A 72,089-nucleotide genomic window follows, 5' to 3' on the forward strand; every position below is an offset into this window, starting at 1 on the left:
TTGGTTTGAAAAAGGGTCAAAGCCTCTCTTGCTAAAGGCTGTTTGTCTATATTGTGCTGACAGTGATACACTGCCATCCTCTGCTGCCTGCTGGACATTGCTCCAGCCGCAGAGAGAGTGAAGTAGATCAGAAACTCACTGGGAGAGAATGCAGCTTCACACAGTATCCATCCAAAATGACAGGAGCATCAGCACACACACAAGCTCCGTGTGGAGACTGAGAGGGGCTCAGTGTGGAACACAAACCTTCACACTAAACCTGGAAGGACATTGATAAAGAGTTTAAAACAAAACTTCAGCAAATGTTTTGAAACATTTTGGTCCGTGGAAAAGAGCAGTGTGTAAAAAGCTGAAGATGTTTCCATTTCACATCTTCCTGCTTTGGGGAAATGGGAGTTATCTTTGCATTTACAAGGATATGGGGAGGGAGGTGTTTGAATGGACATTCAGCTTTTTGGGTGATTAAAGTGTTAACTTTGTTTCCAGAAGCTGTTTACAGTGATTGTCCCGAGAGATTGTATTGTTTCAGTGATGTCGACGTCTCCAATACTTCAGACAGAGGAAGGAAACAATTTACAAAAGGAAAGATTGGGGGAATCACTACATTGAAGGTGTGAGGCCTCATCACTCTCTGTCTGGTTTTGTTCTGAAATCTTTACATTTTTAAACATTGAAACCTCTTGCCCTTGTTGGGAATATCAGTGCGGTTTGAGAAAAGCAAACACTGATCCCACACTAAACACCTCCCCCCCAACACAGGACTGAGCAGAGAGTGTGAAATGTGACTGGTGTCAGAGTGGATTGTCAAACAGAAGGGATTTGAAAAATCTCTAAATGATTCATTGATTAAAAACTCTAACATTAATGTCCCGCATCATAAACATCTGCTTCATTATTGTATCTTTCTTTTACAGATCAAGTGATGGGTTGAATTTTGGATGGTGTAGATTTCCCTCAGCTGATTATTAAGCTTTCTGATTGACACAAATACAATATCTGCTGTCGGTGACTCCAACAGTGAAATTCTCTCAGTTTATCATTCTGAATCTGTCACTGAGACAATTGTGGGCGGTAGTTCAGTTTTCAGTGTGAAATGTAGAAGGCAACTTTTGTTGTAATGTAATTGTAGTTAATAGTTTTCCTGTAGTTTAAATCTCAGGTATAAATTAATAACTTTTCTCTTTCCTTATTCACAATTGTTCATTTCCCGTGATGTTGAGCTCTGGTTTTCTCTTTCTGGTGTCTGGTACAGCTGTACAGATATTGGGCAGCTCAGAGCGCGGGGGGGTCTGATCTCATTGTGAAGCTCAAAGGTCAGATTCACTTTTGTTAACTTTAAAATCAATTTTCCTGTCAAATATTCTCTGAATTTTTAAATAAATATTGAATGGAAAATTAAATCTGACTTTGCCAAACTCTCTTTCTGTATTTCTCTGTTAGTGTGTTTATGTGTGCGTCTCTCTGTGTCTCTATCTCTCTGTGTATCTGTGTGTCTCTCTGTCTCTGTACTTCTCTGGATCTGTGTCTCTCTCTCTGCCTCTGTGTGTATATCTCTCTATGTATCTGTGTGTGTCTCTCTGTCTCTGCATTTCTCTGTATCTGTCTCTATCTCTGTGTTTCTCTGTCTCTGTGTGTCTCGATGCTAAGGGCCTAGTATTTCAGGCTCTGACCTGAACCTACAATCTCTCTGACTCTGAGCGAAGATGACTACATTGAAGGTGTGAGGCCTCATCACTTTCTGTCTGGTTTAGTTTTGTAATGTTTACATGTTTAAACACTGAAACCTCTTGCCCTTGTTGGGAATATCACTGCGGTTTGAGAAAAGCAAACACTGATCCCGCACTAAACACCCCCCAACACAGGACTGAGCAGAGTGTGTGAAATGTGACTGGTGCGAATGTGGATTGTCTTTTAAAAGTGGGTAAGAAACACTTCATTTTCAAATCTTTACCCTGCTTCTGTAGCGTCTCGGATTCCACCGAATCTGCACATCTTTGGACTGTGGAAGGAAACCCATGCAGACACAGGGAGAATGTGCAAACTCAACTCCCAACCGAGAATTGAACCCGGGTTCCTGGTGCTGTGAGGCAGCAGTGCTAAACACGGTCCACCATGTAGCCCTATCCCATGTATTGGGACACGGTGAAAAGTATTGTTTCTTGCACGCTACACAGACAAAACATACCGTTCATAGAGTTCATTCGGGAGAAGGAGAGGAGAGGGTGCAGAATACAGTGTTGCAGTTACCGATAGGGTATAGAGAAAGATCAGCTTAATATATGGTAGGTCCACTCAAAAATTAACATTCTGACCAAACACTAAAGCTTTCCACAAAACAAGGCTCACAAATTCAACACCAGTTTCCTTTGTCCGCTCTCCCATCATGCTGTGCGCGGAGTCTCTGATCGATGCTAAGGGCCTAGTATTTGAGGCTCTGAGCTGAACCCACAATCTGTCTGATTCTGAGGGAAGATTACTGCCACTCAGATACAGCTGGCTGCAATATCCCCTTGAAATATATCTGTTGTGTACAGAGCCACATGTTTTTTTTCCCTGTGTCTGCTGTCCTTAAAGAACTATTGAATAATCTAAACATCCGCATTTATTATCACAGAACAAGGCCAACATGGGGGAATCGAGTATCAGGTTTAAAAGTTTGTTTATTAGTGTCACAAGTAGGGTTACATTAACACTGCAATGAAGTTACTGTGGAAAATCCGTAGTCGCCATGCTCTGGCGCCTGTTTGGGCAACTTGGGGAGAATTTAGCATGGCTGATACACCTAACCAGCGCGTCTTTCGAACTGTGAGAGGAAACCGCAGCACCCGGTGGAAACCCATGCAGACACGGGGAGAATGTACAAACTCCACACAGACAGTGACCCAAGCCAGGAATCAAACCCGGGTCCCTGGCGCTGTGAGGCAGCAGTGTTAACCACTGTGCCGCCCCTCATTGAAACATTGTGCAGTTGTGGAATGCACAGGATAGGAGGGATGTGATAGCACTGGAAAAGGTGCAGAGGAGATTCACCAGGATGTTGCCTGGCCTGGAGAGTTTTAGTGCATAGAATCATAGAATCCCTACAGTCCAGAATGAGGCCATTCGACCCATCAAATCTGCACGGACTCTTACCCAGGCTTACCCCGTAACCCCACGTGTTTTCCCGCTAATCCCCCTAACCTATACATCGTGGGACCCTAAGGGCAATTTTGCATGGACAATGCACCCGGAGGAAACCCACGCAGACACGGGGAGAATGTGCAAACTCCACACAGACAGTAAACCGAGGCCGGAATTCAACCTGGGTCCCTGGCGCTGTGAGGCAGCAGTGCTAACCACTGTGCTACCGTGCCGCCACTCGAACTGAAGAGAGATTTTATAGACTGAGGGTGTGATCTTACCACCTGTTGACGCCACACTCTCGCTCAGCGAGGTCGGAGAATTTGGTGACCAGCCAAATCTCCTTTCACTGCAGTGGGATGGGAAAATCCTGCCGGCCTGAACGGTGATAAGATTCCACCCTGGGGTTGTTTTCCGTGGAGCAGAGGAGGCTGAGGGGGAACATGATGGAGATGGATAAGATTATGAGGGACATCGATAGAGTAGACGGGAAGAAAGCTTCCCCTTGGTGGTGGGGTCAATGACCAGGGGGTATAGATTTAGGGTAAGTGGCAGGAGGTTTACAGGGGATGTGAGGAAAACCTTTTTCACCCAGAGAGTGGTGGGAGTCTGGAACTCTCTGCCTGAAAGGGTGGTGGAGGCAGAGACCCTCAGAACGTTTAAGAAGTGCTTAGCTATGCATTTGCAATGCCAAGGCTTACCAGGCCGTGAGCCAAGTTGGGTGATTTGTCTTTGACCGGCACAGATGCAATGGGCCGAAGGGCCTTTTCTGTTCTCTAGACCTCCATTGCTAAAACACAACCTCACTGACCCAGCTTCTGGTCATCCATCCAAATCTCTCCCTCCACAGCTCGGGGACAAATCCTGCCGCGCAATCTTCCTTTGAAGTGGCTTTGGACATTTCATTCTCCGTGAGGACTTGTCCAGACAGTGATTGCTGTTGTTGTGTTTGTCTCAGTGTCAGCTCAGAAACATGGACAACATGTTAGAAATGGCCGTCTCCCAGTGAGTGTGAGGACAGGGCAGGCTTTAAGCGAGGCCTGGGCCGCTCCCTGAAGGACACAGGGCCACCATTGTGCTTTTTGCTGACAAACAGAAAGCTTTCACCCCTCTCTCTCTCTCTCTCTCGTGTCTCATCTGACTCACATTCTGCCCCTTCCATGCACTCTGTGCTGCTTTCTGGAGGTGGCTGCCAGCTTTATCCGCCACAGAGCATCTGCCAACAAGAACATCAGATGAAACTTTCCACTCCCCAAGTCCCTCTTTCCTCTCTGCTCCTCGCTGTCTTTCCGGAGGAATTGGGATGGGAAGCTGATGGGAAAAGATTTGCAGGGCTCCAGGGACAAAGTGGAGCAGTGGGACTGGCTCGATTGCTCTAGCAGAGAGTCGACACCAGCTGAATGGGCTGAATGGCCTCCTTCATTCTGTGGCTATTCTATGGTTGACACACAATAGATAGTCAAAATCTTTTCCCAAAGGTAGGGGAGTCTAAAACTCGAGGGCATGGGTTTAAGGTGAGAGGGGAGAGATACAAAAGTGTGCAGAGGGGCCATCTTTTCACACAGAGAGTGATGAGCGTCTGGAACAAGCTGCCAGAGGTAGTAGTAGAGATGGACACAATTTTATCTTTTAAAAAGCATTTAGACTGTTACATGGGTAAGATAGATGTAGAGGGATATGGGCCAAATGTGGGGAATTGGGACCAGCTTAGGGGTTAAAAGAAAAAGGGCAGCATGACAAGTTGGGCCAAAGGGCCTGTTTCCATGCTGTAAACATCTATGACACTATGACAACTTGTCATTTGGGTCTCAACTTCAAGTTTCTAGGTGTCCAGATCACCAACAACTTGTCCTGGTCCCCCCATGCCGACACTATAATTGAGAAAGCCCACCAACACGTCTACTTTCTCAGGAGGCTACGGAAATTTGGCATGTCAGCTACGACTCTCACCAACTTCTACAGATGCACCATAGGAAGCATCCTTTCTGTATCACGGCTTGGTATGGTTTCTGCTCTGTCCAAGACTGCAAGAAATGACAAAAGGTCGTGAATGTAGCCCCGTCCATCACGCAGACTAGCCTCCCATTCATTGACTCTGTCTACACTTCCCGCGGCCTTAGAAAAGCAGCCAGCATAATTAAGGACCTCATGCACACATTCTCTCTTCCACCTTCTTCCGTCAGGAAAAAGATACAAAGTCTGAGATCACGTACCAACCGACTCAAGAACTTCCCTGCTGCCCTCAGACTTTTGAATGGACCTGCTACATATTAGATTTATCTCTCTCTACACCCTACCTATGACTGCAACACTACATTCTGCACCCTCTCTTTTACTTCTCCCCGATGTACTCTATGAACGGTATGTTTTGTCTGTACAGCATACAAGAAACAATACTTTTCACTGTATCCCAATACACGCGACAGTAATAAATCAAATCAAATCAAAATCCTCCCAATTCTTTCCTCCACGATAGGTCGCAGCATTTAAAGAACACGCCCAGGGCCCAGTGCTGAGTCTGAGGGTATGTGACTACAGTAAGGTGAGTGATACAGGAGGGTCTCACTGTCTGAGGGAGGTGAGTCTTAGCCGGGGGTGCGTGAGTGACCCAGGTTAATCTGACACTCCAGGGACAGTTGGAATGGAGCTTTCCCCCGTGCTGTCCCCTCCCCGTGTCTGCGTGGGTTTCCTCCGGGTGCTCCGGTTTCCTCCCACAGTCTGAAAGATGTGCTGGTTAGGGTGCATTGGCCGTGCTAAATTCTCCCTCAGTGTAACCCGAACAGGCGCCGGAGTGTGGGGACTAGGGGATTCTCACAGTTACTTCATTGTAGTGTTAATGTAAGCCTACTTCTGACACTAATAAATAAACTGAAACTGAAGGTCAAGGTGCTGCTGTGACAATGCACTCTTGTTTAAACACTCTGCAATGCTGAGACTGGGAGAAGTGACCAACAGGGGGCAGCATTGCAGCTTCTGTCCCCCTATTGAAACTGGGATTGTTGCTCCATCTGCTGCACAATCCCAACCCCATCCACTGGGGGCAACCTGGACAATGGCTGCAGACAGACCTCACTGCGCACGCGCAGCAATGACACGCACCGACGGCGGCCATTTTGCGTTGCCAAGGGAGACGGCCAGCGGCCATATTCCGTTGCCAAGGGAGACGGCGGCGACCATCTTGCGTTGCCAGGGGAGGCGGCATCAATGCGGCGGCGTCCCGCGCGCTGACCTCTGGGAGCATTCCCGTCCCGCACATGCGCACAGGTCGCCCCGCCCCCTGGACAGACCCCCCTGCTGTCCCGCCAACGAGCATGGGCCGGAGTGGGCAAGAGGTGACACTGGGAGGAGCAGCCCCCGGGAGCGTCACAGCGACGCCTGGTGGCCAGGAAGGGCAATAGCAGCAGCACAGTCTCTGCCCAAAGGCTTCCCCAGTTCAGCTGCTCAGAGACACTGGGAATGTCTTCAAGTGGAAACTTCAGCTTCTCACATTCACCCCCTGTGTTCAGTCATTGTTTCCTAGACAACCTCTGTAGTGACATCACTAACAACTTGTTCACATTGAAGGCCATGGCAATCTGGACCATTCGGCTTCAAAGCCATTGAGCTTTGAAATTTCAATTGAAATGTTGGAGATGAGAGTTTATCGATGCAAGTCATGTTGCATGTGGAACGCTCATGATGCCACAATTAGAGCGGTGCAGACATCTCACAGGGTTGTGTGACTGGAGGAGATGTCAGAGACGGGGTGGTTAAATATAGAGGGACAGGGTCTGAAGCTAAGTTTTGGGTAAAAGATGGCAGTAATGTTGTGACATTAATTTAGCTTCAGATAGTTGCTGGGGAGGGGGATAGAGAGGTTGGGGAGTGATGTTTGTATTGGGGCAATCTCTCTCTCTCTCTCATCATGTATATATATGAATCCATCTCTCACTCTCTATCTCTCTTTACCCATTGTGTCCAGAGTCTTGTGAAGGCGCAGACCGGCGGAGAGGGGGGCTGTGGACGCCGGGGTGACCAGAATCGGGGACGTGCTCGATGAGAGAGGGGCGGGCTGGATGAGTCCCCGCGTGCTGGCTGAGCGCGCGGGGATGTCCGTCTGGCGCGCGACCAACGCCATCCTAGACCTTAGGACGGTCGTGCTCGGCCCCGAAACTGCACGCAAACTTGAGAGCGCAGGCGTGCGGTGGGATCCCGCCCGAGCGTTCCCCTGTTCGGGCGGAATTCCACATTGGCCCAAAGCCTCAGCCCCCTCCCCTGGGTGAGGTGCCCCACAGCCTGAGCCGCCTCGCGGAAATGCCCTCCGTGCCTTTTTCTACCGCGCGGAGGCGTTTCCTGTGCGTGCTGCTGCTGCACACCTTCCACTACTGCCTCCTCGCCTGTCGCCCGGATACACCTTGGCGGGCCTTGTTGCCGCCGGGCGGCGGAGGTCCCCGCTGGAGGTCCCTCAACGGAGGGATCTCCCCCAATTACGTCGGGGACCTGGGGTGGAGGGTGATGCATGCAGCAGTTCCGCACAACCGTAGGATTCACTGGTTCATGGGCTCCGAAGACTGCCCTTTCTGTGGCCTTGTGGAGTCCGTGGACCATGTCTATGTTGAGTGTCTTAGGCTGCACTCCCTTTATGTTTTCCTGAAGAACCTTTTATTGATGTTTCGTTTGCACTTCAGTCCCACGCTCCTGATCTACGGACACCCGGTGCGGAGAGGGGAGGGTCGGGATGGCGACCTCCTCGTGAACCTGCTCCTGGGCCTGGCGAAACGCGCCATTTACCGGTCCAGGCAGCGGGCGATCGAGGGGGCCGTCCATCCTGACTGTCTTCCCCTCTACCGCGGCTACGTTCGCGGCCAGGTGTCCCTGGAGAGGGAGCATGCGGTGTCCACGGGCGAGGTTGACGCTTTCCGCGCCCGCTGGGCACCGCAGGGGCTGGGGTGCATTATTGACCCTAATAACCACATTTTAATTTGATGTTTTTAAGTTTCCTTTGCATTTTGATTTCTGTTCGGGCTGTTCCCCCTCCTTTTTGGGGAGCTGCCCCTTTTACTTTGTCCTGATTTAATTTGAGTTTGTTTACTTGGTTTGACCTAAAAAGAGGTCTCTCTGAGTGTAGATTGAGCTTCAGACGGCCTGAGACGTGCCTCCTCTCGGACAACACCCAGTTTTGTTTCCGGGGTGAGGTGGATTCGTGTTCGCCCGTGTAGCGGAGGGCCCCGGGTCGGAACCGGGCGGAAACTTTGGGAGGGAGGTGAGCTGCTGCCTGTTGCCTGGCCTGCCTGTCGCCTGACCTGCCTGCCTGTCGCCTGGCCTGCCTGCCTGTTGCCTGGCCTGCCGCCTGGCCTGCCTGCCTGCCGCCTGGCCTGCTTACCTGCCTGCCGTCTGGCCTGCTTACCTGCCTGCCTGCCGTCTGGCCTGCTTACCTGCCTGCCTGCCGTCTGGCCTGCTTACCTGCCTGCCTGCCGTCTGGCCTGCTTACCTGCCTGCCTGCCGTCTGACCTGCTTACCTGCCTGCCTGCCGTCTGGCCTGCTTACCTGCCTGCCGTCTGGCCTGCTTCCCTACCTGCCTGCCTGCCGTCTGGACTGCCTGCCTGCCTGCCGTCTGGGCTGTCTGCCGTCTGGACTGCCTGCTTGCCTGCCATCCGGCCTCTGGGGGGTGCGCTCTCCCCGGGGGGGGGGGGGGAGGAAGAGAGGACAGGGAGTGACTGGAGGAGAGGGGGGGGGCGAAGGCGTTTGGACTGTCTCTTTTCCATCTGCAGTGGGGGGGGGTGAAGACCTTTCCTATTTCCCCTACCCACTACTGCTGCCCCGGGACCGGCACCCCCTCCCCTTTTCCCTCCTGACTGGGGCACCGGCCTTGTGCCTCATCTCCCTCCCGCTCCTCCAACCTCCTCTCTCCCTCTCTCGCTCCGGGGAGAGAGCACCTACACCCTTCCCCGCCTACCCCACCCTGCCTTATCTTCCCCATCCCACATACGCCCTGCCGTGCATCTGGGCAGTCTCGGGGTGGGTGTAGCACTTCCCCTGATACCATGGCGACATCACCAGCGTCGCCGGTGGCAGGGCCTTCTCGGCCCACCTATGCGGGCGTGGCGGCTGCCAGAGCCCCCGCCGCTCCCAAGGCCCTGCCGCCATTCTCTTTAATCACGCGGCAGCTCGGGGTGAAGTGCTACGCCCACCCCGACATGTCTATCGAGGCCTGCGTTAAGGCAATGGCTGGGGTTGTCGGCCCCTCAGCCATTGTCGCGGCCTCAAAGATGTACGGCCGGGCCGTATTCTTCCTGAAGGCCGAGCGGGCGGTTCGCCTCGCCCTGGAAAAGGGGCTCACGGTGGGCGGGACGTTCCTGGCGGTGGACCCATTGGAGGCCACCGCCCACAAGATAGTAATATCGAACGTCCCGCCCTTCCTACCGAGTGAGCTCCTCCTCCCCCACCTCCATCTACTGGGGGAGGTCAGGTCCGGGGTGCAGCCGATCCCGCTCGGCCTTCGGGACCCCTCCCTCCGCCATATTTACTCCTTCCGGCGCCAGGTTTTTGTCCGCCTGGCCCGGGAGGAGGAACTGGAGGGAGGTTTCAATGTCCCCCACGAGGGGACCACGTACCGGGTCTTTTGGTCCGCGGACGGTGTGCGGTGCCATGCCTGTAAGGAGGCGGGGCACGTGCGGAAAAACTGCCCCGTCTCCAAGGCCGCCGACCACCAACCCAAGGTGGCCGCAGCTGGCACCGCAGCCCCCTCTCCCCCCAAGCGAGTACCATCTGCCCCCCCGCGAGGGGAGGCCACGCCGGCAGCAGCTGCCACCTCAGCTGCCGGCGGGGGGGGAGCGGAGCCCCCGCGCGGCCAAAAGGCCCAGAAGGGACCTACAAAAAAGAAGGGGGGTACCGGAACCCCGGCCCCCAGGGAAAACACCCCAACCACCCCGGCAGCCGGCTCGGGGACCGCCTCAGTCTCCACCTGCGCCCCCCCCCCCACCACCACCACCATCTGCCGGGCCCGTGGGCTCTCCGGGGCCTAGTGCTGGGTCCGGCACCCGGGATCATGGGCCCGAGCATGGGGGGGTAAGCGACCCCGAGCCGGCAAAACTGGCGACGCCGCCACCTCGGGGGGAAGTGACGGGAGAGCAGGGGGGGCGCGGCAAGGCGAAGAGGGGCGGAGGGCGAGGGGCCTCGCCTGCCCGAGGGCAGGTTAACAAAAAGAGGCGGGGCCCCTCGGGCACCGTAGAGTTCGAGGTCTGCGTGCCCCTCCCCCCTTGTGAGTCATCTCCTGCCGTGCCCCCACCTGTCTTTGTGCCTTGTCCCCAGAAAAAAGGGGGCAAGGCACCCTGCAAATCCAAGCATGTGTTGCCTCAGTCCCCCGGCGAGGAGTCTCCGGGGCCGGGTGGCAGCGGGGCCCCCACGGTTCCGTTCCACCCGGCCGGTTACAACCCGGAGTTCTTCTTCAGTCTGTCGGGGGACTGGGGCGACACTCCAATGTTCATGTCCTCGTGCGGCGGTGGCGAAGAGACGATCCACTCGTCCTCTCCGTCCCGACCTTGGACGCTGGACATCCCCAACCTCAGTCCGAAGGATACACCGGACCTGGGGGGTGTCCAAGCGTCTGGGGCGGGGGGGGGCGGCTGGGCCGCCGTCGCACGGGGGCCCGCAATCCGGGAAAGGTGAGCCCGGGGGGAACCCCTCCTCCACCGATCCTGGGGGTGGGATCGGGGAGGGGCTAGGGCTAGTTGGTGGCTCCGTGCCGCCCGCCGTACGTCCTGCGGCGGGGGACTCGGAGTCGAGGGGCGACCGCCCTGAGGAGGTCAGCGGCTCGGTGGGGGGCACGGGGACACTTTCAGAGTCTGCCCAGAGCGAGGCGGGGGACTCCCTCGTGCCCCCCACCGAGTCGTCCCTCATCCCCTCCAAGGACCTCAGGGTCTTTATCCGTAGCCATTCCGGTCGCTCCGACATAATCCGGCTAGCCCTCGGCCGCTGGCCGGACCTGGCGCAGCTCGTCCGGTCCGTGAAGGCATGCTCGCATGCCTCCGCGGGCCTGGAGAAAATAGAGCGGCGCTGGGTACTGCGGTTCCTCCACAGGCTCGAAAAGGTGGGGGGTGGACTGGTGAGAATTGCGCCAGCGCCCCCCCACACACCTAGTTAAGTGGTGACGGTGGCACAAAGCTGCTGACATGAAGGTGACCATAGCCAGCCTCAACATCAACGGCAGCAGTGGGCCACACCGCAGGTTCCAGAACTTCTCGGTCCTCCGTGACGGGAAGTATGCGGTGTGTTTCCTGCAGGAAACCCACACCGTTCCGGGAGACGAAGCCCAATGGCTCCTGGAGTGGCGAGGGGGGGTCTACATGAGCCACCTCACGCTCGCTTCTTGCGGGGTGGCTATCTTGTTGGCCCCGCATTATAAGCCGGAGATCTTGGGGGTCAAGGAGCCGGTGCCAGGCCGGTTGCTGCACTTGACGGTCCGTGAGGGGGGCGTGGTCATTCACTTGCTGAATGTCTACGCCCCGACCGCTGGACCGCAGCAAACGACTTTCTACGAGAAAGTGTCCGCTCACATCGACACCATCGCGGGGGGTGAATGCATTATCCTCGGGGGAGATTTCAACTGCCTCCTCGAGGCACGGGACCGCACCGGCCCCTGGCTGCGCACTCCGGCGGTGGTGAAGTTGCGGGACCTGATCGGGTCCCACGACTTGGTGGACGTCTGGAGACATCTCCATCCTGGCTCCAGCGCCTTCACTTTCGTGAGGCCTGGAGTCGGAGCGTCCAGGCTCGACCGCCTTTACATTTCGAAGGCGCACGTGTCCGGCGTGTCCTCGGTCTCCATGCGGCCGGTGTCGAGCACGGACCACAGCCTGGTGTGGGCGGACTTTGCGCCGTCTCGCATCCGGCGGGGGTCCGCGTACTGGCACTTTAACAACACGCTGCTGGAGGACGAGCGCTTCCTGGACTCGTTCCGTCGATTCTGGGCCGGCTGGAGAAGGAAGCGGGGAGGCTTCCCCTCCTTGAGGCTCTGGTGGGATGTGGGCAAGACTCACGTCCGTACCTTCTGTCAGGGGTACGCGAGGGGGTCGACAAAGAGGCGGAAATCCAGGCTCGAGGAGTTGGAGAAGGAGGTGCTCGACCTGGAGGCACGTCTCAGTCGGCCTGACGCGGACCCGGCCCTGCGTTCGGAGTACAGGGAGAAGAAGGACGCGCTGCGGGACCTGCAGCTTGCCAGGTCTCGCGGCGCGTACGTGAGGTCGCGGCTCCAGTTCCAGGTGGACCTGGACCGCGGCTCCCCCTTCTTCTACTCGCTGGAAAGAGGGCGGGCTAACCGTCAGCAGCTCCTTACGCTGCTGGCCGACGACGGTTCCCCCGTCTCGGATCCGGAGGGCATCCGGGCCATTGCCCGGGAGTATTACACCTCGCTCTTCTCTCCGGATCCGTCCAGCGAGGATGCCCGCAGACTTCTGTGGGAGGACCTGCCGCAGGTCAGCCCGGAGGGCGTCGGCAGGCTCGAGGCCCCTACCACCATGGCCGAGCTGACCGGCGCCCGAAATGGCCTCAGCCGGGGCAAGGCCCCTGGGAAGGACGGGCTGACAGTAGAGTTCTTCAGGGCGTTCTGGGACGTCCTGGGGAGCGACTACACGGGGGTCCTGGGGGAGAGCGTCGCTACCGGGGAGATGCCCCTTTCGTGGCGCAGGGCCGTCATTGCCCTGCTGCCCAAGAAGGGGGATCTCCACCTGCTCAAGAACTGGCGCCCGGTCTCCCTCCTCAGCACGGATTATAAAATCTTTGCCAGGGCTATGGCTTCACGCCTTGGATCCGTGCTGGACCACTTGATCCACCCTGACCAGTCCTACACGGTCCCGGGCCGTTGCATACATGACAATCTCCACCTGGTCCGGGACCTAATCCATCACACCCAGAGGGCTGGTCTGTCGGGCGCCTTCTTGTCATTAGATCAGGAGAAGGCGTTCGACAGGGTGGAGCACGAGTATTTACTCGGGACTCTGCGGGCATTCGGGTTCGGGACGCATTTTGTCGCCCGGATCCGATTACTGTACTCTGCCGCAGAGTGTCTGATTAAGGTTAACGGGTCCCTGACGGCGCCCCTTCGCTTCGGGAGAGGAGTACGGCAGGGCTGCCCCTTGTCCGGCCAACTGTATTCCGTATGCGTGGAGCCATTCCTGCGCCTCTTGCGGAGGAGGTTGTCAGGTTTGGTCCTGCGCGGACCGGACGTAGGGGTGGTCCTGTCAGCTTACGCCGACGACGTGCTCCTCATGTTCACGGACCCGGCTGACCTGCGGAGGATGCGAGAATGCCAGGCGGTGTACTCCGCCGCGTCCTCCGCCAGGATCAACTGGGCCAAGTGCTCCGGACTCCTTGTCGGTCCTTGGGAGACGGACCCCCTCCCGGAGGAGCTCAGGCCTTTCACCTGGAGCAGGACCGACCTCCTCTACTTGGGGGCCCATCTCTGCCCAGCCGAGGAATCCTGGCCGGCGAACTGGCGGGAGCTGGAGGCCAAAGTCTCCGCCCGCCTGGGTCGCTGGACAGGACTGCTCCGAGTGCTGTCCTACGGGGCGCGAGCTCGCGTCATAAACCAGCTGGTCGCCTCCATGCTGTGGTACCGGCTGGTCCCTTTGACCCCTCCCCCTGGCTTTGTCACCGATATCCAGAGAACCCTCGTGCGGTTCTTCTGGGGCAATCGACTGCACTGGGTCCCTGCTGCGGTCCTGTATCTCCCGCTTGAGGAGGGCGGACAAGGTCTGGTGTGCCTCCGCACTCAGATAGCGACCTTCCGCCTCCAGGCCCTGCAGAGGTACCTTTACGTTGAGCCCCCTCCACAGTGGTGTGCCATGGCGACGTATTTCTTCCGCCAGTGGCACGGCCTCAATTATGACGTGCAGCTCCTGCATATCGAACTGGGGCGTGTTTCGACCTCCCTGCAGGAGTTGCCCGTCTTTTACCAGGACCTCCTCACTGTCTGGAACAAGGTCGCCTCGCGACGCAGCTCTCCCCCGTCAGGAGTAGCGGCTCTCGTGCGAGAGCCGCTGCTCAGGAATCCGCTCCTCCAGCCGTATAACTTCAGGTGGCTGGCGGAGAGGGGGGCTGTGGACGCCGGGGTGACCAGAATCGGGGACGTGCTCGATGGCGGAGGAGCGGGCTGGATGAGTCCCCACGTGCTGGCTGAGCGCGCGGGGACGTCCGTCCGGCGCGCGGCCAAAGCCATCCTAGACCTTCGGACGGTCGTGCTCGGCCCGAAACTGCACGCAAACTTGAGACGGCGCAGGCGTGCGGTGGGATCCCGCCCGAGCGTTCCCCTGTTCGGACGGAATTCCACATTGGCCCAAAGCCTCAGCCCCCTCCCCTGGGTGAGGTGCCCCACAGCCTGAGCCGCCTCGCGGAAATGTCCTCCGTGCCTTTCTCCCGCGCGGAGGCGTTTCCTGTGCGGGCTGCTGCTGCACACCCTCCACTACCGCCTCCTCGCCTGTCGCCCGGATACACCTTGGCGGGCCTTGTTGCCGCCGGGCGGCGGAGGTCCCCACTGGAGGTCCCTCTACGGAGGGATCTCCCCCAATTACGTCGGGGACCTGGGGTGGAGGGTGATGCATGCAGCAGTTCCGCACAACCGTAGGATTCACTGGTTCACGGGCTCCGAAGACTGCCCTTTCTGTGGCCTTGTGGAGTCCGTGGACCATGTCTATGTTGTGTGTCTTAGGCTGCACTCCCTTTATGTTTTCCTGAAGAACCTTTTATTGATGTTTTGTTTGCACTTCAGTCCCACGCTCCTGATCTACGGACACCCGGTGCGGAGAGGGGAGGGTCGGGATGGCGACCTCCTCGTGAACCTGCTCCTGGGCCTGGCGAAACGCGCCATTTACCGGTCCAGGCAGCGGGCGATCGAGGGGGCCGTCCATCCTGACTGTCTTCCCCTCTACCGCGGCTACGTTCACGGCCAGGTGTCCCTGGAGAGGGAGCATGCGGTGTCCACGGGCGAGGTTGACGCTTTCCGCGCCCGCTGGGCACCGCAGGGGTTGGGGTGCATTATTGACCCTAATAATCACATTTTAATTTGATGTTTTTAAGTTTCCTTTGCATTTTGATTTCTGTTCGGGCTGTTCCCCCTCCTTTTTGGGGAGCTGCCCCTTTTACTTTGTCCTGATTTAATTTGAGTTTGTTTACTTGGTTTGACCTAAAAAGAGGTCTCTGAGTGAAGATTGAGCTTCAGACGGCCTGAAACGTGCCTCCTCTGGGGCAGCGCCTGCACTTTGTTTCCGGGGTGGGGTGAGTTCACGTTCGCCCGAGTAGCGGGGGGCCCCGGGTCGGAGCCGGGCGGAAACTGTGGGTTTGTTTTCTTTTCTTTTTTTGTGAGTACCTTTATTTTTTTTTTCTCGTTTTTGCTCACGGAGACGCCCGGTTTTTGTTTTTGTTTTGTTGGGTTTGTTTGTTTTTCGTTCCCTGCGGGGAGGAAGGAGGGAGGTGAGCTGCTGCCTGCCTTGCCCGGCCTGCCTGTTGCCTGCCTGCCTGCCGTCTGGCCTGCTTACCTGCCTGCCTGCCGTCTGGCCTGCTTACCTGCCTGCCTGCCGTCTGGCCTGCTTACCTGCCTGCCTGCCGTCTGGCCTGCTTACCTGCCTGCCTGCCGTCTGGCCTGCTTACCTGCCTGCCTGCCATCTGGCCTGCTTACCTGCCTGCCTGCCGTCTGGCCTGCTTACCTGCCTGCCTGCCGTCTGGCCTGCTTACCTGCCTGCCTGCCGTCTGGCCTGCTTACCTGCCTGCCTGCCGTCTGGCCTGCTTACCTGCCTGCCTGCCGTCTGGCCTGCTTACCTGCCTGCCTGCCGTCTGGCCTGCTTACCTACCTGCCTGCCTGCCGTCTGGACTGCCTGCCTGCCTGCTTGCCGTCTAGCCTGCCTGCCGTCTGGACTGCCTGACTGCCTGCTTGCCTGCCATCCGGCCTCTGGAGGGTGCGCTCTCCCCGGGGGGGGGGGGGAGGAAGAGAGGACAGGGAGTGACTGGAGGAGAGGGGGGGGGCGAAGGCGTTTGGACTGTCTCTTTTCCATCTGCAGTGGGGGGGGGTGAAGACCTTTCCTATTTCCCCTACCCACTACTGCTGCCCCCGGGACCGGCACCCCCTCCCCTTTTCCCTCCTGACTGGGGCACCGGCCTTGTGCCTCATCTCCCTCCTGCTCCTCCAACCTCCTCTCTCCCTCTCTCGCTCCGGGGAGAGAGCACCTACACCCTTCCCCGCCTACCCCACCCTGCCTTCCCCACCCTGCCTTATCTTCCCCATCCCACATACGCCCTGCCGTGCATCTGGGCAGTCTCGGGGTGGGTGTAGCACTTCCCCTGATACCATGGCGACATCACCAGCGTCGCCGGTGGCAGGGCCTTCTCGGCCCACCTATGCGGGCGTGGCGGCTGCCAGAGCCCCCGCCGCTCCCAAGGCCCTGCCGCCATTCTCTTTAATCACGCGGCAGCTCGGGGTGAAGTGCTACGCCCACCCCGACATGTCTATCGAGGCCTGCGTTAAGGCAATGGCTGGGGTTGTCGGCCCCTCAGCCATTGTCGCGGCCTCAAAGATGTACGGCCGGGCCGTATTCTTCCTGAAGGCCGAGCGGGCGGTTCGCCTCGCCCTGGAAAAGGGGCTCACGGTGGGCGGGACGTTCCTGGCGGTGGACCCATTGGAGGCCACCGCCCACAAGATAGTAATATCGAACGTCCCGCCCTTCCTACCGAGTGAGCTCCTCCTCCCCCACCTCCATCTACTGGGGGAGGTCAGGTCCGGGGTGCAGCCGATCCCGCTCGGCCTTCGGGACCCCTCCCTCCGCCACATATACTCCTTCCGGCGCCAGGTTTTTGTCCGCCTGGCCCGGGAGGAGGAACTGGAGGGAGGGTTCAATGTCCCCCACGAGGGGACCACGTACCGGGTCTTTTGGTCCGCGGACGGTGTGCGGTGCCATGCCTGTAAGGAGGCGGGGCACGTGAGAAAAAACTGCCCCGTCTCCAAGGCCGCCGACCACCAACCCAAGGCGGCCGCAGCTGGCACCGCAGCCCCCTCTCCCCCCAAGCGAGTACCATCTGCCCCCCCGCGAGGGGAGGCCACGCCGGTAGCAGCTGCCACCTCAGCTGCCGGCGGGGGGGGAGCGGAGCCCCCGCGCGGCCAAAAGGCCCAGAAGGGACCTACAAAAAAGAAGGGGGGTACCGGAACCCCGGCCCCCAGGGAAAACACCCCAACCACCCCGGCAGCCGGCTCGGGGACCGCCTCAGTCTCCACCTGCGCACCCCCCCCACCACCACCACCATCTGCCGGGCCCGTGGGCTCTCCGGGGCCTAGTGCTGGGTCCGGCGCCCGGGATCATGGGCCCGAGCATGGGGGGGTAAGCGACCCCGAGCCGGCAAAACTGGCGACGCCGCCACCTCGGGGGGAAGTGACGGGAGAGCAGGGGGGGCGCGGCAAGGCGAAGAGGGGCGGAGGGCGAGGGGCCTCGCCTGCCCGAGGGCAGGTTAACAAAAAGAGGCGGGGCCCCTCGGGCACCGTAGAGTTCGAGGTCTGCGTGCCCCTCCCTCCTTGTGAGTCATCTCCTGCCGTGCCCCCACCTGTCTTTGTGCCTTGTCCCGCGAAAAAAGGGGGCAAGGCACCCTGTAAATCCAAGCATGTGTTGCCTCAGTCCCCCGGCGAGGAGTCTCCGGGGCCGGGTGGCAGCGGGACCCCCACGGTTCCGTTCCACCCGGCCGGTTACAACCCGGAGTTCTTCTTCAGTCTGTCGGGGGACTGGGGCGACACTCCAATGTTCACGTCCTCGTGCGGCGGTGGCGAAGAGACGATCCACTCGTCCTCTCCGTCCCGACCTTGGACGCTGGACATCCCCAACCTCAGTCCGAAAGATACACCGGACCTGGGGGGTGTCCAAGCGTCTGGGGCGGGGGGGGCGGCTGGGCCGCCGTCGCACGGGGGCCCGCAATCCGGGAAAGGTGAGCCCGGGGGGAACCCCTCCTCCACCGATCCTGGGGGTGGGATCGGGGAGGGGCTAGGGCTAGTTGGTGGCTCCGTGCCGCCCGCCGTACGTCCTGCGGCGGGGGACTCGGAGTCGAGGGGCGACCGCCCTGAGGAGGTCAGCGGCTCGGTGGAGGGCACGGGGACACTTTCAGAGTCTGCCCAGAGCGAGGCGGGGGACTCCCTCGTGCCCCCCACCGAGTCGTCCCTCATCCCCTCCAAGGACCTCAGGGTCTTTATCCGTAACCATTCCGGTCGCTCCGACATAATCCGGCTAGCCCTCGGCCGCTGGCCGGACCTGGCGCAGCTCGTCCGGTCCGTGAAGGCATGCTCGCATGCCTCCGCGGGCCTGGAGAAAATAGAGCGGCGCTGGGTACTGCGGTTCCTCCACAGGCTCGAAAAGGTGGAGGGTGGACTGGTGAGAATTGCGCCAGCGCCCCCCCACACACCTAGTTAAGTGGTGACGGTGGCACAAAGCTGCTGACATGAAGGTGACCATAGCCAGCCTCAACATCAACGGCAGCAGTGGGCCACACCGCAGGTTCCAGAACTTCTCGGTCCTCCGTGACGGGAAGCATGCGGTGTGTTTCCTGCAGGAAACCCACAGCGTTCCGGGAGACGAAGCCCAATGGCTCCTGGAGTGGCGAGGGGGGGTCTACATGAGCCACCTCACGCTCGCTTCTTGCGGGGTGGCTATCTTGTTGGCCCCGCGTTATAAGCCGGAGATCTTGGGGGTCAAGGAGCCGGTGCCGGGCCGGTTGCTGCACTTGATGGTCCGTGAGGGGGGCGTGGTCATTCACTTGCTGAATGTCTACGTCCCGACCGCCGGACCACAGCAAACGACTTTCTACGAGAAAGTGTCCGCTCACATCGACACCATCGCGGGTGGCGAATGCATTATCCTCGGGGGAGATTTCAACTGCATCCTCGAGGCACGGGACCGCACCGGCCCCTGGCTGCGCACTCCGGCGGTGGTGAAATTGCGGGACCTGATCGGGTCCCACGACTTGGTGGACGTCTGGAGACATCTCCATCCTGGCTCCAGCGCCTTCACTTTCGTGAGGCCTGGAGTCGGAGCGTCCAGGCTCGACCGCCTTTACATTTCGAAGGCGCACGTGTCCGGCGTGTCCTCGGTCTCCATGCGGCCGGTGTCGAGCACGGACCACCACCTGGTGTGGGCGGACTTTGCGCCGTCTGGCATCCGGCGGGGGTCCGCGTACTGGCACTTTAACTTCACGCTGCTGGAGGACGAGCGCTTCCTGGACTCGTTCCGTCGATTCTGGGCCGGCTGGAGAAGGAAGCGGGGAGGCTTCCCCTCCTTGAGGCTCTGGTGGGATGTGGGCAAGACTCACGTCCGTACCTTCTGTCAGGGGAATGTGAGGGGAGATGCCCCTTTCGTGGCGCAGGGCCGTCATTGCCCTGCTGCCCAAGAAGGGGGATCTCCACCTGCTCAAGAACTGGCGCCCGGTCTCCCTCCTCAGCACGGATTATAAAATCTTTGCCAGGGCTATGGCTTCACGCCTTGGATCCGTGCTGGACCACTTGATCCACCCTGACCAGTCCTACACGGTCCCGGGCCGTTGTATACATGACAATCTCCACCTGGTCCGGGACCTAATCCATCACACCCAGAGGGCTGGTCTGTCGGGCGCCTTCTTGTCATTAGATCAGGAGAAGGCGTTCGACAGGGTGGAGCACGAGTATTTACTCGGGACTCTGCGGGCATTCGGGTTCGGGACGCATTTTGTCGCCCGGATCCGATTACTGTACTCTGCCGCAGAGTGTCTGATTAAGGTTAACGGGTCCCTGACGGCGCCCCTTCGCTTCGGGAGAGGAGTACGGCAGGGCTGCCCCTTGTCCGGCCAACTGTATTCCGTATGCGTGGAGCCATTCCTGCGCCTCTTGCGGAGGAGGTTGTCAGGTTTGGTCCTGCGCGGACCGGACGTAGGGGTGGTCCTGTCAGCTTACGCCGACGACGTGCTCCTCATGTTCACGGACCCGGCTGACCTGCGGAGGATGCGAGAATGCCAGGCGGTGTACTCCGCCGCGTCCTCCGCCAGGATCAACTGGGCCAAGTGCTCCGGACTCCTTGTCGGTCCTTGGGAGATGGACCCCATTCCGGAGGAGCTCAGGCCTTTCACCTGGAGCAGGACCAACCTCCTCTACTTGGGGGCCCATCTCTGCCCAGCCGAGGAATCCTGGCCGGCGAACTGGCGGGAGCTGGAGGCCAAAGTCTCTGCCCGCCTGAGTCGCTGGACAGGACTGCTCCGTGTGCTGTCCTATGGGGCATGAGTTCACGTCATAAACCAGCTGGTCGCCTCCATGCTGTGGTACGGGCTGGTCCCTTTGACCCCTCCCCTGGCTTTGTCGCCGATATCCAGAGAACCCTCCTGCGGTTCTTCTGGGGCAATCGACTGCACTGGGTCCCTGCTGCGGTTCTGCATCTCCCGCTTGAGGAGGACAAACAAGGTCTGGTGTGCCTCCACACTCAGATAGCGACCTTCCGCCTCCAGGCCCTGCAGAGGTACCTTTACGTTGAGCCCCCTCCACAGTGGTGTGCCATGGCGACACATTTCTTCCGCCAGTGGCACGGCCTCAATTATGACGTGCAGCTCCTGCATATCGAACTGGGGCGTGCTTCGACCACCCTGCAGGAGTTGCTCGTCTTTTACCAGGACCTCCTCACTGTCTGGAACACGGTCGCCTCGTGACGCAGCTCTCCCCCGTCAGGAGTAGCGGCTCTCGTGCGAGAGCCGCTGCTCAGGAATCCGCTCCTCCAGCCGTATAACTTCAGGTGGCTGGCGGAGAGGAGGGCTGTGGACGCCGGGGTGACCAGAATCGGGGACGTGCTCGATGGCGGAGGAGCGGGCTGGATGAGTCCCCGCGTGCTGGCTGAGCGCGCGGGGACAACTGTCCGGCACGCGGCCAAAGCCATCCTAGCCCTTAGGACGGTCGTGCTCGGCCCCGAAACTGCACGCAAACTCGAGGCGGTGCAGGTGTGCGGTGGGATCCTGCCCGAGCGTTCCCCTGTTCAGACGGAATTCCACGTTGGACAAAACCTCAAACCCCCTTCCTGGGTGAGGTGCCCCACAGCATGAGCCACCTCGCGGGAATGTCCTCCGTGCCTTTTTCTACCACGCGGAGGCGTTTCCTGTGCGGGCTGCCGCTGCCACCTCCTCGCCTGTCACCCGGATACACCTTGGCGGGCCTTGTTGCCGCCGGGCGGTGGAGATCCCCGCTGGAGGTCCCTCTACGGAGGGATCTCCCCCAATTACGTCGGGGACCTGGGGTGGAGGGTGATGCATGCAGCAGTGCCGCACCCCCGTAGGATTCACTGATTCACGGGCTCCGAAGACTGCCCTTTCTGTGGCCTTGTGGAGTCCGTGGACCATGTCTATGTTGTGTGTCTTAGGCTGCACTCCCTTTATGTTTTCCTAAAGAACCTTTTGTTGATGTTTAGTCTGCACTTCAGTCCCATGCTCCTGATCCACGGACACCCGGTGCGGAGAGGGGAGGGTCGGGATGGTGACCTCCTTGTGAACCTGCTCCTCAGCCTGGCGAAACGCGCCATTTACCGGTCCAGGCAGCGGGCGATCGAGGGGGCCGTCCACCCTGACTGTCTTCCCCTCTACCGCGGCTACGTTCGCATCCAGGTCTCCATGGAGAGGGAGCATGCGGTGTCCATGGGCGCGGTTGATGCCTTCCACGCCCGTTGGGCACCGCAGGGGTTGGGGTGCGTTATCGACCCTAATAATCACATTTTAATTTGATCTTTTTAAGTTTCCTTTGTACTTTGATTTCTGTTCGGGCTGTTCCCCCTCCTTTTGGGAGCTGCCCCTTTTACTTTGTCCTGACTTAATCTGAGTTTGTTTATTTGATTTGGCCTAAAAAGAGGGCAACATCTGGGAGGAAATCAATGTTTCCCCCTTTCCATTTCTTTTCTCATTCTGGGGGAAATTGGGGACTTGCACCATCTGAAGGGAATGAAGTGAATTCGGTCTGTATATTCCACACATTTTTCCTCCAGTAATGTAGACATTTATCTGTCTGGCCGCCTGCATGGAGATTTGCAGGTCTCTGTGTGTCCAGGACAGGAAGCAGTGAGCATGGATCTGTCAATCAGCCTCAATCAGCACCTTCAGGAGAATTGGGAGGGTGAATATTAGATACAGCAGAGTGAGAATGGAGGGAGAGTGTGTGGGATGGAGATTTACAGCTTTGGGGAATGAGAGAGGAAGGAATGTTCCATAGAAATTAGAATGATAATATGGCGGTTGGTCCCGCCTCCGTCTTGGATTTAGCTCGACCTTGCTCTCCAGCAGAACCAGTCGTGGTGCCACAGGCCTGGTTGCTGCTGGTATTTTCCCCTGAGCGGCTCTTTCAACCCCCCCCCCCCACCCCCCGCAACAGTATCCAAAACGGTATACCTGTTTGAGAGGGGAATCGCCACAGGAGACTCCTGCATTACATACCTGCCTGTCCTGGCAGTCACCCATCTATCTGTCAGGACTTGTGGTTTGACACCTTCTTGAAGCTAGTCTCTATAGAGTCATCTGGTCATAAAGGTTTACAGCATGGAAACGGGCCCTTCGGCCCAAATTGGCATGCCGTCCCTTTTTTTAAAAGCCCTTCAGCTAATCCCAATTGCCCGCATTTGGCCCATATCCCTCTCTCCCCATCGTACACATGTAACTATCTAAATGTTTTTTAAAAGATAACTATCACACTCTCCATCACACTTACTTCCCCCTGTATACTCCACCGTCATAGAGTCATAGAGGTTTGCAGCATGGAAACAGACCCTTTGACCCAACTTGTCCATGTCGCCCTTTTAATAACCACTAAGCTATTCCCAAATGCCTATGTTTGGCCCATATCCCTCCATACTCATTTTACACATGTAACTGTCCAAAATCTTTTTCGAAGACAAAATTGTATCCGCCTCTACTACTACCTCTGGCAGCTTGTCCCAGGCATTCACCACCCTCTGTGTGGAAGAATTGCCCTTCTGTACCCTCTTGTAGCTCTCCCCTCTCACCTTAAACTTACGCACTCTAGTTGTAGACTCCCCGACCTTCTGGAAAAGATGTTGACCATCAAACTGACTATGCCCCTCATTATTTTATAGATCTCTATAAGTTCACCCTTAAGTCTGATACCATCCAAGGAAAAATGTCCCTGTATATCCAGTTTCTACTTATAACTCAAACCATCAAGTCCTAGTAGCATCCTAGTAAATCTTTTCTGCACTCTTTCTCGTTTAATAATATCCTTTCTATAATAAGTTGACAAGAACTGTACACTGTATTCCAAATGTGGCCTTACCAATGTCTTGTGCAACTTGAACAAGACGTCCCAACTCCTGTATTCAATGTTCTGAACAATGAAACCAAGCATGCTGAATGCCTTCTTCACCACTCTGTCCACCCGTGACTCCACTTTCAAGGAGCTATGAACATGTACCCTCAGATGTCTTTGTTCTGTAACTCTCCGCAACACCCTCCCATTGAATGATTAAGTCCTGTCCTGGTTCGATCGACCAAAATGGATCACCTTGCATTCATCTGAATAAAACTCCACCTTCCATTCATCAGTCCACTGGCCCAATTGACTATGATCCCGTTGCAATCCTTGATAACCATCTTCACTGTCCACTATGCCTCCAATCCTGGTGTCATCTGCAAACTTATCAACCATGCCACCTAAATTCTCATCCAAATCATTAATATACGTGACAAATAACAATGGACCCAGCCCTGAGGCACACCACTGGTCACAGGCCTCTTGTTTGAAAAACAACCTTCTACAACCACCCTCTGTCTTCTGTCATCAAGCCAATTTTGTATCCATTTAGCTACCTCACTCTGGATCCCGTGAGAGTGTTTCCAGCTGCTGCTCCAACCGAATCATGCGGTCTGTGAGGAGCTGCAGCTGGTCACACTTCCAGCAGACATAGACTCAGGGACACGAGAAATTTCCCTAATCTCCCACATCTGGCAGGAGGAGCATATCATTGTCGTTACTGCCATCTCTGCACTTGGACACTGAAAAAAAGAAAAGAATAAGAATCTTACTTGCTTTTGACAAAGAGGGAGATTCACAAACAACACCCAGAGGGGTCGCGGAACGAGATTCTGGGGTCGGGAGCTCCGAGGCAGCGATAACTGTGGAGCCTCAACTGAATGTTCACAGCTTTCTGTCACCTTTAGATTCTCGAGATTTATTTTAAACAATGGGCGTGGCCTAAATTGACGACATTCGGGTCTGAAATATTTCAGTTCAGCTGAGATCCAGTGTCCCAGAGCAGTCCAGCTCTGCAGTCTCCAGCTCCCCGTCATTTAAACCATCAGCTCCGGGCAGCAGAGCGATGGGAATCCTTCTTGTTTTCAGCCTGTGTGTCTGTTTACCCCGTGAGTACTAATCGCACTAACCCACATTGTGTGGATTGAATATAAAGCTGCCCCAGTCCATCCCAATTACAAACACTGGGGTTTTAGCCTCGTTGTGTGGTTCAGCTCTGATGGTCCAATAAACTCTCTGTGTTTAATTTCCAGGGTCTTTCAGTCAGTCAGTGACACAGAGCCCGGAAGCGGTGACCAGGAAGGAATGTCAGTCTCTCACCATCACCTGCGTTTTACATGGTTATTACTATTACTTAGAAAATGGACATTTCTTCAAACAAACCCAGACCGGGACGGAGTGGGAGCGGATCTCCAGCGGAGGGAGATTTGTTGTGTCTGTGAACAAAGCAAAAAAGACATTTTCGCTGGAAATTCGGGATGTGAGAGTTGAAGACACCGCCACCTATTACTGTAAAGCTCAGTACCGGTACGACACACCGTGATGGGCCTCGGCTTCCAGCGATACAAAAACTCTCCCTGCAGATTCTCACGGAATCAAATGAAAAACCGGAGTTCATCGGCCCTGAATACCGCCACCCCCACCCCCTCCCACCCGCCCCCCGCCAATCCCCACAGTTGCACCTCAGACTCTCGGTGCCGCACTCTCGTTTTTAATGAGACCTGATCACTCCCGTTAACAATTTCAGTTTCATAAATATGGAGTGTGAGTGGATGGCGGTGTCATTTCTGGGAGTGTTGTCCGTGAATGGAGAATGGAAATGACTGATTCCAGTTACAAACCCACACACCAGATGGGATCCTGGGCTCACAGCCGGAGCTGGCAGCCACATTCCGCGCGGTTTAATTCATGTTCCAACATCCCACCCAGTACACAAGGTTTTGATGCTGAATTGTACCACTGTGTTGATTGGAAAGTCACAGTGGAAGGAAGCTGAGCAAATACCTGTGCACAATTACAATATAAATTCTCAGGGCCCAGACAGTGAATCATTGGTTTGACGATATTATCGCTGTAATCTGGATTACTTCTATTGTAATCTCCACCACTCACATCTTTCTTTGATTTTTTTTGCTATATATGAAGTTAATATTTCCTCCCTGCAGCCATTTACTGAGACCTTGGGCCTCACAAAGTACAATTTGAACCGACAGAGACGGTGAAACGTTGAATATTGTTTATTAATTTTAAATCCCCCGAATAATTGGACACTTCCGATTGACTGGTGATGGTTTCTCGGCAGATTGAGATGTCGATGGTTCTTGTACCGGGGAGACTGAGAGAGGTGCCACTGTGTACTGCATGGGAATATGATTATGTGGATGGATCCGGGACGGTGGTGACTGTCACAGCCGGTAAGTGACTCCAAACCCCGCCGTGTTACAGACTGTCTCGTTTAATGTTCCCCTTCACTTTATCATTGTGATCTGTCTCGTTTCAATCCAATCGAATCTTCCTATGCAAAATCATCCGTTACAGATTTCGAGTTGGGAGCAGGATGTGATTCTGGAGTCGGGTCCAGGTCAGTCCCGGGGAAAGTGTCTGTGTGGCCTGATGGAGTCGGCGGTCAGCGGGGCAGGGATAGTGGGCTGAGGCTTGTGGGTGGGGGTGGTGGTGAGGCGCTGGGTGCGGTTCAGTGTTCTGTGAGAGTTGACAGAATCTGGGCGATTGTTTTAAGAGGCACATCAACATCAAGAACTCTGACACTCCTGGGAGTTTTTTTTTAACAAACTCAAATTGACAACACCCCGGAATCCACTCTGGATGTGATATGTGACTGGGAGAGGTTTGTCTCTCGCTTACAACCCGGCAGCGGGGTCTCAGAGCTCTCTCCTGGGCAGTAGATTGCAGTCCTAGCCGTGCAATGTCAATAAGGTACCGGGTGAATGAGATCGATGTCACTGCGGCCAGTCCATTTAACCGCAGTGACTCACTCAATACCTGACCCGGGAGACAAACAGAAAATTAAACAACGGGCTTCAGGTATAAGGGATCTTGTTGTAGGTCCAAAGGAATTTTGTAATAAAGAAATCAGTGGCTGAAATTAGTGACATTGTGCCTGATATTTCTTTAAATATCCTCCTTATAAACAATAACTTTTTCTCATTTTCCACCGTTAGTGGTTAATTCTGGAGCACAGGTCTTCAGTAAATTGCTGGGATACTTCCAGAGCCCATAGCCTTTGCAGTATCCTGTGCCTTCAGCCGGTCCTGAAGTCACGTGGAGTGAATCAAATTGGATGAAAATTGACATCAGTGATGCTGGGGACCTCCGGAGGAGATTGAGATGGATCATCCACTCGATATCTCTGGATGAGGATTCTTGCCAAGGCTTCAGCTTTATCTTCACCGGATTGACAAATGAGTTATAGGGATGTCTGGTGTTGCTGCCGGCATTGCCTCCTGCAGTCTTCATTGAACCAGTGTTAATCCCTCGTTTGCTAATGTCAATGCAGGGGACTTAGCACGATTTAGCACGGCGACTGTGCCATACTACACGATGGAGTGAAGCTCAATGTGAAGACAATAAATTGTGTCCACATGGACTGCATGTGGTCACTCCTACTGATACTTCTCTGGTGATGCATCTGCGGCAGTAAGGTTGCTGAGGCTGAGGTCAAATATACTTTATTCCCTATTGGTAGTTTCCTCGCTACCTACCGCAGTCCCAGTCTGGCAGTTATGTCCAGCTATGTGCTACCGAGCCAGTCGTGGTGATTTATATTGAAGCCCCCTAACCAGGATACGTTATGCATGTTTGACATCCTCAGTGCTTCATCCAGATGTTGTTCAACATGGAGGAGTGTCGATATGTCAGCAGAGGCACATGGTAATCAGCAGACCGCTTCCTTGCCCATGTCTGACCTGATGTCATGAGACTTCATGCGGTCCAGAGACGGTATTGTGGACTCCCAGGGCAAGTCGCTCCCGACAATATCATGCCGCCAGCTCTACTGAATCTGTCCTGCCAATGGGACAGGACATTCCGGATTTGTGATGGTTGTTTGTGGGCGATTGCTGTAATGTATTTGTAGCCCTGATCAGTGTTAACTGAAATCACACAATGCAGTAAGAGTGGAGGATGATGTGGTAATTGTATCAAGGAGAACAGGAACAATAGAAAGAATCATAGAAAGAATCATAGAACCCCTACAGTGCAGAAGGAGGCCATTCGGCCCATCGAGTCTGCACCGACCACAATCCCACCCAGGCCCTACCCTCACATATTTTTACCCACTAATCCCTCTAACCTATGCATCTATGGGGCAATTTTTAACCTGGCCAATCAACCTAACCCGCACATCTTTGGACTGTGGGAGGAAACCGGAGCACCCGGAGGAAACCCACGCAGACACGAGGAGAATGTGCAAACTCCACACAGACAGTGACCCGAGCATCGAACCCGGGACCCTGGAGATGTGAAGCAGCAGCGCTAACCACTGTGCTACCGTGCCGGGAACAATTGTGAAGGGAATATCCATTTAGAACAATCGATAGAGAATTAATCGACATGGAGAGAAAGATTGGATTATTATTTCTGGAGAATACTGAAAATACAATAAAACTCAAGGATTGAAAACGAGATTTGCGGAGATTCGAACTGAACTGGAATACTATGTGAGATTTGATCTCCTTTAGTTTGGAAGGATGTACATACTTCGGAGGGAATTTAACTAATATTCACTAAACAGAGTCTTGGGATAAAATGATTGTCCTTTGAGAAGTGATTGAAGACCCATTGCCTATTTTCCGTCGACTGATATTAGAGGAGTGAGGAGTGATCTCAGTAGAATTTATTATATTCTCAAAGGACTTGAAAGGCAGATTCTGGGTGGTAGTTTTTCCAATCTGGGAAGTCTATAATTTGGGGTCACATTTTCAGAATGACGGTTCAGCAATTTGGACTGCGGAGAGGAGACATTTCTTCAATCAAAGCCATTGTGGTGAATCTGCGAATTCCAGACCACAGAGAACCGTGGATAGTTAGTGTTGAACGCATTCAAAGCAGCGTTTGTTACATATTTGTACACTAAAATGGTCAGGGCAAATGTGGACAACACAGGAATTTGTTGTTGAGGCAGGAAATAAGCTGCAACATAACTGAGTGATGGAGTAGCTTTGAAATGTGGAACAGGAGTTTCTGTACAATGTACAATTTAGAGAAAACTCTGCCCAGAGAACCCGGGAGAGAATCAGTTAATGAGCAGAAAAAAATGAAATTGTGAGAGATCCAAAAGAGGCAGTTCCCAGTGAGTAACAGTAAAACCACTGCGGAAAGTGAACAGGATGAACGCAACTGACAACTACGAGACTTTAGGACGCGTTCCCACGACTCAGGAAAACCAAACAGCACAAAGTAAATGAAATGAAAGTGACTGGATATCTCAATGTAAAGAGAAGTGGAGAAAAATGATACCAATAGATAGAAAATAAACAAATAGATTAAAAAGCAAACATTGACTCCCGGGAGGTGTTAAACTAAAATAAATAAATGACATTTGGCCACCGATGGTCAACATGGTTCGGCCCCATCGGAGCTGATGAATCACAATCACTCTGTTGGATCTTGCTGTGTGCTGTGATGTGACGCAGCTGGGTTGTTCTTTGGCAATCATCGCCAGAAAAGGATTGCGTCACTGATAATAAAATGTTCCCTTCGATATCGCTCTCAAAAAGGAAAATAGAAACTAAAACCTAACATATATCATAGAATAAATTAGCGTGGAAGGGCGACATTCGGCCCCTCGGGTTGATGCTGCCACTTTATAAATGAAATCCAATTCTTCCACGAGCCATGAAATTTCCCCAAAACCTGTTGTTTTCCTGTTCAGGTATGTGATCAGTGCTCATTCATAATTCATTGTTAAACCAGCTCCTACTAAGCTGACAGTGTATTCATAGATTCACAGAATTAACGGCAGATCCAAACTGATCCATGCCGATCAAAATGTCCGTCGAAGCTCTGCCATTCGCCTGCATTTGGCCGATATCCCTCTAAACCTTTCCTATCCATGTATCTGTCCAAATGCCTTTTAAATGTTGACAATGTCCCTGCCTCAACCACTTTCTCCGACAGCTCATTCCACATACGTATCACCCTCTGTGTAAAAAAAAGTTGCTCTGCAGGTTACTTCTTTCCCTATTCCCTCTTGCTCTCGACTCCCAAACCCTGGAAATAAGACTGAGTTCATTAGCCCTATCCGTGCCTGTCATGATCTTATACACTTCTATAAGATCACCCCTCTATCTCCTACGCACCAAAGGAAAAAGTCCAAACTCTCCCTATAACTCAGTCCCTTGAGTCCTGGCAACATCCTTGTAAATCTCTTCTGCACTCCCTCCAGTTTAATAACATCGTTACAGATCATTAGAACTTGTGCAAAATAAAATGTCACCTCATTGTACACTGGTTTATAGAGTAAGTCAATATCGTTCCATTAGAATTAAAATAATAATAACTCCGCATAAAACTGAGCTACTCCTGCGACTGACACAATCTCCGACTAAAAAATGGCAAAACCTAAACAAAACTCTTTTTTTTCTAATCCTGCAGATTTCTCTTCCCTTGTATCCAAGAATCCGCCTCTCCAAATCTCTGCTGCCGATGACACGGTTACATTAAGCTGTGAATATTCAGGAATCTGTCAGTACACAGTACACTGGTACAGTCAGCCCCCAGGGCAGACTCTGAAATACTTGCTGCAGAAACACACTTCAGGAGGGGGCAATAAAGAAAACGCTGCCGGGGAGAGAATTTCTGCTTCTATCGATTCTGTCCAGAAAATCAGCCGGTTAAAGATCTCCAAACTGCAACTAAGCGACTCGGCTGTCTATTACTGTGGACTGAGTCGGCACAGATATACGGTGGAGCCACAGTAGCTGAATCTCCCTTAACGCCCGTACAATAACCTCCCAGCCTCACAGGAGTGCACCAACCTCTCTCAATAGCACCCCTCTCAGCCCACTCCCAGCCGCTGACCCCCATCCCCACCGTGATGTTGACCGAGTTTATCATATTACTGGTCTGACCCAACCCTAATCAAATCAGTCGGACACACGACAGAGAGAAAGGGTGGTGAACGGGACCGCAATAGATCTTCTTATTGGATCAAACCCTGTGCAACATATGAAAAGGCTAAGCTCATCTTTGGCAACGGGACCAGGCTGATTGTGGAACCCAGTAAGTAACTAATCCTGGATAATGATCTCTCAACATGTTATTTTATCCCCTGTGACTTAATTGAGACATACAATTATTTTAATGATCACTGTTGTTTTATGGATGAGCAGGGATCTTTGGGAATTGGAAGCGTAGCTTGACTGGGCACTTAGATTTTCCGAAGTATTTCCTTTAAACATTTAACTGGCCTCTATCATGACAACACAAGTGCGCTGCCAACAGGGAGATATGTCAATGATCTGGCTGTATGTAGTGCAATTAAGTGACACCTCGATAAATAGCTGGAAGAGACTCACCCAGATAGAGTCATAGGGTCATAGAAGGAGACAGCACTGGAAAAAGCCCTTCAGCGTAATGAGTGGCATAGATAGAGAAGACAGGAATATACTTTTCCCGTTACTTGAGAGAGCAGAGAGCAGCCAGGGACATAGATTTAAGGTAGGGGCAGGAGATTTAGCGGGGATGTGAAGAAAACGTTTTGACCCAAAGGGTGATGGGCGTCTGGGACTCACTGCCTGAAATGGTGATGGAGGCCGAGACCCTCTCAACATTTAAGAAGTATTTAGATATACATTTGTGATGTCATATCATACACGGCAATGGGCCAAGTGCTGGAAAATGGGATTAGAATAGTTATTTGGTTTGTCTTTGACCGGCGGAGACATGATAGGCCCAAGGGCGTTTTCTGTGCAGTGGACTTCTCTGACTTTATGAATCTTTGCCTCAGACTATGAATAAAGAATATTTCAAATATCACTTCAGTGTGCAAATGAATCCATTATTGTGTATGAATTCTAGTGGTAGGGAACCTGTCTGAAATGCAAAGTCATGTTTGTGTTACCTATTTCAATGGAACCCAGAATTAGGACTGCAATCATCTATGCAGCCTTCTGGCATCAAAATCACAGTTCTGAGTTACACTTATAAAGGTGGGGTGAGTTGGGATTGGGGGGAGGGGGTGGGTTGGGGCTCAATGGTGTAGATTTCCTTTAGTTCCAATTCTGAACGAAATCCCAAAAGCAGCATTTTTGTATGGATTTGAAAATTCCGTTCGAAAGTGAGCCAGGGAATTCTCTGCACGTGTTACCTCGCTTGGATGTGTACATTGAGAACTCCCAGCCAGTCACGCTCTGACTTATTTTCCTGGGAAATTAAGAGATGGATGACTTGGAAGATTGTAAAGGTTTCTGACTAACTTTTGATCCAAACAAACTGCAGGAAATAGTATTCTGTAGCGAGACCTGCTTAACTGCCCTGAGCAATGACTAAAGCCCTTTTTGAATTTTGGCATGCATGCTCCATGTCTTTAGGTTCTGACATGGAGAGTAATCGCAGTGTACGCTCGTGCTTCTTACAGACCATTAATATGCGGTGGTGGAACCAAATTGAGCGTGGAGCCAAGTGAGTAGAATCTATTGGCATCAATTACGGGTGTCACGGTGGCACAGTGGTTAGCACTGCTGCCTCACAGCTCCAGCAATCCAGGTTCGAATCCAGGCTTGGGTTACTGTCTGTGTGGAGGTTGCACGTTCTCCCCGTGTCTGCGTGGGTTTCCGCCAGATTCTCTGGTTCCTCTCACAGTCCAAAGATGTGCGGGCTATGTTTATTGGTCATGCTGAATTGCCCATTAGTGTCAGGGAATGTGTAGGTTAGAGGGATTAGTGGGGTAAATTTGTGGGAATAGGTCCTGGGGTGGGATTGTTGTCGGTGCAGACTCGATGGGCCGAATGGCCTCCTTCTACACTGTAGGGATTCTATGATCTATGAATTTGAGAAGATTCAGTTTGCACTCAGAAGTTTTTGGCCTCATTGCAAAAGTGGGGAGAAAATTTGCCATTGTGACAAACGAACCTGATGAATTATACAATGATGAAGGAATGTGTCCTTTTCCACTTGCACATAAAGAAGTTCCTCACACAACTAAGTATCTCACACGTACCAACTATTGATACCACAATACTTCAAAGAATAGTGATCCAACTTTTTTTAAAAAAAGAAAACAATATTTCCTAATGCCAGACTGATTCCGGGATAGCAGGATTATTAGCTTTGTTTCTCTCTCGACACGTGCTGCCAGACGTACACAGTTTATCCAGAATTGTCTCTTTCTAATTTGCTATTTAATCGGTCGCACCTGTTTTGAGGGCAGATCGGTCATAAAATTATGCTAAGAGCATGTACTCCCCAGGGTTCTGAAATAGCTGAAGTCTCTGTGGCCTGCCCCAGTGGAAGCTTTCTGCTTGGGCAATAGTCACTGTGTGTATATTGCTGATAATGAAAAACTGATATTCGGCAGCGGCACCCGACTGCAGGTTGTGCCAAGTAAGTGCGAGTCCACCTTCATTTCCTCCCATTAGATACAGATTTCTGCTGAATGGTGTCGGGTGAAAGGCCGGTAAAGAGCCAAGGCAGTGCTTGGAATGAAGGAGAAGCCATTGCACCAATCAATTAAGCTATTAGGCACCGAGTATCGAGGTCAGCTCACTGTTCATTAAGCCGTGTCATCAACACCAGTTGAAACATTAGGCATCAGTGATGTGACATCGAACTGAAATTGGGTTACTAATAGGATAGAAAATGCCCATTTAGCAGGTTGAGTCAAATGCCCACTGATTTGAGTAATTATCTACATATATTTCATTTTCAAGCTTGTCTTTGTTAAAACTAATAATCTTGCTAAAACTATACAAGGTACGATTTAGACCACATCTGGAACACTGTCCCCTTACATTAGGAAACCTATACTGGCATTGGAGGCAGTTCAGGGAAGGCCACTACTTTGATCCCAGGTATGGATATGTTTTTTCGGAGAGTTTGAGTATGTTGGGCCTCTACTTAGTGGAGTTTAGAAGCATGCGATGTGACCTTATTGAGACTTATTGGATTCTCAGGGGACATGACAAGGTTAGATGCTGAGACGTTATTACCTCTTGTAGGACCAGAGGTCATAATCCCAAAGTATGAGGTTGCCCATTTATATGATGAAGATTTTCTTCTTTCAAGCCAGCAGTGAATCTGTGGAATCATTTACCGCAGAGAGCTGTACAGGTTGAATGTTCAGATTTTTAACCCACAGGGCAATCGAGGGTTACGAGGATACAACGGGAAAGAGGTATTCAGAATTATCACATCAGCTAATTCATGATCTCATTGAATGACCGATGGGCCAAATGGCATCCTTCTGCCCCGTCGTCCTATGGTCTCCGGTCTTTGTTAAACTGCTGACACGAATGCATGCTTGAAATAAGGCTTCAAAGTGAAATGTTGGTCAACGATTATCAACAACAGGTTGATGTTTTGAACCAGGTGTTATAGTTCAAATTAAAGGGTCACTCCTTTAAAGACAGATATGAGGAGACTTTTTTCTCTCTTAAAGAGTAGTGAGTCTCGTCATCTCTCTTCTTCAAACATCAAGGGGAACAGGGCCTTTGATTATTTTAAACACAGCTAGATAGATTCTTGATTAACAAGGGATAAACGGTGATCGGGAGTAGGCAGGAATGTGGGGGTGAGGTTACAATCAGATCAGTCATGATCTTACTGAATAGCGGTTAGGCTAGAGTGGCCAGTGCCTTACTCCGACTCCCACTTTGCATGTTCGTATGTGTTGATGTCAAACTTTTTTCCCAGGATTTGTGTCTCCTGGGTGTTCAGGGAGAAGTACCGGTGAAGATGGAAATTGTGAAACACAGTCAATTCATTATCCAAATATTGTTCCCTGATATAGTCAAAAAAACAGTGGGAGCTAAGTGTGAGGGAGAGGGAGGGAACGGTTATATTTGGTTCAGGAGAGAAGCTAATTAAAAGAAGTGACATGATACAAACTGAATGTGAGCTAGCCCTGTGTTCATATGGCTGGGTCGATATTTTGTTGTAGCTGTTACTACCGAACTGAGAAGCTTGTCTTTGGCAAAGGGACCAAACTCACTGTGGAGCCCAGTAAGTCCTCAACTATCTTCCATCATGATCTGCTTACATTAGGATGACAATCAATATTTACAGTTCCAAACATATCACCAAGTCGTGTTTTAAAAAAAAATCAGTACACGCTTAAAGGGAGGAGATGCAATATAATGGCCATTCATAACTTGGGGAGGTCTTGTGGTGCAATGGGCTAGAATCCCTACCTCTGAGCTAGAAACGCCGGGTCCGAGTCCCTACCCTTGGACTTGATGAACAAGAAAGGTGAGAAAGCAACGCTGCCAAAGATTGGGAGTGAGAGGGAGACTCCTGCTCAGCCACGCTTGATGTGTAGTATGGCTCTCTCAAGCTCTAAACCCTTCGCAAAAGCCGAGCGACGTGTTGCAGCAATAGCTATCACTGAAGGCAGAAGAATTCTGCCTAAATGCACCACTCGGTGCGGAGAGGCAACTTGGCTTTAAATTTGGCCTTGGATGTGCTTAGCTTTGTAGAATGTTATCAGATGTATTGTTCATCTCTTGGCGATAGATAATTTTTAAGGTTTACCATTCGCACATCATGGCAGTTGTTGAGGCTCCCACTGACATCAGTGAATATGCCAGTGTCCTTGCTGTGTACACTGGATGGAATCTGAATGAGCTGATGCACTGGTAGCTTTCTGCTGGTAACTAGTCACGGTGCTCATTACTATGACGGTACTTATAAACTCGTCTTTGGCTACGGGAAACAACTGAATGTTGTGCCAAATAAGTGCCAGGTGATTTCTCTTTACCCTTCGATGGATATTTCTGCAGAATCCATGTCTGGCGAATGGTGACAAAGAGGGAAAGTAACGCTTAAAATTAAAAACAAGCTGTTAGATGGATTTATGTATCATTAGATAATTAATTAGAACGATAGAGATCCAGAGGATATAATCAGCAAATTCGTAGATGATACACAAATTGGTGGTGTGGTAAATAGCGAGGAGGAAAGCCTTACATTACAGGTCGATATTGAAGGACTGGTCAAATGGGCAGAGCAGTGGAAAATTGAAATTTAACTCTAAAAAGTGTAAGCTGATGTATTTTGGGAGGACTAACAGGGCCAGGGAATATACAGAAGTTAATTGAAACTGCATGGAAGGAAAGTTAAACTGCTAGCTATGTCTTGTACTTTTTGAAATAGAGTACAGCAAATAAAGCAAAAGGGTTAAATGGGGATGGATTTCAGGGAGAGGAATAGTTCTATTTTTGCTTTGGAGATCACCTGGCATTACAATTTGAATCCCAATCGATGGTCAAATCACCAGGTCAAGCAGGTCAAAAACAACCTCTTGCAATACTGTCAGCACGGGAGTTACGGATTTGTGTAGCATCTTCCATGATTGGCCAGAACATTGATTACAGGAGTTGGGACGTTTTGTTGAAGTTGTACAAGACATTGGTAAGGTCACATTTGGAATACTGTGTACAATTCTGGTCACCCGATTATAGAAAGTATATTATTAAACTAGAAAGAGTGCAGAAAAGATTTACTAGGATGCGACCGGGACTTGATGGTTTGAGGCTGGATAGACTGGGACTTTTTTATCTGGAGTGTAGAAGATTGAGGTGTGATCTTTAGCGGTTAATAAAATAATGAGGGGTATAGATCAGCTCGATAGTCAGTTTCTTTCCCCAAAGGTAGGGACGTCTAAAACTAGAGGGCATAGGTTTATGGTGAGAGGGGCGAGATACAAATGTGTCCAGAGCGGCAATTATGTCACGCAGAGGGTGGTGAATGTCTGGAACAAGCTGCCAGAGGTAGTAGTAGAGGCGGGTACAATTTTGTCTTTTAGAAAGCATTTAGACAGTTATATTGGTAAGATGGGTACAGAGGAATATGGGCCAAATGCAGGCAATTGGGATTAGCTTAGGGGTTTAAAAAAAGGCTTCATAGACAAGTTAGGCCGAAGGGCCTGTTTCCATGCTGTAAACCTCTATGAATCTCTGACTCTATGATTGTATCATCCCCACATCTGAAAGGCCGATCCTTGGTACTTGAACAAAACTCACTGTGGAACCTCGCATGCATCCTCACAAAGTGCAATGGTCTCACCCAGCATTTACAGAAAATCTGAACCATATTTGCTGAGATTGTAAAGTGGATAGAAATATATGACATATGGAGCTAACAGGCAAGGAGTGGGAATTAAATGTAAATTGGTGGATGGGGCGAACATATTTATTTCAGGATATAACCTGCCCTGACTATTGAAGTCAGCAGAATCTGAAATTGAACTCAAAACTCAAACTCAGGATAAATAAAATATAAATGAATCTTATATTTCTGCTCAGGTGTTTGTACTTTTTGCCGCATTATGTACACATGTACTAGCACCAGAACTTTGAATCTTATCTTTGGCAGAGGAAACAAATTCACTGCGCAATCCAATAAGTGGTTTTAAATTTTCAGTTTGGACCTGGTTAGAGTATGAGTAACTGAAGTTACCTCGTTTTTTTGTTGCGTCGGAAATGGGCATTGCTGGCTAGGCCAGCACTTACATAGCCTGTCCCTCAATGTGGAAGGCAGTGGTGAGCTGCCTTCTTGAACCTGCTGCACTCGTCCATGTGTTGTGTGTATCATTCCATTCCTGCCTACAAAACATTTCCATTCTGTACAGAGATTGTGGGGAGTGTGGTGGCCAATGGCTACTTGAAGTTAGCAAGTGCATTAAGTTTCTGACCATTCTTTCCCTCAAAGTTCCTTTTTGCACGATGCAAGTAAATAATTTATTGACCTATTACGTTCAAATGGGTGGGAAGTGAGGGGGGAGACATTTATATTTTTCGCTGGATATAACCTGCCCTGGCTATTGAAGTCAGCAAAATCTGAAATTGAATTCAAACTCAAACTTAGGAGACATATAATATAAATAAATCATTCTTCTGCTCATGTGGTTGGGTTTAGTTTTTTGTCCCATTGTGTACAGATGTGCTGGCACCAGAACTTTGTAACTTGTCTTTGGCAGAGGCAACAAATTCACTTTGCGACCCAATAAGACATTTGAAAACGTCAGTTTGGATCTGGTTGGAACATAAGTAATTGACCTTTCCTTAAAGGTTCTCAAGGGCTCACCCTCTTGTGAACTTTGTATATTCCCCTGCCTCCGAATTAATGAGTATGCTTCATCATTACTAAAGGACATCTGCAACTTCACTCCAATGGAAGGTCTATGTCTGTGCCCTTTATACTATACATTATGACTATACTGTGAAGCTGCGGCACCCAGTTGACAGTTGTGCCAAGTGAGTACGATTGGAAGTTACTCTCATTCTGTTTCATGTCGATTATCTTTTCGCTATATTGTGTCTGACAAATAGCAACCAGGGCAACGATACAACGTATTACATGAAATACAAGTGAAGGCATTCTGTCCGTAAAATGAACTTCAGAAAGATAGAACATGGAACATTACATCGCAGTACAGGCCCTTCGGCCTTCGATGTTGCGCCGACCAGTGAAACCAATCTAAAGCCCATCTATCCTCCACTATTCCAAAATCATCCATATGTTTATCCAATGACCATTTAAATGCCCTTAATGTTGGCGAGTCCACTACTGCTGCAGGCAGAGCATTCCATGCCCTCACTAATCTCTGAGTGAAGAACCTACCTCTGACATCTGTCCTAAATCTATCACCCCTCAATTTAAAGCTATGTGCCCTCGTGCTAGCTATCACCATCCGAGGAAAAAGGCTCTCACTATCCACCCTATCTAATCCTCTGATCATTTTGTATGCCTCTATTAAGTCACCTCTTAACCTTCTTCTCTCTAACGAATACAACCTCAAGTCCCTCAGCCTTTCCTCATAAGACCTTCCTACCATACCAGGCAACATCCTAGTAAATCTCCTCTGCACCCTTTCCAATGCTTCCACATCCCTCCTACAATGCGGCGACCAGAACTGTACGCAATACTCCAAGTGCGGACGCACCAGAGTTTTGTACAGCTGCAACATGACCTCCTGGCTACGAAACTCAATCCCTCTATCAATAAAAGCGAACACTCTGTACACCTCCTTAACAACCCTATCAACCTGGGTGCCAACTTTCAGGGATCTATGCACATGGACACCGAGATTTCTCTGCTCATCCACACTACCAAGTATTTACCATTAGCCCAGTACTCTGTATTCCTGTTACTCCTTCCAAAGTGAATCACCTCACACTTTTCCGCATTGACCTCCATTTGCCACCTCTCAGCCCAGCACTGCAGCTTATCTATGTCCCTCTGTAACCTGCAACAACCTTCTGCACTGTCCACAACTCCACTGACTTTAGTGTCATCCGCAAATTTACTAACCCATCCTTCTTCGCCCTCATCCAGGTCATTTATAAAAATGACAAACAGCAGTGGCCCCAAAACAGATCCTTGCGGTACACCACTAGTAACTGAACTCCAGGATAAACATTTCCCATCAACGACCACCCTCTGTCTTCTTACAACTCGCCAATTCCTGATCCAAACTGCTAAATCACCCTCAATCCCATGCCTCCGTATCTTCTGCAATAGCTTACCGTGGGGAAACTTATCAAACGCTTTACTGAAATCCATATACACCACATCAATTGCTTAACCCTCATCCACCTCTTTGGTCACCTTCTCAAAGAACTCAGCAAGGTTTGTGAGGCACGACCTACCCTTCATAAAACCGTGTTGACTATCCCTAATCAAATTATTCCTTTCTAGATTATTATAAATCCTATCTCTTATAATCCTTTCCAAAACTTTGCCCACAACAGAAGTAAGGCTCACTGGTCTATAATTACCAGGGTTGCCTCTACTCCCCTTCTTGTTGTGGTGTATATGGATTTCAGCAAAGCGTTTGATAAGGTTCCCCGTAGTAAGCTTTTGCAGAAAATACGGACACATGGGATTGAGGGTGATTGAGTGGTTTGGATCAGGAATTGGCTAGCTGTAAGAAAACAGAGGGTGGTGGTTGATGGGAAATATTCATCCTGGAGTTCAGTTACTAGTGGTGTACCGCAAGGATCTGTTTTGGGGCCACTGCTGTTTGTCATTTTTATTAATGACTTGGATGAGGGCGTGGAAGGATGGATTAGTAAATTTGCGGATGACACTAAAGTCGGTGGAGTTGTAGACAGTGCGGAGGGAAGTGACAGGTGACAGAGGGATATAGATAAGCTGCAGAGCTGGGCTGAGAGGTGGCAAATGGAGTTTAATGCGGAAAGGTGTGAGGTGATTCACTTTGGAAGGAGTAACAGGAATACAGAGTACTGGGCTAATGGTAAGATACTTGGTAGTGTGGATGAACAGAGGGATCTGGGTGTCCATGTGCATAGATCCCTGAAAGTTGGCACCCAGGTTGATAGGGTTGTTAAGAAGGCGTATGGTGTGTTAGCTTTTATTGGTGGAGGGATTGAGTTTCTGAGCCAGGAGCTCATGCTGCAACTGTACAAAACTCTGGTGCGGCCGCATTTGGAGTATTGCGTACAGTTCTGGTCGCCATATTATAGGAAAGATGTGGAAGTGTTGGAAAGGGTGCAGAGGAGATTTACCAGGATGTTGCCTGGTATGGTGGGAAAATCGTATGAGGAAAGGCTGAGGGGCTTGAGGTTGTTTTCGTTAGAGAGAAGAAGGTTAAGAGGTGACTTAATAGAGGCATGCAAGATGATCAGAGGATTAGATAGGGTGGATAGTGAGAGCCTTTTTCTTCGGATGGTGTTGGCTAGCACGAGGGGACATAGCTTTAAATTGAGGGGTGAGAGATATAGGACAGATGTTAGAGGTAGGTTCTTTACTCAGAGAGTAGTAAGGGCGTGGAATGCCCTGCCTGCAGCAGTGGTGGACTCGTCAACGTTGAGAGCGTTCAAGTGGATAAACATATGGATGATATTGGAATAGTGTAGATTAGAGGGGCTTTAGATTGGTACCACTGGTCGGCGCAACATCGAGGGCCGAAGGGCCTGTACTGCACTGTAATGTTCTATGTTCTATATTCTTGAACAAGGGGACAACATTTGCTATCCTCCAGTCTTCTGACACTATTCCTGTAGTCAATGACGACATAAAGGTCAAAGCCAAAGGCTCTGCAATCTCCTCCCTAGCCTCCCAGAGAATCCTGGGATAAATCCTATCCGGCCCAGGGGACTTATCTATTTTCACACTGCCCAGAATTGCTAACGCCTCCTCCTTATTAACCTCAATCCCGTCTAGTCCAATAGCCTGTATCTCAGTATTCTCCTCGACAACATTGTCTTTTTCCTGCGTGAATACTGACGAAAAATATTCATTTAGCGCCTCTCCTATCTCTTCAGGCTCCACGCACAACTTCCCATTACTGTCCTTGACTGGCCCTAATCTTACCCTTGTCATTCCCTAGTCATTACCCTCGATAGATGGATAGCGAGCTCAGATCTCAATGCTTAGTTAGACATGCCGCAGGTGGCAGACCAATCTCTGGGCCTCAGCAATGTGACAGACATGGATGTGCGACTCACTGGGTGACCTTGCATCCTGGTGAAGTTATGTAACTGGAGGGAAGCGATGTCCTGCTCGTATTACCGCAAAATTATTAACTCCGAAACTCAGCGAATATGTGAGGGACCTGGGTTCGAATCCCGTCATGGCAGATAGTGGAATTTGAATTCAATAATCTGGAATTAAGAATCTACTGGTGACCAGGAAAACCATTGTCGATTGTCGGAAAAACCCATCTGGTTCATTAATTTCCTCTCGGGAAGGAAACATAGGAACATTGAAAATGGGAGCAGGAAGGGGCGTTTGGCCTTTCAAGCATGATCTGCCATTTATTATGATCATGGTTGATCATCCACTCAATAGCCTAATCCTGCTTTCTCCCCATTAACCTTTGATCCCATTCGCTTCAAGTGCTATATCCAGCCGCTTCTTGAATACATTCAATCTTTTGGCAACAACTACTTCCTGTGGTAATAAATTTCACAGGCTCACCACTCTTTGGGTTAAGAAATGTCTCCTCACCTCCGTCCTAAATGGTCTACCCGGAATCCTCAGACCCCTGGTTCTGGACTCCCGCACCATCGGGAATATCCTCTCTTCATCTACTATGCCTTGTCCTGTTCGAATTTTATAAGTCTCTATGAGATCCATTGTCATCCCTTTAAGTAAGTCTCCCTAATCTATGAAGGCCAAATCACGCCTCATATCTTCATAGTCTCCTTGATTAAGATTCAGCACAGTAGTCTCCGAGTCAACTACTTCACTCTCCACCTTGATAAAAAATTCTCTCATGTTTTGTTCACTCATCCCCAAGGGGTCTTGCACAGCTCGATTGGCAATTATTACCTTCTCACGACACAGTACCCAGTCTAAGGTGACCTGCTCCCTCGTTGGTTCCTTCACATATTGGTCAGGGAAACTATCCCGTATCCGGTCCAGGAAATCCTTCTCTACAGCATTGTGGCTAATTTGATTTACTCAATCAACGTGCGGATTAAAATCACCCTTGATCACATGTATTTCTAATTTCGTGTTTAATGCCATTTCCAACATCACCACTGCAGTTTCGCGGTCTGTATATGACACCCACTGATGTTTTCTGCCCCTTGGTATCTCTCAACTCTACCCATATAGACTCCACATTATCAGAGCTAATATCGGTTCTCACCAGTTTGTTAATTTCCTCTTTAACCAGCAGTGCCGCTCCACCACCTTTTCCTTTATGCCTGTCCTTCCTAAATACTGAATACCCTGGGACATTCAGTTCCCATTCTTGGGAACCCTGCAGCCGTGTCTCCATAATTCCAATTATAGCATGCCCATTTATATCTATCTGCAAGATTAGTTCATCCACTCTATTGCCAATGCTCCGCGCATTAAGGCACAGAGCCTTTCAGCTTGTCTTTTTAACATTAATTGTCTCGTTTTTGAATTTTGTCCTTGGTTTCTCTGTATATCATTTTTCGTATTCCCTTTTCCACCTCTTGATTTTATCCTTGTTCCCTCCTTCTCTGACTCCTTACATAATTTCCCAACCACCTGGCATATTAGTTTCATTGGGTGACCTTGCAGTATTGTGAGGTGGTGAAACTGGGGGTAGACGATAGCCTAGTGGCGTTATCGCTAGATTATTAATCCAGGAAATCAACTAGTGTTCTGGGGACCCTGCATTCAAATCCCTCCACGGCAGATGGTGGAATTTGAATTCAATAATCTGGAATTAAGAATCTACTGTTGACGATGCAAACCACTGTTGGAAAAACCCATCTCGTTGAGTAATGTCCTTTAGAGAAAGAAATCTGCCATTCTTATTAGATCTGGCCAACATGTGCAATTTGATTGACACTCAAGGGCAATTGGGAATCGATAATAAACTCTGGCCAGCCAAAGGTGCCCATGTCCCACGAATGGACAAAAAATATCTCTCTTTTGGAAAATGAGCTCGAGTAACTGTTGATTCAAGTAAACATAAACGCATCTTTCAGACTCAACATGTCTGTTTACCTCTTCGAAATATAACAGTATTATGACAATAAGAACAGATAATGCTGGGAAAAACCACAGCAGATCAGGCAGCATCTGTAAGGAGAGAAAGCTTAGCTAACAAATTAAAGACTATCCGTTGAATTGTATTTCTTTTCTGCCAGGTTTTGAGGCGTCACTGGCAAAGCCATGTTGCAAATTTCTGTTAAGCCAATTCAGAGATTGGCAGTGCAGGCAGAACCTTGTTCCTATGTTACCTAACAAAGTTTCAGAGGCAAAATATACTTCTTGCAGGGGGAGGACGTGGGTGGCTATATTTGACCAGTGGCTGCCTTGGCTCAGAAATTCTTCACGTTGATAGAATCTTAGAGAATCCAAGGAGGCTATTCGGCCCATTTAGCCTGTGATGGTGGGGAGGGGGAAGATATGCAATATCTGTCTCCTGCAGCGAATCAGTGACTGTTCCAGCTTTGTCTTTGCCGTGAACTGCCTGAAATCTGAAACAGTTATCTCAATAGAAGGTTTCTGTCTGAGCAATTGTTACTGTGCTACGAAAAGCTAACGTTCGGCAACGGCACCCAGGTGACAGTTGTACCAAGTGAGTGTGAAGTCAGTGTGTTTCTATTCTTTCACTCCACATCTCCTCTGTGATCTAGTTTTCTGTTGTAAGTAGTCTAGTCGAGTTGGGCAGAGTGCCAATATAATATGTGGCATGCAGGCGAAGAGATTGCACAGTTTTGAGTCAGTTTTGATCTAGCTCAGCCTACCCAGTCATTAGAGGTACATGGGACAGGAGTTGGGACTGCACGCCTCAGTAATATGGTATTGAACTGAGAAGCAGATTTGTGTACTGTGGACGGGATAGGAAGATTCCACCCAGAGAGTTGATCAAAAAGAAAGAGGGGAGACGAATAAGCACCATTGTTCTGTTTAAACCTTTGTAATTGTGAATTACACAGGCTTTTCATTTTGTTGTTGAAAAATAAATTCTCCTCATATCAGTCCCATATTCTTTGATTATGAACCCCGGTTCTGGACCCTGCCGCCATCCTGCATTTATCGTGTCGAATCCTGCATTATGGGTTTTAATGAGATCTTCTCCTCCTGCCTCCCTTCTTCTGAACCCCAGACAATAAAATCCTAACCTACTCAATCTCCCCTCATATGTCAGTCCCGCAACTCCAGAATCTGTCCGGTGAACCTTCGCTGCACTCCCTCTTTAGCCAGAACATCCTTCCTCGGATATTATTTTGCATTTATTTCTGGACGTAATAATGAACCAGCTGTGGAAGCAAATCGAATCTCAAAAACCTTAGCATGAAAAACAATCCTTACATTGCTATTCATGTGGGTTATGTCGATTTTGTACCATCTGGAATCACTGTGCAAACCCTGCAACCAGAAAGCTTACCTTTGGCAGTGGAACCGAACTCACTGTAGAACCCAGTAAGTGAAACTATTCTCTGCATTTTGTGTCTGGTTATAGTTTAAGAAAGTAATGTCCGATTCTAATGCACCTGTAAAGAATCTTTATCCTGTAATAGCAGCTCTTGAGTTGATTGGGAGGGGCAGGAGGCGAGAAGTGGGTAGGGGGGAGTGAAAAATTAAAATGTCCTCTGACAACTCTGTGTTAGAAGTTACAAACAGCAGATTATGAGACTCCAACAACGATGGAGGAGACCATTAAGCCCATCGCTCTTGCTTCAGGGACAGTAGAATCATCGTCATTGAGTTTTACAGAACAGGAAGAGGCCCTGCGGCCCATTGTGCCTGCTCCAGCCATTATAACCCTATCTATTCCAATCGCATTTTTCAGCCTTGTATGCTACGGCATAAATAATCTTTGGACTTGCATGCCAAGGTCCCTCTGGTTCTCTGCACGTTCTCGCGTCCTGCAGTTCATTGTGTATTCCCTTGCCTTGTTACCCCTCGCAAAATGCATCACCTCTCACTTTTCAGGTTTAAATTCCGTTTGGCACTGCTCTACCTGTCTGACCAGCTCGCCCATATCGTCCTGTAATCTTTGCAAGTCAGTGACACTTAACCTCATACGAAAAACATGTGTCCATCCTTGGCTTGACTTTCAGTGAAATTTGCATACAACGCTCCTGAAATAATGCAAATTAAATGTCTTTCTTCTCTCCTCTGTGAGGTAAATATGATTCAGCTGCTGCAATGCGAAGTTTCTGCCTTGGAAATTATTCCTGCATATTTACTAATCACTACAGTGAGACACCCACACTCAGCAGTGAAATATGTGACCAGTAAGGATAAGCTTACTTAATCTCATTATCTGCTGTGTGATAGACAGGGAGCCAGCATCATGTGGGAAGGCAATTGGGGACATTGCACTGGTATAATGAATTTGCGCAGCGGAATATCCAGCTCAGCTCGTCCAAAAATTGCAATGTCCAGTCTTTGTCGCTCCAGTCCTTAGTAATGTCATATTGGACTAAAAAAATCACAATTTTAGTTTTACTTCTTGGATGTGGGCATTAAATCAAATCAAATCAAATCAAATCCGAATTGCCCTCTGGGCAATTTCAGATTCCACGACATTGCTTCTTGGATCCAAACCACTGGACGACATATTTCCTTCTCCAAAGGACATTGTTGATCTAAATGGGCATTTAAAACCCATGGCAGAAGTCCTGTTTTCATTCGCAAACTTGGCAATAGTAAATTCACTTCCCTCCTCCAAGTCATTATGTATATTGTAAATAATTGTGGCCCGAGCATTGATCGCTGAGGCACTCCACTTGTAACAGATTGTCATCCTGAAAATGCTCCTCTTATCCCAACTCTCTGTATCCTATCGATTGGCCAATCCTCTATCCATGCGAATATATTACCCCAAAAAGCATGAACTCTGAATTAGCCCTTTGTCCGAGATCTTATTCAAAGCTTTTTCCTGCAAAGATAAGATGCCAACCATTGAACGGCAATGCTTTTTTACGGCAATCGTCGATAGTTCCCGTAGTTTTTACTTGAGGCTACACTTAGATCAATTTATTTGAAACTACTCCGAGTGCTGGGGTGGGAATTGAACCCATTTCTTCAGAGAAATTAGCCCGGGGCTAATCGAATGTCATTGCCATTTCGCTTCAACCATCCCATAATGTTGCATGAAGAATGTTTAGTGATAGTTTCAATCAAAAGCTTGTTACAGAGTCAGATATCACTGTGATTAATTTCGTCTTGTGAGCTTTATGAAAGAATTAATATTCAGCGCTCCCACCCAGCACTTTGCTTCATGGACATATATAATATCGAGAAAGGTAGAAAATAGGAGCACGAGTAGGCCATTCGACACTTAGACCCTGCTCTGCCATTCGACACGACCGTGGCTGACCCTGTAACTCAACACCATACGAGCCCTCTCCTCATAATTCGTGACACCTTTAGTGTATAGAAATATATATCCTTTAAAAATAGATTCACTGATTTCGCATCCACAAACTTCTGTGGTAGAGAATTATAGTTTTACCAGCCTCTGAGTCAAGAAAACTTTTCCTCATCTCAGAGTTAAATGTCCAACCCTGAACACTGAAACTTTGCTCCCTTTTTCTGGACCCCACCCCGCCAAAGGAAACAACATCCCTGCATCCAGTCTGCTCATCCCTGCTAGAATTCTGTATATTTCAATGACATCGCCTCTCATGTTCTAAACTCCAAGTGAATACAGATGCAGTCGCCTCTCCTAAAACGACAATCCTGCCATCCTAAGAATCAGTCTGGTGTACCTTTTCTGCACTCTTTCTATTGCAAGTGTATTTTTTCTTCGAAAGATCAAAACTGCACACAATATTAGATTTCGTCAAAAAAGGATTGGATTTAGGAAATGTCTTAATGGAGGAAAGTGAGGTATTAAGTTGAAAAATGTTTCCTGATTTCGCTCCTGAAAGTCTTAAACATTAAACATCGTCTAAAATCCAATTTGCTTGAATCTTGGACTCCCCAACCAGTAGTAAATGTTCCTGTTTATCAACCCTCTCCGTTTAGAAATGATTAAGTCACTCCTTAACTAAATTCCAGCGTTTTAGAGTTAAACATCATCTACACTGTTAATCGCGTACTCTAAACATACATACAACTGACAGAGTAAAATTTCTTCTCCTCCTGCTCTGTTCAAGGAATTTTGAAATGCTGATTTTTAATTTTATGAAAACCAGAACAAAAATGTTGCCGGTTCTGATTGCGGACTCTTCTTTATTTCAGTCCTGATCTCAGATCTTCACATTCAAACATGAATATTAAGCTCCGAATATATTTTTCGGTCTCTCAGTGTTTATGTATTCTGTCTTCTTCACCTGTCTAAAGAATTTGAATAAAGACATTCGTTGATCAATGCTTAGTCTTAGCATATGGACAATTATAAACAACATGGTTCATTGAGTTTTAATTCTAAGGTGCGTTAACTTACATTTCCCTACACTGAAAACATCCATTAGTTTTATCCATTCACAAAATATTAATATTTCTTTGCAATTTGATGCTTCCAGCTACGCTGCTTACAATGCTGTTTATTGTGTCATTTGCATATTCAGCATTCTATCACATTTCATCACATTGTCTTAATAAACACGACTACACTGCATATCATTCTGTATAGATATATATGTGCGTGCGTATTTGTGCGTGCGTGCGTGTGCGCGTGCGTGTGTGTGTGTGTGTTTATGTGTGAGTGTGTTTGTACGTCTGTATGTCCATACCTGTCTGTGTGAGTGTCTGCGGCGTGTGTATGTATTCAAATCTCGAATCAACATAGGAGCAGGTATAGGCCATTTGGCCCATCAATACTGATCGAACATTCAAACTGATCATGGCACATTCACACACGTTCACAGACGTGCACACACGCACCCACCCATACAAAAGCACACACAGAAACACTCACACAGATGCACACAAACACACACAAAGCTACACGCACACTCACATTAATATTTTGTGACACAGAAACGTAGCATTTGCCTTCCTCATTGTTTGCTGTACCTGAATGCTAGCTTTCAGTGAACAGGTCTCTCTGGAAGTCAACTCTTTTCAACCTTGCACCATGTGGGACATATTCTGTATTTCTGTTTTTTATCCCCCCAACCAGAGTGGATAACTTCATACTTAGTTACTTTTTATTCCATCTGCCATGTCTTTGCGCATTCACTCAGCCTGTCCAAATGTCCTTGAAGCCCCCATTAAATCCTCCTCTCCATTATGTCTGTGCCATCAGCAAGGTTTTACCTATTTTATTTGGTCCCCACATCAAGTTTCTGGGTGTGTTCCAGTCACTGTGTTTGTTTCTGGGCATGGCTGTCTCTCAATACCTCCGTCTGATTGTCTCTCGATCTGTGCGTGTGTGTGTTTGTATGTGTGTGTGTGGGTGTGTGTACGCCTGTGTGCCTGTACGTCCATGCTTGCCTGTGTGTGTCTGCGGCGTGCAAAAGTATTTCAGTCTCAAAGGAACATAAGAGCAGGAGTAGGCCATTTGGCCCAAAAATAATGCTCCAACTTTCAAACAGATCATGGTACACACACACACACACACACACACACACACACACACGCTCTCTCGCGCTCCTATTTGATTCCACAAATATGTAGCATTTGCCTTCCACATGTCTTGCTGTGCCTACATGCTAATTTTTACTGACCCATGAACAAGGACATCCAGCTCTCTCTGGCAACAACCCTGTCCAATCTCGCACTGTTTAGGAAATACTCTGCCTTTCTGATGTCTTTTCTTTCTGCCAGAATGGATAACTTCACACATATTCAGTTTTATTCCATCTGCCATGTTCTTGCCCATTGACTCAGCCTGTCCCAATTCCCTTCAAGTCCTCCTTGTATCCTCCTCACCATTAGTTGTGCTCATCAGCAAGATTGGAAATATTTTATTTGGTCCCCAAATCCAGCCTCTCTGTGTTTGTGTGTGGTGCTGGGTGTGTGTGTCTCTCAATGTCTCAGTGTGTGTCTGTGTGTGTGTGGGGGGGGGGGGGGGGCGGGGTATGCATGCTTCCAGATGCATGTGTGTGTCATAGCGTCATGGAATCATAGAGGTTTACAACTTGGAAACAGGCCCTTTGGCCCAACTTTTTCATGGCGCCTTTTTCATAAACCCTAAGCTAGCCCCAATTGCCTGCATTTGGCCCAAATCCCTCTAAACCCATCGTACCCATGTAACTGTCCAAATGCTTTTTAAAAGACAAAATTGTACCTGCCTCTACTACTACCTCTGGCAGCTTGTTCCGGACACTCACCACCCTCTGTGTGAAAGAAATGCCCCTGTGGACACTTTTGTATCTCTCCCTCTCACCTTAAACCTATGCCCTCTAGTTGCAGACTCCCCTACCTTTGACTATCTGACTGATCTATGCCCCTCATTATTTTATAGACCTCTATGAGATCACCTCTCAGCCCCCTCAGAGAAAAAAGTCCCAGTCTATCCAGCCTCTCTTTATAACTCAAACCATCAAGTCCCAGTAGCATCCTGGAAAATCTTTTCTGCACTCTTTCTAGTTTAATCATATCATTTCTATAATAGGGTGATCAGAACTGTACACAGTATTCAAAGTGTGGCCTCAACAATGTCTTGTACAACTTCAACAAGACGTCCCAACTCCGATATCCATTGAAACCAAGCATGCTGAATGCCGTCTTCACCAATCTGTCCACCTGTGACGCCACTTTCAAGGAGCTATGAACGTGCACCCCTAGATCTCTAAGTTCTGTATGTCTCCCCAACGCCCTACCATTAACTGAGTGAGTCCTGCCCTGGTTCAATCTACCAAAATGCCTCACCTCGCATTTGTCTAAATTAAACTCTGTCTGCCACTCGTCAGCCCACTGGCCCAATTGATCAAGATCCCATTGCAAACCGAACTAACCTTCCACACTGTCCACTATGCCACAAAACTTGGTGTCACCTGCAAACTTACCAACCATGCCTCCTATATTTTCATCCAAATCATTAATATAGATGACAAATAACATTGGACCCAACACTGATCCCTGAGGCACTCCGCTGGTCACAGGCCTCCAGTTTGAAAAACAACGTCTACAACCACCCTCTGGCTTCTGTGATCAAGCCAATTTTGTATCCATTTGGCTTCCTCACGCTGGATCCTGTGAGATTTAACCTTACAATCAACCTACCATGAGGAAACTTGTCAAAGGCCTTGCCAACTTCCATGTAGACAACATCAACTGCCTTCTTGGCTATCCCTTCAAAAACTCAAACTCACAAGGCCATGCTGACTGTCCCGAATCAGTCCTTGCATTTCTAAATGCCTGTAGATCCTGTCTCTCAAAATACGTTCCAACAACTTACCCACCACAGATGTGAGACTCACTGGCCTGTAGTTCCCAGGCTTTTCCCTGCAGCCCTTTTTAAACAAAGGCACAACATTTGCCACCCTCCAATCTTCAGGCACCTCACCTATGACTAACAATGATTTAAATATCTCTGCTCGGGAACCCGCAAATTCCTCCCTCGCCTCCCACAATATCCTGGGATACACTTCATTAGTTCCCGGGGATTTATCTACCTCAATGCGCTTTAAGACTTCCAGCACCTCTTTCTCTGTTATATGTACACTCCTTAAGACATCACTATTTATTTCCCCAAGTTCCCTAACAACCATGCTTTTCTCAACAGTAAAGGCTGATGAGAAATATTCATTTAGGATCTCACCTGATAAATGTGAGGTGATTCATTTTGGTAGGACTAATTTAAATGTGGATTACGGGGTCAAAGGTACGGTTCTGAAGACTGTGGAGGAACAGAGAGATCTTGGGGTCCATATCCACAGATCTCTAAAGGTTGCCACTCAAGTGGATAGAGCTGTGAAGAAGGCCTATAGTGTGTGGAGTTTAAGAGCCGTGGGGTTATGCTGCAACTGTACAGGACCTTGGTGAGACCACGTTTGTGCAGTTCTGGTCACCTCACTATAAGAAGGATGTGGAAGCGCTGGAAAGAGTGCAGAGGAGATTTATCAGGATGCTGCCTGGTTTGGAGGGTAGGTCTTATGAGGAAAGGTTGAGGGAGCTAGGGCTGTTCTCTCTGGAGCGGAGGAGGCTGAGGGGAGACTTAATAGAGGTTTATAAAATGATGAAGGGGATAGATAGAGTGAACGTTCAAAGACTATTTCCTCGGGTGGATGGAGCTATTACAAGGGGGCATAACTATAGGGTTCGTGGTGGGAGATATAGGAAGGATATCAGAGGTAGGTTCTTTACGCAGAGAGTAGTTGGGGTGTGGAATGGACTGCCTGCAGTGATAGTGGAGTCAGACACTTTAGGAACATTTAAGCGGTTATTGGATAGGCAGATGGAGCACACCAGGATGATAGGGAGTGGGATAGCTTGATCTTGGTTTCAGATAAAGCTCGGCACAACATCGTGGGCCGAAGGGCCTGTGCTGTGCTGTACTGTTCTATGTTTCTATGTTCACCCGTGTGTGTGTGTATGTATATGTGTGCGCGCGTGTGTGTGTGTATGTGTGTGTGTGTTTGTGTGCATATGTGTCTATGCATGTCCGTCTATCTGCTTATATGCCTGGGCATGTGTGCGTTTGCATGTGAGTGTGTGAGTGTGTGTGTGTGTGTGTGAGAGAGAGAGAGAGAAAGAGGCGTCACTCCTCAGCCTTCTCTGTGCCAAGCGAAAAAGCCCTAATTATCCAGTCTCAGCATTCGGTAAATTCATGGAGAAACTCACATAGGGTTAAGAGATAGAAAAAATGCGGGTCTAATCGAATGGCTCAGCAGGTTGGAGGAGGTCACTCTGTTGGATTCTGATTATTTCCCTTTATTTATTAAACTTTCAGAGGCGAAAGGCCCGGTAGAACCAAAATTGAGCGTCTTTTACCCGCCAGTGCCACGGGGACCCACCGGCATCGACACAGCTGCAGTATGCTTGGCCTCGGACTTCTCGCCCAACGCAATCAAGCTCTCCCTGTACACGGGATCGGGCCAGGAGGTCAATGTGACAAGACCCAGTGTCCTATTGGAGAGCGGGAATTACAGGAGCTCGGGTTTTCTCTCTTTCACCCAATCCGAGGAATCGCCAAACATCACGTGCAAGGCATTTCACGATAATCGAAATTACTCAGTAAACATCCCGCCCACAGTTGAAATTGGTAAGTTTATTTTATTTTCGTTCACGTGATGTGGGTGTCGTTGGCTTGGCCAACATTTATTGCCCGTCCTAAATTGCCCTTCAGCAGAGGACATTTAAGAGTCACTTGCCGGCCAGACCATGTAAGGACGGCAGATTTCGTTCGCTAAAGGAAGTTAGTGAACCAGTGAGTTTTAACGATAATCGACAATGGTTTCAGGGTCATCATGAAACTTTTAATTCCAATTTTTAAAAAAATGTTCAAATTTCGCAGCTGCCATCCCCAGGTCAGCATTCTGGGTCGTTGGATTACCAGTCCAGTGACAATGCCACTGCGCCACTGCCTCCTCTGAGAATGTTTTATGACAGGAAGAACTTGCACTAAATATTATCCATCCTCTTAACGACCGAAGGACTCTCGGTGTCATCGTCACTCAAAGTGTAGTCTTTTTGAAAGGTTAGCTGACTAATGATTGACTGTCAATTATCCTAGTCTGGGGACTTCACTGCAGGAGTTCCTCAGTGTCTCAGGCCTAACCAGCTTCAGTTGCTTCATCAATCACCTTCAATCCATTGTAAGGTCAGAAGTTGGGATGTTCGCTGATGACTGAATAATTTTCAGCACCATTCATGACACCTCAGATCTTGAAGTAGTGCATTACAAATGCACCAATAGCTGGACAATACCTAGGCTTTGACTGACAAGCTGCAAGTAACATTTGCGCCACACATGTTCCAGGCAATGACCAACTCCAACAGGAAAGAAGCTAACAACCGGCTCTTGACATGTAATGGCATTACCATGACTGAAACAATGAACAAAGAACAAAGAAAATTACAGCACAGGAACAGGCCCTTCGGCCCTCCAAGCCTGCACCGACTATGCTGCCCGACTTAACTAAAACCCCTTTCCCTTCCGGGGACCATATCGCTCTATTCCCATCTTATTCATGTATTTGTCCAGGTGTCCCTTAAAACTCACGATCGTATCTCCTTCCACTACCTCACCCGGCAGCGAGTTCCAGGCACGCACCACCTTCTGTGTAAAAACTCTGCCTTGTACGTCTCCTGTAAACCTCGCCCCTCGCACCTTAAACCTATGCCCCCGAGTAATTGACTCTTCCACCCTGGGAAAAAGCTTCTAACTATCCACTCTGTCCATGCCTCTCATAATCCTGTAGACTTCTATCAGGTCAACCCCCACTATCAACATCCTGAGGGTTAACGTTGCTCAGAAACTGAACTGGACTATCCATATAAGTGCTGTGGCTGCAAGAGAATGTCGGAGATTGGGAATCCTGTGGTGAGTAACGTATCTCCTCATCCCCCAAATTCTCTGCCCCATCCACAAGACATAATCATGACTGTGGTAGTGTATTCGCCACTTGCCTCGATGAATGCAGCTCCAAGAACACTCAGACATTTGACACGACCCAGGACAAAGCAGCTCCGCTTGATTAACAGTGTGTTTATGAGTGTCACAAGTCGGCTTACATTAAAACTGCAATGAATTTATTGTGACAATCCCATAGTCGCCACACTCTGTGCCTGTTCGGGTACACTGAGGGAGAATTTAGCATGGCCAATGCATCTAATCAGCACGTCTTTCGGACTGTGGGAGGAAACCGGAGCGCCCGGATCAAACCCACGCTGACACGAGGAAAACGTGCAGACTCTGCACAGACAGTCACCCAAGCTGGGAATCGAACACAGGTCCCTGACACTGTGGGCGGGGGGGAGTGGCGGGGGGGGGGGCGGAGGGGAGTGGCGGGGCGTTGGGGGGGGGGGGGTGGCGGTGCAGCAGTACTAACCACTGTGCCACTGTGCGGCTCAAGCATTAAGTACTCTATTCACAAACATCCACTTCTTCCACCACCGAAGCACAATGGCAGCAGTGTGTGCCATCCACAAGATACACAGCAGTAACTCTCCAAGTCTCCTTCCGCTGAATCTTCCAAACTCACGACCGTTATCATCTCGGAGGACAAGGGCAGCAGATACCTGGGAACACCATCATCTGGACGTTACCCTCCATGTCACTCAGCATCCTGACTTGGAAATGTTTCGGCAGTTCCTTCACTGTCGCAGAGTCAAAATGGTGGAACTTCTTCCCTAACAGCACTGTGTGTGTACGTACCCCTGACAGACTGCAGAGGTTCAAGCAGGAGACTCACAACCATCTTCTGAAGGGGGCAATTAGGGATTGGCAATAAATGCTGACCTGCCAGTGATGTCCACATTCCGTAAATGAATAAAAATAATAAGAGCTAACTATTATAATTCAGGGCAGTGTGCAGGACCCGTAACTGCTGGTACATCACCGAATTTAGGAACGTATTAAATACTAACGAGGGTACTGGAGAATCCCGTTCCTCTGGAGAAATGCCCTGATATCATTTAATCCACTGCAGAGCTGAAATCAGGCCTCGGTTTCACGACGTTTTCGGAAGACAGTGAAATACTGCACTGATGGAACGGCTCTGGATCCTGGGTTTTAATCCCTGATGGGGAATCTACCCTGCACTCTTTGAACTCAGAATTGGGACGAACTAAATGGCAGAGCTACCAATGTTTCTCCGTTGTGAATAATCAAGTGAACAAGTCCAATCGTGCTGTTTGATTCTTACTTTCTTCGTGGCTTTTGGTTATGACAACAACATTATTCAAAGTGATATTGAGAACAAACATGGTTACAGTAATGTCACTTGCTCACTTAATAAGTCAAATGTCATTTTTGCCCTTCCAGATAAACCTAAATGCCCTACAGGTCGAAGTGATTCCTTGACAGAATCAAGTGACACGGAAAACGGTATGTGCTTTATTCAACATTTATCAAAGTAAAATACTTGCAAATAGACGGATTGATAAGTGGACAAATAGGCACGGATACAGACCCGGAGATTGAATGATAAACATATAGTGAGATGGGGAAAAAGATAGATTGTCACACAGAGTGAGGGAGAGAGATATATCAATCGAGCGGGATAGCGAGAGAGGAGGAGAGGCGGGGAGAGAGAGAGAAACTCAGAGTGAAAGAGAGATGAAGATAGATAGACAGGCAAGCAGACGGTCGGACGGACGGACTGACAGAGATGGACAGACGGACGGACGGACAGGGATGGACAGACGGACGAAAGTCAAGCTGTTAGATAATGGAAAAAATATCACATTAGAGGTATACAGTTGTTTTTCAATACCAAATCATATATCCATTAAACCAGATCTATCATTTGTTTCTCTTATTTTGGCAGATCGACTGAGGATGAACTTTTTGTCTTTGACGGTGATGGGGCTAAGAATTTTGTTTTTCAAGAGCATTGTCTTCAATGTCATGATGACGGCCAGGGTGTGGCTATTTTGAGGTAAGGTCGGTCACCTGAATGCGTGCCAAGAAAGACAAACTGTGATGAACAATGACCATTGACGGGATCTCGCGAGGCCACTGTTAAGGCAGACGCTGAAACTAACCCGTGGAGTGAGCATTAACTTGGATGCATTTAGACAAACGAACTCTTACTCCAGTGCCCCATCCTCATCGCTTTTCATCCCTCCCTTGCCACCGCACCACCGCCCCCCCCCCCGCCCCCGCCGCCCCCCCCCCCCGCCCCCGCCCCCGCCCCCGCCGCCCCCCCCCCGCCCCCGCCCGCCAACCCCCGTTCCCAATCGCAGCCTTGACTTCTTAAACCTCTCCAGATTTTTGTTTAATTATGGGTGTCACTGACTAGCCTAACCTTTTCCGCCCATCCCTTGGTCTTGAGCTGCGTGGCTCTTTCGGAGAGTCGGTGCAGACTCTATGGGCCAAATCGCATCCTTCTGCACTGTCGGGGTTCTTGTGCAATTGCAGTGGCTTCTGAGAATATTATTGGAGAATGTTAATGGAGACCCTAAAGATACAAGGTGTTCTTTGCTTGCTGACTCTTTGATGTGCTACTACTGTTGCTCCTTCCATTCCAAACAGAACTGCATTGGACGATGAAATGGATTCAGGTGTGAACTCATTGACTGGGGTATCAAAATCCAGAGGCTTCCTGATCAGAAGTTCCGCTTCAAGCAATTCAATCTCGCTTGTTTTAAATGGCGACTTAACTTTAAAAGATCCTCTTTTCGGTCACTTTTTTCCACTGTTATTTTGATTTGAAATTCGTGGTTCTGCGAAAATTCTACTGCTTATGCTACATAAACATTTCAATTATGCATTTCAGCAACAGCGTGGAGCTAGCATTGACATGGTGTCTGCCTGCATTAGTGTCGGAGACATTTTTGAAAACAGCATTTTCAATTTTAGGACGTATAGAACTTCGATTTTTATATTCTTTGCTTAGAATAGTAGAATCCTATTCCGGAGAAAGCAGCCACTCAGCCCACAGTGACAATGGCAGCCCTTTACAGGGCAATCTAGGTAATGGCACCTCACATGTTCCTTTTGGTTGTTTTACTCTGGTAGTTATTTTAAACATTGTATTTTAATGCATGCAATTTAAGAGCGTAAGATACGTTAAATCAGCAAGGGTCTGATCGGATTTTCATCAAACTTTTAGATTGTTGCCAAGGTGATATTCTCTCTCCCGTACTTAATCTTGGACTCCAGATTTTCCTCCCAGTGCCACGGAGGCACCAATCCCCAGCCTGTGCATCTGGGCCCTTAGAGATAATCGAGCCACCACTTGCCGCCGTGCAGAGCTTTATCATGACACGGCATTTCACAAGTAAGATGAACAAGAGTTTTTGAACATCTCGCCATGAGCTTAGCCTAAAATCAGGTTATTGCTCTCAAGTTATTTTACAGATGGGACATTCGTACACATTTAAGACCATCCGGTTAGTCAGGGGAAGCGAGAGTTATGGGGCTAAGGTGGTAAAGTGGAGTTGAGGATAATATCAAACCAACCATGATTTCATTGAAAGGCGAAGCAGCTCCTGTGGGCCGAATGGTCTACTTCTACTCCTCCGTCTTATGCTCTTCTGGTTCGTTAATCACACCTTTGTGCATATCTGTCACCTTGTTATTTTTTCATATGCATCGCTTATAATATTGAATAAATTTGCAGTCTTTAATGAAGGGTGTCTTCTGCTTCTTTGTTAACGCGATGGCAAGACATGCATTTGGTTTGGTTGACAGAGAGCTCTTGTAGTCGCGCAGCACAAATGGAGGCCACTGAGCCCATCATGAGGATACCAGCTCCCCATGGCAGATCCCGCCAATTGGAGCCAATTTATTTTTTAAAGTCTCTCATAGCAGGAAGGGCTTGGCTCTTAGTGAGCAATTAATGGAGGGGTCACCTGTGGTTGTCCCCCTCCAAAACAAGTATATTGCTTTGGATAGTGTGGAGGAGGATGACTCTCCAGGGGTAAGCCACAGTGACCAGGTCACTGGCACAGAATCAGGTTCTGTGGCCCGGAAAGGAAAGAGAGGAATTCGGAGAGCAATAGTGGTGGGGGATGCGTCGGTTCGAGGCACGGATAGGCGATTCTGTGGGTGCGAACGGGACTCCAGGATGGTAGTCTGCCTACCTGGTGTTGGGGTACTGGATGTCTCCGAGCGGATAGGAGGCATATTAAAAGGGGAAGATAAAGAAACGGATGTCGTTGTACACATTGGTGCAAATGACGTAGATAGGAAGAGCAGGGGGATCGTACGAGAGCAATTCAGGGAGTTGGGAAATAGGCGAAAAGGTAGGGCCTCCAGGGTAGCAATAGCTGGGCTGCTCCCAATGTCTCGTGCCAGTGAGGCTAGGAATAGGGAGTTAATACAATTGAACGCTTGGCTAAAGGACTGGTCCAGGAGGGAGGGCTTCATTTTCCTGGATCATTGGGAAGTTTTCAAGAGAGGATGGCACCTGTACAAGAAGGATGGGTCACAACTAAATTGGAAGGGCACGAATATCCTGGCTGGGAGTTTTGCTCGTGCAGTTCGGGTGGGTTTAAACTAATATGGCAGGGGGGTGGGGATCAAAAAATTAGGTCTACAAGTGTAGAGGCTGGGGACGAGCTTGGGGCCAGGACAAGGCTGGCAAAGAAGAAGAGCACTCTGGGGGAGGATGAACTCACTGGGCCTGGAGGTCTGGAGTGCCTCTACTTCAAAGCAAGGAGCGTAGCAGGTAAGACAGACGAACTTAGGGCCTTAATGCTTACGAAGAATTTGGATGTAGTTGCGGTGACAGAGACTTGGTTGAAAGAGAGACAGGACTGGCAGCTGAATATTCCGGGGTACAAGTGTTTTAGGCGAGACAGAGGAGGGGCCAAAAGAGGTGGGGGAGTAGCAGTATTCGTTAGAGAACATATTACAGCGGTGCAGAGGGAGGACAATTCAGAGGGGTCGTGTAACGAGTCACTGTGGGTGGAGCTCAGAAACAGGAAGGGCGCAGTCACTATGTTGGGGATATACTACAGGCCCTCCAACAGCCCAAGGGAAGTGGAAGAACGGATATGTCAGGAGATACTGGATAGGTGCAGGAAAAAATAGGGTTGTTGCAGTGGGAGACTTCAATTTCCCTGGTATAGAATGGAAATCGCTTAGAGCTGGGACTCTCAATGGGGAGGAATTTGTAAAATGCGTACAGGAAGGTTCTTTGGAACAATATGTAGATAGCCCGACTAGAGAGGGGGCTATACTGGACCTAGTACTGGGGAATGAGCCCGGTCAGGTCTTCAAAGTTTCAGTAGGAGAACATGTGGCAAATAGTGACCACAATTCTGTTAGCTTTAGGATAGCGATGGAAAAGGATGAGTGGTGTCCCAAGGGTAAGGTGTTGAATTGGGGGAAGGCTAACTTTAGTGGGATTAGGCAGAAATTGGCAGTTGTTGATTGGGAGAGACTGTTTGAGGGTAAATCCACAACTGGCATGTGGGAGTCTTTTAAGGAACAGTTGTTAGGGCTGCAGGACAGGCATGTGCCTGTAAAAAAGAAGGATAGGAAGGGTAGGATTCGAGAACCGTGGATAAACAGGGAAATTGAGGGACTGGTCAAAAAGAAAAGGGAGGCGTACGTTAGGTCCAGGCAGTTAAAAACGGAGGGAGCTCTGGAGGAATACAAAGAAAGTCGGAAAGAACTCAAAAGAGGAATTAGAAGGGCAAAAAGGGGTCACGAAATGTTCTTGGCAGACAGGATTAAGGAGAATCCCAAGGCATTTTATTCATACGTTAGGAACAAAAGGGGTGTCAGGGAAAAAATCAGACCTCTCAGGGACAAAAGTGGGGAATTATGCTCAGAGCCCAAAGAAGTAGGGGAGATCCTAAATGAATACTTTGCGTTGGTATTCACAAAGGAGAGGGATGTGTTGACTGGGAGTGTCTCGGAGGGGAGTGTTGAACCATTAGAGAAAATCTCCACTACAAGGGAGGAAGTGTTAGGTTTTTTAGAGAATATAAAGACTGACAAGTCCCCAGGGCCTGATGGAATCTATCCAAGGCTGCTCAGGGAGACGAGAGATAAAATCGCTGGGCCTCTGACGCAAATCTTTATCTCATCACTGGACACAGGTGAGGTCCCAGAGGATTGGAGGATAGCTAATGTGGTCCCGTTATTTAAGAAGGGTAGGAAGGATAACCCGGGTAATTATAGGCCGGTGAGCTTGACGTCCATGGTAGGGAAGTTGTTGGAGAGAATTCTTAGAGATAGGATGTATGCACATTTAGAAAGGAATAAACTCATTAACGATAGTCAGCATGGTTTTGTGAGAAGGAGGTCATGCCTCACTAACCTGGTGGAGTTTTTTGAAGAAGTGACTAGAATGGTTGACGAGGGAAGGGCCGTGGATGTCGTCTCTATGGACTTTAGTAAAGCGTTTGACAAAGTCCCTCACGGTAGGCTGGTGCAAAAGGTTGGATCTCATGGGATAAAGGGGGAGGTGGCTAGATGGGTGGAGAACTGGCTTGTCACAGAAGACAGAGGGTGGGAGTGGAAGGGTCTTTTACCGGCTGGAGGCCTGTGACGAGTGGTGTTCCGCAGGGCTCTGTATTGGGACCTCTGCTGTTTGTGATTTACATAAACGATCTGGAAGAAGATGTAACTGGGGTGATCAGTAAGTTTGCGGACGACACGAAATTGGCTGGAATTGGCGATAGTGAGGAACATTGTCAGAGACTACAGATGGATATAGATCGGCTGGAAATTTGGGCAAAGAAATGGCAGATGGAGTTCAAACCAGATCAATGCGAAGTGATGCATTTTGGTAGAGCTAATGTAGGGGGGAGCAATGCGATAAATGGCAGAATCATAAAGGGTGTAGATACGCAGAGGGACCTGGGTGTGCAATTCCACAGATCCTTGAAGGTGACGTCACAGGTGGAGAAGGTGGTGAAAAAGGCATATGGCATGCTAGCCTTTATAGGACGGGGTATAGAGTATAAAGGTTGGGATCTGATGTTGCAGATGCATAGAACGTTGGTTCGGCCGCATTTGGAATACTGCATCCAGTTCTGGTCGCCACACTACCAGAAGGACTTGGAGGCTTTAGAGAGAGTGCAGAGGAGGTTTACCAGGATGTTGCCTGGTTTGGAGGGGCTTAGTTATGAGGAGAGATTGAGTAAACTGGGGTTGTTTTCACTGGAAAGACGGAGGATGAGGGGAGACCTAATAGAGGTGTATAAAATTATGAAAGACATAGATAGGGTGAACGGTGGGAAGCTTTTTCCCAGGCCGGTGGTGACGTTCACGAGGGGTCATAGGTTCAAGGTGAGAGGCGGGGGGGAGGTTTAACATGGATATCAGAAGGACATATTTTACACAGAGGGTGGTGGGGGCCTGGAATGCGCTGCCAGGCAAGGTGGTGGAGGTGGGCACACTGGGAACGTTTAAGACTTATCTCGATAGCCACATGAACGGAGTGGGTATGGAGGGATACAAAAGAATGGTCTAGTTTGGACCAGGGAGCGGCGGGGGCTTGGAGGGCCGAAGGGCCTCTTCCTGTACCGTATTGTTCTTTGTTCTTTGTTGAAAAAAGCTTCTGACTACCCACTCTGTCCATGCCCCTCATAATCTTGCACATTTTTATCAGGTCACCCCTCAACCTCCGTCGTTCCAGTGAGAACAACGCAAGTTTCTCCAACCTCCCCTCATAACTAATGCCCTCCATACCAGGCACCATCCCGGTAAATCTTTTATGTACCCTCTCCAAAGCCTCCACATCTTTCTGGTAGTGTAGCGACCAGAATTGAACACTATATTCCAAGTGCGGCCTAACTAAGGTTCTATAAGCTGCAACATGACTTGCCAATTTTTAAATTCAATGCCCCGGCTGATGAAGGCAAGCATGCCGTATGCCTTCTTGACTACCTTTTCCACCTGGGTTGCCACTTTCAATGACCTTTACACCTGATCCCTCTGCTATCAATACTCTTCAGGTTTCTGCCCTTTACTGTATATTTCCTATCTGCATTATACCTTCCAAAATGCATTACCTCACATTTGTCCGGATTGAGCTCCATCTGCCATCTCTCCGCTCAAGCCTGTAACCGAACTATATCCTGCTGCATCCTCAGATGGTCCTCATCGCTATCTGCAGGTCTACCAATCCGCAAATCTACCAACCTTTGTTTCGTCTGCAAACTTACTAATCAATCCGGTTACATTTTCTTCCAAATCATTTATATATATTACAAACAGCAAAGTCCCAGCACTGATCCCTGAGGAACGCCACTTGTCACAGCCCTCCATTCAGAAACACTTTTATTTTAGTGGTCTAACCATTATAATGCCGTCCCCCCACTCACATCCTCCCCCACCCCCACCCCCCCCCCCCGCCCCACCCCCCTCCCCAACCCGCCGAAAAATATGACAACGAAAAACAATGGAAGTTAAGGTAATTCCTGATAGGAATAACGAATTGAAGAGCTAACTGGTCACCTGGAAGCGAGAAGAACCCAAAAATGTTCCCAATACCCAAAGCGAAACGCTGCTCCTGTGCCTGGTTTGACTACATTGGCTGCAGCAGTGATTAGGGCCATTTGGAATGGGCTATAAACGTTAGCCAGGCCAGCGACTCCCACACACAATGTATTTGTTGCTTCACCCAGCGGTACGTGCATTTCCGGCAGGGCCAGAATGTATTTCCCATCCCGAATCACCATTGAACCGCGTGGCTTGCATTGACCATGGTGTTGTACTTGAAGTCTCATGCAGTGAACCAGATGGGTTTTAACAACAATTGACTCATGGTTCGATTGTTGAATTCCAGGTTGCTTTTATTGAATTCAGATTTCTCCAACTGCCATGGCAGGAATGCAATCCTCATGTGTGTCCGAAGCTTTAGCCCTGGCTTTCTGGATTAATCGTCATGCCGTTACAACACCCCTGAAGGGGGAGGGAGGAACAATTGATCATGGTGGGTTTTGTGCCCGTGTTCACCATAGAATATAATAATAGAATCGTAAAAACCATACACTGCAGAAAGTGGCCGTTCGGCCCATCGAGTCTGCACTGCTTCTCCGAAAGAGAAATCAACCCAGACCCTCCCCTCTGCCCACGGTCAATCCACCTAACCTGCACATCTGTGGGCACAAAGGTGCATTTTGCCATGGCCAATCTACCCAATCTGCACATCCTTGGACTGAGGGAGACCAGAGCACCCGGATGAAACCCACGCAGACACGGCGAGAACGTGCAAACTCAACACAGGCAGCCACCCAAGGCTGGAATCGAACCCGTACCTCTCGCACTGCAGAGCTAACCACTGTGCCGAGGACTCTGGATGACTTGCCCAGAGACCGCTCCCCCGAGCAACAAACCCATAAAACTTTCGTGTGACTTCTCAACCTGTACTTGATATTTTAAGAGGAATGATCCAGCTCTCTAACAGGAATGGCACAAATTACACTTCTCAGTCTCGAAGTCCATGCTCTGAATTTCCTATCAGGTGTTGATTTTCTTTTGCTTCTCGGCAGTAGGGGGGTTAATCGACTTTGGCTTGCTTATTTTGATAGAAACTGTTGAGATAAAATGATACATGCGTTCACTGCTGATTGGGGGAACCAGGGTCTGGTTGACAAGGCGACCAACGGCAGCAGGATGTGAGCCGAGTGTGCGGTTTCAGTCAAGAGGTCGCTGAGCCTCTCAGTTTACTCAAAGACCAGAACGTGTGGTTTAATCACCCGGGACTGGAAACTCCAGCAGCGAGGTGGCAGTTAGGCAGTGCGGGGGGAGGGGTGAGAGGCCAGATGTTGCCAACTGTCGACAAGCATGAATCTTTTCAGAGACTTTCCCAGCGACTGAAGCTGCAGTAGATTTCTGCAGACGACAGTTCCAAAGGCATACAGGCATCTGAGAGAAGAAACAATTATTTTCTTCGCCCTCTTTCCTATCTGTCCCGCAAAGGTTAAACATTCCGTCAGCTTCCACCCCTCACACCGCTGGCCCCATTACCCCTCCGAACCCCCACCTCCCCACAACAACCGCCCCCCTCCGCCCAAAAAAGATCATATATGTTTCAAAAAATCATCACTCAATCTTCTGCACTCCAATGGACTCTGTCCGATCTTTCCTCGTATAACCCCATTCCAACTCCCCAATTCAGTCGAGCTTCCCCGCCTTAAGAAAGAAAATCTGCGGTCTTTACGCCGTCTGGCTTTCATGACTCCTGACACGCAGTATTGTTTATTCATTCATGGAACATGGGCGTTTATTGACCATCTCCAGTTGCCCTTGGAGGGCAGTTGACAGTCAACCACATTGATGTGGCTCTAGACTCACGTGTTGGCCAAACCAGGTAAGCACGGCAGATTTCCTTCCCCAAAGGACATCGTGACCCAACTGTTTTTTTTCTGACAATTGGCAATGATTTTACTGTCATCAGTAGATTCGAAATTTCAGATATTTTTATTGAATTGTGTTTCAAACACGGGACCCCAGAACATTAGCTGAGTTTTTGGATTGATACTCGAGCGATAATATCACTACGCCATTCCCTCCCCTGGGGAGATGGCCATTAGCAAACTATACTGTTCAAGGGAAATTAGCAAGAGCAACACAAAACCAGAAAATACTGGAAAAGCTCTGCAGCTCTGACATCATCTGTGAAGAGAGAATAGTGTTAGCGTTTCGAGTCCGGATGGCCCTGACGAATCGTCATCGAGACTCGAAACTTTGGCTCTATTCTCTCTCCACAGATGCTGTCAGACCCACTGAGATATTCCAGAATGTTTTGTTTTTGTTTTGGATTATAGAATCCGCAGTAATTTGCGTTTCGGACAAGCAACAATTTTTGGCCTTGCGAATAATACTGATAGCCCAATGAATGAAAATTATTGAGAAAGAATCCAAGAATTAACAAGTATCTGTTTAACCGATTCTTCAGGCAGCAACTATTAGTGAATCAAATGAAAGTGTTGCACTCCAGTCAATCCTGTCACTCATCCGGTTCATACATTAAGGAACGAGGCAATTCGGCCTAACGAGCGCATGCTTGCTATCTCAATGAGCTCAAAAAAACCCACTGCATTTGCCGTTGGCACATGTCCCTCTGCATGTTATACTTTCGATTTTGTAATCATTCTCTTTTGAAAGTCACCACGGAAATGTTTACTCTGGTCTTTGAGACAATGAATCCCAAACCCTAACAATTGACAATGTAAACCCGACTTGCTCATCTTCGATTCCAGGAACAGTTCTTGCTCCGTCTCTTACACGTGCGCCTTACCAAGCCGCCGTGAAATTTTAATATGTATACAGTAACATACAGGCTACTGAGAAGTAGGAGTTGGTCACTTCCGGCCTGCTCTGCCAGTAAATAAGATTATGGCCGATCTCATTATAAGCTTCTGCCAACACTGATCACCTTTCACACTCCTTGTTTACTAAGAATCTAGCTCCTTCTGCCTTTAAAAATATTGAAAGACTGCTTCCACTGCCTTCTGAGGAAGGGACTTCCAGGGGCACATGACCCTCTGAGAGGAAAACCTCCCCACTCTTCCTCTCCTAAACGTGCGACCCCTTATTTGTAAAGAGTGCCCTTGGGGCTTCAGTGGAGCATTGCAGCAGGCTAAGGAGGGACTCGTAGGCAGGAAGAGTGAAGATGAAAACAGGTTGTGCGTTGGAATTCTCGAAATGAGCCACACATTTCTTTTCAGGGAAGAAACCAGCGTGAACGTAAGAGTTCAAAGTGCAGCATTTCTGACAAAAACAGGAAACGCTGCTTGCATCATGCCAGCCGTAACTGCAAGTGAGAAACCGAGTTAAGGTTTCTGGTTCATGTCTTTGCATGAGGGCTGGAAGATGTAAGAGATGAAGAGTTATTTTTATTCTTCCGCCCTATGTGGTTGCTGCAGCCTCTCGCCTCTTGTCTCACTAAACATTTCAGAAGATAGCTAAATGTCGGCCACATTTCTCTAGGTCTTGTCTCACACATAGTCCAGGTCGTAGGCAGATTTCCTTTCTGAAAGAACATAAAAACTAGAAGCAGGAATAGGCCATCTGGCCCTCCGAGCCTGATCCGCCATTCAATAAGATCATGGCTGATTTTTTCATGGGCTCAGCTCCGCTTACCCGCCCACTCACCATAACCCTGAATTCCTTAACTGCTCAAAAATCTATCTTTGCCGTAAAAACGTTTAACGATGTAGCCTCAACTGCTTCACTGGACAGAGATTTATACAGATTCACAGCCATTTAGGTGAAGAGGTTCCTCCTCAACACAGCCCAAAATCTCCTCATCTTTATTTTGAGGCCTTGTCCCTTAGTTCTAATTTCATCTGCCATGGAAACAACCTCCTTGCTTCTATCTTATCTATTCCTTTCATAATTGTATGCGTTTCTATAAGAACCCCCATTTTCTTCCAAACTCCATTGAGCATTGGTACAGCATTGGTGCGCAGAATGTGCTTTTGCAACAACGGATGACAGTTTTCTTAAGTTCTCTATTATTCAGCCGAATTTTCAAATCTGCATTTGTATTAATTACATTTAAATTCCACCTGTCACCGTTGGTGGGATTTGAACTCGTGTTTCCAGAGCACCAGACAATACTTCCACGAGCCACAGCCATTACCGCGATAAAATCACAAGGGCAGTAGATACCTGAGGACACCATCAAAAGGAGATTCACCCTCCAAGTCACTCACCATCCCGACTTGGGAATATATCGGCAGTTCCTTCAGTACTGCTGGGTCATAATCCTGGAATTGTCAGAAATGTATATCTTTCAATGAGATCTCCCATTCTTCAGAATTTAATTGAATGCACACCTCAATCTCTCCTCAAAGGACAATGCTTACATCCCAAGTATCAGTCTGGTGAACTTGTGGTGCACCCCATCTATAAGAAGTATGTTCTTTCTCGCCTTCCTATCTAAACCCAGATTGGCGGGACATTGACATAGTGGTTAGCACTGCTGCATCATAGCACCAGGGACCCGGGTTCGATTCCTGGCTTGGGTCACTATCTGTGCGAAGTGTGCATGTTGTCCCCGTGTCTGCTTAGGTTTTCTCCGGGTGCTCCGGTTTCCTCCGACAGTCTGAAAGATGTACTGGTTAGGTGCATTGACCAAGCTAAATTCTAAATCAATGTACTGGAACAGGCGCCGGAGTGTGACGACTAGAGGATTTTCACAGTGACATTATTGCAGCATTAATGTAAGCCTACTTGTGACACAAATAAATAAACTTAAAAGTTATTGCTGAATGCAAAAATTCAAATTGCATTCGGTGCACTGAGGGTGCTGGGTGGGGAATTGGATTGAACCCCTGTGCCCAGAATATTAGTCTCGGACTCTTCAGTGACATGGTCATTGCCCTACGATCTCCACCTTCCAAATATGTTATTCAGATTTGAATTAATTATTGAGCAACCCATATGAATGCATGAACATTTCTGTTTCAGTGTCCAGATGCGCCCTACGTCCGCCCCCTGCTGACTGCCCATTGCACAGCGGGAACAGGCGGATGCCACGATTCTCTCTGTCTTTCCTCTGGATGACCAGAGGTGCAGAAAATAATACAACTCAAACATTAGGCTGCAAACGGCAAGAACCAAAAGTACAACTGCAGAGTCCAAAAGCAGAAAGAAAGGCACATTCTGGGCTGTTTCGACGGTTTCAGGGCATAGAAATTAATCTGTTCTTATGTGTGCTGTAGATTTGAACCTAACGGCTCAGCGCTGAAAGAGTAAATCGAAAAGTGAGCATGCGATGAGCAGGAGCTACTGTAAGTGCTTCAGTGCAAGGGAGCCCCATCAGTAAGCCTTGCAGTCATGGAGTATAGTGAGGAATCTCACTCTCTCTCTCTCTCTCTCTCTCACTCTCTCTCACGCACACATACTCTCACACACGCACATACACACACTCAAATAAACACGCACACAGGAAAACGCACACTCAGACATGCACACACACTCAGGTAAACGCGCGCACACACTCAGACAATCAGAAACAAACACACATACAAACACGCACCCAAACGCACAGACAAATACACGCACACAAACACACACCCATAGGCATACACACACACTCAGACAGAAATGCAAACTCTCTTAGACAAAAGCTGACACACACAAACACAGACGTCGACAAAGACACACAGATTACCTCAGGCAAAATAACACACACAAATATACACACGCACACACACAGATACATACATGCACACAAGCACACGCATAGATACACACACTGTCAGATAAACACACACACAGGCACACACACACATTGACAAGCAAACACAAACACACACTCTCAGACAATACAAATATACACACACTCAAACAAGAACATAGAAACACACACACTCTCATAGAGCAGACACAAATGCTCAGACAAACTCAGACACACATACACACACGCTGCCTCTCAGCTAAATACACACACTCAGACAATCACAAACACAGACACACACAAACAGAATTTCAGAAATCATACGCACGGATACACCCACACAGACCCCAGACAGACACACACATGCAGTATCAAAAGAACATGCAGAGAAAGATATACACTGTTGCTCAGGGAAAACAAAAAACATACACAGACCCACACACACAGAAACAGAAAAAATAGAAACCGGAAAGGCCTTTCGAGCCTTCTTCGCCACTCATTATGATCATGGATGATCATCAAATTCAATATCCTGATCGTGCCTTCCCTCCAAATCCCTTGATCCCTTTAGCCCCAAGAGTTATGTCTAATTTCTTCTTGAAATCCTGCAACGTTTTGGTCATAATCACTTCCTGTGGTAGTGAATTCCACAGATTCACCACTGTCTGGGTGATGAAGTTTCTCCTTCACCTCAGTTCGAAAGGTTTTACCCCTTATCCTCAAACTATGACCCCCCTAGTTCTCGACTCCCCAGCCGTCTGGTATATTCTTTCTGAATTTACCCTGTCTAATACATTTAGAATTTTATCAGTCGCTATGAGATTCCTTCTCACTCTTCTAAACTCCAAATAATATAATCCTAACTGACTTCGTCTCTCCTCACACGACAGACCAGGAATCAGTCTGGTAAATCTTCACTGCCCTCGCTCTGCAGTAAGGACATCCTTCCTCAGATAAGGACACCAACACTGCACACAATACTCCAGTTGTGGGCTCACCAACGCCCTATAAAATTGCAGTAAAATATCCCTATCCTTATACTCAAATGCTATCGTTATGAAGGCCAGCATACCACTTGCCTTCTTTACCGCCTGCTGAACCTGTGGTGCTTTCTTTCAGCGCCAATACACGTGGATGCCAAGCTGTCGCTGAATATTCACCTCTCAATTTATTCAAATAATAATCTGCCGTCCTATTGTTGCCACCGAAGTGGATGATCTCGCATTTGCCCACATTATACTGCATCTTCTATGCATATGCCCAATCACTCTGCCTGTTTAAATCACGCTGAAGCATCGCTGCATCCTTCTCAGAGCTCACCCTCTCACCTAACTTTGCGTCACCTGCAAATTGGAGAAAACACATTTAGTTCCCTCTTTGAAATCAATTATACATAATATGAACAGTTGGACTCCTAGCATGGATCCCTGCGGTACCCCACTGGTCACTACCAGCCAATTGGAAAAACACTCATTTCTGCCAACTCTTTGCTTCCTATCTGCTAAGCAGCTTTCTATCCAGCTCAAGACACTATCCAGGCCACTTTTATGGTCGTACGCTATATGAGACCTTGCCGAAAGCCTTTTAAAGTCTCAATAACCCATACCCACCAGTTTTCCTTGGTCACCACTATTAGTTACATTCTCACACAATTTACCAAGCATGATTTCCCCTTTGCTAATCCATGTTTACTTCGTCTGATTTTACCACTGCCTTCCAAATGCTGAGTTATGAAATCCTTAATAATTGATTCGAGCAATTTCCCAGTTCTAATGTTCGGCTCTTTGCCTTATGGTTCACCCTATTTCTCTCTACCTCCCTTTTTGAATGGCGGGCGTATATTAGCTACGCTCCAATCTGTAGCGACCAGTTTAGAGTCTAAATATATTTTCGAAAATGCCCACAAATGGATCAACTATTTGTTATGTTTCCCGCCTTCTTACTTTCATACTCTATTTTTTCCCTTCCGAATCAATTCCTTTTGTGCTGAATTGAAACTGCTCCAAATTCTCAGGTCTATGGATTTATTTGCCAATTTGCATGTTTCTTCTTCCCTTGTACGCGATGGCTTGGCCACAGTTCCCTTACCAGTCTTCCACATCCTCTGTGCTAATGTCTTTCTTCAATATCACATAGGATCCCTACAGTGCAGAAGGAGGCCATTCGGATTATTGAGTCTGCACCGACCACAATCCCAGACCCTATTTCCGTAACCCAAATTATTTACCCTGTCAATCCCCTGACACGAGGGTCAATTTCGCATGGCCAATCAAGCTAACCCACACATCTTTGGACTGTGGGAGGAAACTGAGGCACCCGGAGGAAACCCACGCAGACACCGGGAGAATGTGCCAACTCCACACAGGCAGTGATCCGAGGTCGGAATTGGACCCGGGACCCTGTCACTGAGGCAGCAGTGCTAACCACTCTGCCACCGTGCTGCCCCGCTTTAAGAAACAATGTACTCCATTTTTTTTGTTTTCTGTCTGTCCTTCCTAAACATCGAATGGCCCTCAATGTTTAGTTCCCATCCTTGCTAACCTTGGAGCCATGTCACCATAATGCCAAGTATATCATACATTTTGATATATTTCAAATGTTCACACACACACACACACACAATCCGAGACCAACACACATATACATACACAGCACATACACATTCAGAAAAACACACAAGATCTGAGAAAAGCAGACACAAGCAAACTCGCAAACGCATACACACATACACACATACAGACACACGCACCTCTGAAAAACACACACACACACACAAACAGACAAATGGGCGGCACGGTAGCGCAGTGGTTAGCACTGCTGCTTCACAGCTCCACGGACCTGGGTTCGATTCCCGGCTTGGGTCACTGTCTGTGTGGAGTTTGCACATTCTCCACGTGTCTGCGTGGGTTTCCTCCGGGTGCTCCGGTTTCCTCCCACAGTCCAAAGATATGCGGGTTAGGTTAATTGGCCATGCTAAAAATTGCCCCTTAGTGTCCTGAGATGCGTCGGTTAGAGGGATTAGTGGGTAAATATGTAGGGATGTGGGGGTAGGGCCTGGGTGGGATTGTGATCGGTGCAGACTCGATGGGCCGAATGGCCTCTTTCTGTACTGAAGGGTTTCTATGATTTCTATGAAACAGTCACGAGCACGCACACACATGATCTCACAAAAACCGATACAGGCAAACTCGCACACACAGGCCCATACACGGATATACTCGCTCAGACAAACACACACACGCACACACATACTTTCTCTCTCTTTCAGACACGCAGACACGCTGTCAGACAAATACATGCACACACACACAGACAACCACACAGACACAAACACACACACGCATTTAGACAAGTACAGAAAACATACACGCAAACACACAGGCAAATGCAGGCACACGTATTTCTTAGACGGACAGACACAGGACAACTCGCAAACACAGAGACACTCTCAGAAAAACACAGGCACACAGTCACAGACAAAGATACAATCACAAGAACACACTCAGACAAACACACACAAGCAAACGCTTGCACACAGAAATATATAGAGAAAAACTCAGACAAACAGACAAAGAAAACATACACTCTCAGACATGCATGCACACACACAGACACACTCGCTGGCAAATATACACACACAGACCCACACACAGCTGTACTATCAAACGAACACACAGGCACACACATACAAATTCACTCTGATGCAAACACACAGATACACACAATCTCTCACACAAAACACACACACTTAGAGACAAACACATAAGCACTCAGTCAGCACTCAGGCATACATACAATCACAGAAAAGCACATAGGCACCAACACACACACACACAAACACCCAGGCAAACACAGTCACGTACACAGAAACACACGCACACAGTCCAACATAGGCACACATATGATCTCAGTCAAGCAACATAGGCAAGGTTGTAAACTCACAGACCCACACTTTCAGCATAATACACACACATACACACACATGAACAGACAAGCAAACAGACACAAGCACACGCACACACAGACTCAGGAAACAACAGTCACGATCTCAGAGAAATAGACACAAGCAAAGTCGCACATACGGACACATACTAATAAATACTCAGACAAAAGCAAACACACACACACTCTCAGATAAACACAGAGACAAACCAAAAAAAATCAAGATGGCGTCGGACCATAGCGACTTATTGCATGCTGTGCCCCGCATCTCTCTAATGCTATCTTTTACTCTCGGTCTTTGCTTCTAAAACTCTATTCTAATTCTTTTGAAATCGATAACAATGTTTTAATTAAATTGACCTTTCTCTACCCCCTAGCTATGACTGTAACATTACATTCTGCAATCTCTCCTTTCCTTCTCTATGTGCGTGTAATGCCGTGTTTTTGAAACCTACTTTTCCACTCACGTAATGAAGGAGCAGCGCTCCGAAAGCTCGTGATTCCAAATAAACCTTAACCTGGCGTTTTGAGCC

The 72,089-nt window shown here is 49.1% G+C and overlaps 2 protein-coding genes across 2 annotated transcripts; both read left to right on the forward strand.

Annotated features, from left to right (window-relative positions):
• The first annotated feature begins 24,393 nt into the window (after positions 1-24,393).
• On the forward strand, positions 24,394-30,584 carry LOC144487631 (uncharacterized). The gene is made up of 4 exons (XM_078205710.1): positions 24,394-24,486; positions 24,631-24,915; positions 25,741-25,791; positions 29,990-30,584. Exons 1-4 carry the CDS (start codon positions 24,444-24,446, stop codon positions 30,313-30,315), a joined length of 705 nt encoding a protein of 234 aa, XP_078061836.1. The 5' UTR covers positions 24,394-24,443; the 3' UTR covers positions 30,316-30,584.
• A 1,190-nt stretch (positions 30,585-31,774) lies between these two features.
• LOC144487630 (uncharacterized) lies at positions 31,775-57,143 on the forward strand. Its single transcript, XM_078205709.1, has 9 exons — positions 31,775-31,793; positions 31,927-32,017; positions 34,494-34,555; positions 37,491-37,599; positions 43,492-43,583; positions 51,804-52,115; positions 54,840-54,902; positions 55,345-55,455; positions 56,052-57,143. The coding sequence occupies exons 1-8, from the start codon at positions 31,775-31,777 to the stop codon at positions 55,452-55,454; spliced, it is 858 nt and encodes a 285-aa protein (XP_078061835.1). The 3' UTR covers position 55,455; positions 56,052-57,143.
• Positions 57,144-72,089: the final 14,946 nt, after the last annotated feature.

The sequence above is a fragment of the Mustelus asterias genome, unplaced genomic scaffold (genome assembly GCF_964213995.1).
Source record: "Mustelus asterias unplaced genomic scaffold, sMusAst1.hap1.1 HAP1_SCAFFOLD_936, whole genome shotgun sequence".
Taxonomy (NCBI): domain Eukaryota; kingdom Metazoa; phylum Chordata; class Chondrichthyes; order Carcharhiniformes; family Triakidae; genus Mustelus; species Mustelus asterias.

Coding starts and splice junctions, on each gene's coding strand:
- LOC144487631 (XM_078205710.1), top strand. CDS start 24,444: ATGGGAATCCTTCTTGTTTTCAGCCTGTGTGTCTGTTTACCCC. Junction 24,487..24,630: donor CCTGTGTGTCTGTTTACCCC/GTGAGTACTAAT, acceptor TTTAATTTCCAG/GGTCTTTCAGTCAGTCAGTG. Junction 24,916..25,740: donor TCAGTACCGGTACGACACAC/CGTGATGGGCCT, acceptor TGTGTACTGCAT/GGGAATATGATTATGTGGAT.
- LOC144487630 (XM_078205709.1), top strand. Junction 32,018..34,493: donor CAAATTGAGCGTGGAGCCAA/GTGAGTAGAATC, acceptor ATTTTGTTGTAG/CTGTTACTACCGAACTGAGA. Junction 37,600..43,491: donor TGGATCTGGTTGGAACATAA/GTAATTGACCTT, acceptor AATCTGAAACAG/TTATCTCAATAGAAGGTTTC.